Here is a 60,948-nt window from a genome sequence, read left to right as displayed (position 1 = left end):
GATTACAAAGAGTTTTAAACAAATGTGGGCCATACTTTATCCACCTGATCAGTTAATTGGAAAAGGGCCTATTTCGTTTTTCTATTACTTTTGATCACTGCTTTTATGTTGGCTTTATTTGTTTTAGTCATTTCAGAGTTGTTCCCTTTAAATCTTGTTGGGAAAGTACCATCTCTACATATAGTGATCCGCTGACGGTTCAGTCCAACAAGCTCAGTGCCACAGCCATAGAGTAATCCAATTTGCGCTGCCAACTCAGCACCACTAGCTCAGTATGACAGCCTTAAAGAGATACAATTTGCGATACGACACACAAAAATTATATCGTAGTGTCACGTCACATAGACGCCTTTCAAAAGCGCGATAATTCGCATTGTCGCGTCGCATTGTCATGTGTCGTGTCGCATTGTCGCGATGTGTCGCATTGTCGTGTGTCGTGTCACATTGTCGCGATGTCGTGTTGAATTGTCGTGCGTCGCGGTCTGACTCTTTTGCTTGTAGCGACGCGCGAAAACGCGACACGACACGCGACAAAGCCACGCGACGCTCGACAAAGCCCCACTTGCTCAGTATGACAACAATAGAGTGATCCAATTTGGGCTACTAACTCAACCCCACATGTTCAGTACCGCAGTGTTCTAATTTGCGCTACCAGTTCAGCCGCACAAGCTCAGTATCACAAATATAAAGAATCATATTAAGGTGATCCAAATTACGCTATCAGCTCAGCCTATCAAACTCATTACCAAAATCATTAAGTGATCCAATATGCACTACCACTTCAGCCCTACAAGCTCCATTCCACAAACATACAGCGATCCAATTGATGATGATTACATTCTTAAAAATGCAAATACAGAATTTTATGATAAGGCTGATTCTTATGAAACGTAACCTTCACTCAGAACATAACATTAGTCTCCAGAATAGACAGGGCAAAACCTGTGAAAGCTAATATCGTTAATTATTCCTTTTTTGACACTAATGAACCGGCGAATACAAAATAAGCAAATTGTAACAACCTTATTCTTCATAAAAATCAAAATGTTTAAAGTGCTGGTCATGTTAACTGTACAATACTCTCCAGGTAATGATTATACTGTTACTAATAATCCTTGGAAGTAGCTGATCTTTGGACAAAACACATATCGTAGTACGCAAAGTAAAGTAAACGGCAGACACAAGAAACACCTTAAGTAATATTAAGGCTGAGATTTGAATGAAATCATGGTAATGAATGTCAATGTATGCATTTAAGAAGGTTTCTGTATAGACTGTAACATTTTGATATTTAACTTAACATTGTTATGACTGTGCCATTTAATAAATATAAATTTCGTTCTCTACAGATTCTACTTACTCGATTGGTTTGACTGATGTTGAGACAGAGGGAAAATTTAAATGGTATGGTACTGACGACGTGGCTTCGTTCACAGATTGGAATGCTGGCCAACCCGATTATTCTAGAGGAATTCAGGATTGTGCTATTTTTAATTATATATGGGCTTTAAATGGGATGACGCAAGTTGTTCGACTAAATGTAAATTTATATGCGAAAAGAAAGCAGACTAACACATGTTTGAAAAATATTTTCTAACATTCAATATTAAATATTGGACCATGTTCGCCGTAACATGTACAATTACGCTGTTTTTGTATGTTTGTATGTAACTGTATTTTTGTTTGTGGCAATTTCCTCAATTGAACACATTTTTTCTTTTCACACGAGATTACTGTACGATGAATTTTGGTTATTCTTTTAATTCCTTACGCATCCACAAATTTAGTACCGATGTCAAAAATTCTTTTTCTGCGTTGAAGACATACGTATGAATCTGTGGGCTGTTTCACAAAAGTTTATAATTTTCATCCTAAGTTCTCTAATAGGTATGAACTTTTAAAACGCGTGTGTTTCACAGAATGACTTTTATCTTTCTAAAAATATTTAAAATAATGTTCGTGAAACATCTTATTCCTAAGTTCATTTGTCCTAAGAAGGTTTCGCGAAGATTTTTAACAGTGGATTTAAGTTAAGATTATTATTGTAAATATTCTTGTCTGTATATCAATGTTTATCAAGCCAAACCTATTTATTGCTGATACATATTTCAAAGCCAACTTTGATTTTAAGGGTGACTGGGGAAAGTTTTTTTTTGCAATTTTGAAAAGCTAAAAGACTTTTTACAGGACTTTACATGAATCACTTTGACGATTTTCAAGAAACTTGGTCTGTAGATGCCACCAGCGCTTAAATGCAAAAATGAACCTTTGAACAAATTCTCGTGTGTCACTTTGTGGATCTTCACCAAACTGAACTGTAACAGTTTATGGTTTGTAGCATCCCTGTTCAAATCGTCACGCTTGATCACTTTTAGGGGCTCTCAGAGCTGAAAATAAACCTTTAAACGACTTCTTCTGATTAAGCAGTTAATGGATCTCCATAGCATCTTATGGTGCAAAGCATCCTTGTATTGTCCTCTTTCAAATTTGTTCAAATGGTTTTGCTTGACCACATTTATCGGTTGCCAAAGTCCAAAATAGAAAAATTCTTAAATTCTTAAATGCACATCTGACAGTTTCCTTCTCGTAGACAGGAAAAATTCTGAATTTTTCTCTCATTTGTCGACTTCGACGATATAATAAAAGTAACCAATATATTTATAGCTCACAAGGTTTGTTTAATTTGAACTCCCTACTACAGCAGATTTGTCAAGAATTAGAAGGTAAGACTGAAAATGATTTAGTTCAATGTTTTAGTGAAAAATGCACTATTTTGCGTCTAGAAATTAACTTTCTCAAGAAATACAAATTGACATATATTTGTACGAAATAACTTCTTTTAGAAAATATAAATCTTTTAAAATGTGTAAAAATAATAACAGGTAACGCTGCTCATTTTGAAGAAAACAGTAACTTTTGGTTAGAAATCTAGCTAAAATGGCGTAAAAAATGAAAAATAAGGACTTTTTGGACCTTTAGAATTTGACAAAAACTATTTGGCCGAAAAAAGTCAGATGAGCCTTTAAATAACTTATTGTCATGAATCACTTAATGGTGCTTAGGATACATGGATGTACTTGCCCAAGATTTTCAAGTGGCTCTTCTTGACTGCACTAGCGTCGATACGGGACAAGGAACAAAACATATCGGACAGCTGTCGTTGTTGTTAATGATAAAAATGGTGAAATACCAAACTATTGGAAGACTGTCAATACAAGAGTTGTCTAGTTTAGGTTCTGTAAAATAATTGCATTTTTTTCGAATGATTCCAATACAAGGTGTACGTTTGCATTTAGTATCTATGCGCTTTAAATTTGCCCCAAATCTTTATATATGTTCCAAGAATGAAAACGGACAAAACTGGTTTAAAACAACACGTATTCTTGCAGAAAATTTGGTCATGACCACTCTATAGATTGATCAACAGCAAAGGTTTTGCTGTTTTCAGAAACTGTTGATGATGACAATTTTTTTTACTAATGTAAGTCCAGTTAACAATTCCATCAGCAGGAAACTTACCTGTTTTCGTAGTGGATTTTGTTACTGGATGTCCGACTGCAAATAAATACCCCTTTCCTCTGCGAGGTCGAATCCCCACACGAGGTGAAGATTTTGTAATGCGAAGAAGACAATATATATTGTTGTAACAGAACATCACCGTTAACGACACTTGCGTATAAAGGAAGAAATAAAACGTCATGTGGGACATACAATATGGTAGTTAAGTGTAGTTATACAGTCATCAAACATAAATACGGCACAGCTCATACTGTATAGATTAGGTAAATTAAGTTGAAAAGCTGTGTTCTGCTAATAACATTAGAGCATTGCCCCGTTAATGTTTTCTTCTGATGTGCGAGATGTCATTAGATCTCTCTATATATTTGGCTGTGACGTCTTAGCTACTTGTTTACAACAAGCATAGTGTCAATTATACATCTCGTTGCATTTCCTACGACTGTCTGAAAAAATAAAACGCAATAGCTCTTGGCCAAAATAACTTCTGACCATCTGTAGCTTCAAATTAATTATAAATATACATGTTTTGAACAAAAGTTAGTAGTTTCATGAACCTACATCTTCGAAGAATTCCAGTATGATTTTTTAAGAACCCAAGCAGTTTCTCGTTTTCAAAGTAATCATTTATTGTATTGTAAAAAAACATTTTTAGCAGAAACAACTATGCAACAAAGTAGTTTACTGAAAATGATTATTGATGACATAATGCTTGTGTCAGAATGGTTTAGGTACAGTGCAATACAGTACAGTACCTTTGTTATGCTGTATGTAGGAGTGAGTGAAAATGTCTGCATGCTAGTTACCTGATATCTAAGTCTGTGTTTGTCTGTGCCTATTGGTGAATCTAGTTAATGTTAAATCAACGCCGACAGTGGCATATTGGAAGCATCATATAACGCAATTGATAGCAAAATGTAATGCAATGGAATTATATTATTTTGAATCATATAGATCTTTATTATATACCTTTATAAATTCTGTCAAAAGTACAGCTTGCATTTCACAAGGAAATACGAACAGGCTGAAAAAAACCCGTATTGTACCTTCCGTATTGTATGTTGCCGGACTACTTTCATTAATATGCATGAGCTGACACAGTTATATAAATAGCGCCCACAGAAATATAACTCATTTCATTTTAACGTCAACAAACATTTAAGATTTCGTTCGATTACAAATAAACAAACAAAAAGTAGGAGGTACATAATAAAAGGGTCAATACAACAGTAGCTAGATCTGGGATTCTGTATTCGGCTCTCGTGGATTTTGCAAGGACGGATCACACTCGGCGCATGCGCGCCTCGTGAAATCCGATCTGGCAAAATCCACTCCAGCCGAATACAGCATCCCAGATCGAGCTACTGTTATAATAACCATATTATATTTTATATTTTACATATATCATTTTAATAATTTACATTCTAATAAGACTTGTAAAAGTCTCTGTTCAAACCTTGTTTATTTTTATCATATACATTAACATGTCATACCTTGTACATGCATCATGGTATTTTCTGTAGAATAAATTAGCGGAAATATACTACTACAAGGAAGTATTCAGCAGAATTTAGTCGAGGCATTGGGATTCGAGACTATGGAAATCGTGGTTCAAGTTTTCAAGTTCATTTCATTTTCAGACAGAAGGTCTTGGACCCGTGAACAATAATATGGACAAATATGGCGTCATATATCCAAATAATATTAACAGAAAACAAATACATTTCTAATGACCACATAATTTCAAGTCATATTCTATTAAATTAAGAATTTATATGTATATTACCAACTACATAAAAACATATTATAGTATCATATAGTATCACCTTGAAATTGTACATGCATGTGTAAAGTAAAATATGTCGTGTAATATATACATTTCGTATCTTAACCTTTAGACTGCTAGCGGCAAGTGATTTTGCCTTTGCGACCAGTGCAGGCTGATCATGTTCTGCACTGTGTGCTATTCAGTCAGTCAATTTTCAGTGAACACCCCTTCAGATAATAAGTGGAACTGTCCAAATTAAATGATGGACCAGTGCATTTTATACATTTAGCAAGGTAAAGGTTAAACTATTAATTTTTCTATTGTAATGTTTTGAAAGTAGTTCCATTTTATAATTTATGTGTGGATCCTTTAACAATTAGGGTCCAATATATAGAGATTAAAGGAAAAGTATAGAATGTGCAAGTCAGCCGTAATGGTATGGAAGTCCACACGTTGTCACTTTTTTGTCCGAAAACGAAATAAAAAATGCGACATGTGGATTTAATTTTAATACTTGAAAACCCAAGAAATTACTGTTTGTAAGCGTCTTGGTAAGCATAATATATAATTATTATTAGGTCAGTAGCCTTGTATTTGCGATATTCCAAAACTCCGTAGCAATTGTTCTGATTCGTAAACCATTTCAAATGTTCTCAGACAAATACTTACTAAATGGTGTAAAAATCCTTCTCGGTGCTAGACCCTGATATTTTAAGCGAAATTACACTTGTAACACTTACTAGTTTGTCTCGAAAATCTCCTAAATATTCGACCAACAGCAACTTGCTGATTTGTTTGTCAAGTGCAATCTTACCCGAAGTGCATACAGTCTGATTTCTGAGGCACCAGCCGCGAAAATAAGGACGTTTTTACATTATTAGTAAATCACTTCGGTTTCAGTAAACGGTACAATGTCATTCAAATAGACACATCTACTTTTCCTTCTCATTCTAGGCCGAATCAGAGGTCAAGGTCATTGATTCCATTAAGGAAAGTGTTCCCCTTACTAGAACCAGAGTAGTTGCGTTCAAGGTCCTTTAGGAATATAGAAATTCGTTTTGTACATATAGAGGCTTGCATATTGAAATATGTTTAGTCTTTGTCTTGGTCTTGCTCTTGCGTTTTTAGAAAGTTGCCGATAACCTTTTCCTGAGTACAAAAATGGTTATCCATTCCTCATATATCATTTACTGCTGTATATACAATGTGCTTTCTATAATAAAAACTGACTAAATTATTTACTTTACAATATTTCATCGTAATCAGCCTTTATATAATGTAAATGTTTGACAATTTCAGAAGTAGTTTGTGGGAAATTACCAAAACCGTTTTTTTTTTGTTATTTGTAAGTGGTAGGAAAACCACAAAATTATTTTGCTTGCGTTAGTAAACTGAAATAGCTTCAGTACATTACATTCCCCACTAACACTGAATTTATTTTATCTTGGACCTTAGCAAAATGATTAATTTCAGAGTTTTAGGACTTGTTACTATATTAGCGTATTTTTCTCTTAGTGAAGGAGAGGAGAAACAATGTTCCCGTTACCACTATGAGGAACAAACACTGTCTAAAGTATTAAGACTTGAACACAAACTGGAACTTTTAGAGGATATAGTCAAAAACACGAAAGGTAATTTTTGTTGTTGTCAATGTTGACTTTGTTAGGTATTTGAGAAAATTTGGAACTAGGTTCTTACATATATGGTCGATTTATACCAAATATTCAAATACAATTGGAAGTATGTGGCAATGTTTCGCATTAATGTGTACACATACACAACTCTTCGTGCCTAAAACAATGATGAAAAATGTTAATTGCCAGGATAATTTAGAGCATGATTTTACACATTTACTGAAATTTACCCAGTCATTTTTTGATGTTAAATTATAATTACACATACGGCATTTTATAACAGATAATTTGCAAAATAATTTTTACACCATGAGGCGTATTCAATGTTAAGGTAAACATACAAGATAAATATGTGTAAAAATTATAGGATTTAATCAAATTATCATATTTATCCTTACCTACTGACGTAAAATAGATATTGTTATGTTGATTATAATGTAAAGATAAATAGACTAATATCTGAAATTCGCACAATTTTGACCAGATGAAGCATAACTTTACACTTCTAATTTAAGTAATGTATTCCTTCCTCCTCCTGCAAAACGAAATATTATTTTTTGAATACTACAAGATACAGTATGCACAAGTAATATGCTTTAATACTGAGCACCATTAAGGTTGCTGAATTCAAATAACTTATTATAAACTTTTGTTTGATCAAGTCCCTTAAAGATTTAAAATCCTTCCATTCATTCAAGGGCTCGCAACAGGGCACTTAGGGTTAAGCTTTTACGCTTAAAAGCTTGAATGCTGTCATACCTCATTTCGAAGTTCTTAACACTCATTCTTATTCAAGAAATAATATACAAAAGCATTTTATTTTTAAGTCAGTTCTTTCTCTCTTCCCCTGTGTAGGAACTGAGTGCAATACACGCGGGCCACGTTGGCCAGATGGGTGGATATCGTTTCAGGGATCTTGTTACCTATTTCAATACACTCCGAAGGACTTTGTCAGTGCAGAGGTAACACTTTTCTAAGCGCTTACAGTTATTATGCTAGCTACAATGTTCGATTTATTTAAATGTGTCGGACTTTACACAGGTTCAACATTTTATTGGTCAAATTTTAAGATATAAAAAAGATTATCTGGAAGCATAGAACACATCTAAGCAACATAATAACAGACTCGGTTTAACTGAGTCTCTTCATGAGAGGTAATGAAATGTGCAACACCGTTCACCACCTGCTGAATTTTATGAAAGTAAAATTAACTGCTCTCCATGCTCTCAAAGAACAAATAAATAACAACACTTGTTGTTGGTCAACTTTCTATGGTGGTCAGTCAGGGCTTTAACATGTTGATGATTTCATTGGACGCTTCAAGCTCCATCCATTTTACTCAATTGCATTACCCGGGTATCTAAATTGTGCATTTCTAACCTAATTGCCAAACCAGATTTTCTTTTTAATTGTTATCCAGTTGAGGCTACCAATTCAACCCCACAAGCTCAGCCCCCAAAGTCCAAAGTGACTCAAAGTGCGCTACCAATTTAGCCCCTCAAGTTTAGTACTACGACCATACTGTGTTCCAATCTTCACTTCTTGTTCTACCCCTCAAGGTCAGTCCCAAAATAAGTCAATGATCGAAATTGCACAACCAGTTCAACCGCACAAAATCAATGCCACAATCATTATAGTAGAGATACCTTATAATCTTAAGTTTTTCTTAAAGTGTGATATGATAGTTTCACGCACTAATTTACTTAATATTTATACATTTCCTTCATGTTTTTATAAAAAAACCCAGAAATATTTGATATAAAAGGCTCCACAGGATAATACTTTCAATAATAGTATCCGTTCAAAACTCTTTAAGAGACTTTATTGAAATTTCTTTTGTCTTTTGTGAATTAAAATCCAAGAGTTTAAAACTCATACAACATTCTGAGTGAACGAGAATTATATGCTCATTATTATGAGCTTACAAAAACTACACCAAAAACAATCTAAAAGACGTTATTAAAATATTAAAAATTTTATATTGCAAACAAGTCCATAAATCATTTTACTATCAATATTTTATCCACTGATGAATGCACCCAAGTGGGTGATAATTGTTAAGTGATCGTTTGGGTATAATCCTAAATTGTTTCAAAGTTATATAAACAATTATGAAATTTATGGAGGTTGTGAAAAGCCGTGGGTTTCTAAAGTTACTCGCACTCGCTTAAATATCCTTAGGACTGCTGGTACATTTTTATGCAATCTCGCCAAGCATAGGTATATTTTTGACAATACAGAAAATGACGTCAGACGACCTTCAGCTTTTTCTGGAAGTAAAGAAAATGAAAATAAACTGGCTAAACTTGGAAACGAAAGTTGCATTTGCATTGTCTGTAGTCAGGAGACACGTGTAGGGTTCACCCCGTCTGAATGTATGCTAGTGGAATTCTTTTTTGTTTGCTAATGGGAAGTCAATTATTTTCTAAAATATCTGGGCTTTAGTGCGGCATGTCAGCTTTTCATCTACGAAAAAAATATTTGAAATCGGAATAAACGCAAATCCCACAGGGGTCTGTAACGGAGCAAGGGTATATGGAGATTTCTGGAAGTTCGTCAAATCGTTCAAAAGGCTATTTTTGATGTTGTCCGAATGTTTCATTATATGCTTCGGATGTAAGATATTCCCGTAGTGGATGGCTGCAGACCTTGACATTTCAGAAATATTCTAAAAATAAATTTCGTGTAATAAATGTTGATTCTATGGAAGCGGGAAAGGGCTAATACGTTTTACTACCTTACGGCAGCGGAAAGGATATGCAGCAACAACGCGGCCTATGATTTCTTTTAACTTAATAAAATTACATTGATGAAAGCGGCACTTTATATTGTCCTATTTGCAGCAAAGTACCATCGAAGAGTCAAAGAAATGCTTCAAAATGAGTACAGAATCTGAAATACGTTTAAAACAATGAAGTCATGAATGTAACATCATTCTACATAGGTTGTTACAAATATGGGATACCAGTTTGATCTATTTTTGCTACTTTTCATTTCTTGTATGATATACATTTTGTTTATACAAAGTTATGCTGACTGACAGGAATATTCTTTAGCTAAAAAGCCAAAACTTAAATATTTGCAATAACTATTCTTTTAAGTCGTAAAATTTCTTGTATGACATTGATGTATTTTTGATTTTGATGCAACCAACTAAACTTTCTTGCAGGGCATCAGGGCGACTTGAAAAATAGCTTTTACATGTATGCCGTGAGAAAGTGCACATGTTCTATTTTGATGGCAAAGAGTTTTAAACAAATGTGGGTCATATTTATCCACCTGATCAATTAATTGGAAAAAGGCCTATTTCGTTTTTCTATTACTTTTGATCACTGCTTTTATGTTGGCTTCAGTTCTTTAGTTATTTCAGAGTTGTTCCCTTTAAATCTTATTGGGTAAAAGTACCATCTCTACATATAGTGATCCGCTAACGGTTCCGTCCCACAAGCTCAGTGTCACAGTCATTGAGTGATCCAATTTCCGCTGCTAACTCAGCCCCACTAGCTCAGTATGATAGCCTTAGAGTGATCCAATTTGCGCTACCAACTAAGCCCCACTGGCTCAGTACGACAACCATAGAGTGATCCAATTAGCGCTATTAACTCTGCCCCACATGTTCAGTACCACAGTGTTCTAATTTGCGCTAACAGTTCAGCCATACAAGCTCAGTATCAGAAATATAAAGAATCATAAAGTGATCCAAATTGCGCTATTAGCTCAGCCTATCAAACTCATTACCAAAATCATTAAGTGATCCAATGTGCACCACCACTTCAGCCCTACAATCTCCATGCCACAAACATACAGTGATCCAATTGATGATGATTACATCCTTAAAATTGCAAATACAGTACTTTATGATAAGGCTGTCTCTTATGAAACGTAACCTTCGCTCAGAACATAACATTAGTCTCCAGAATAGAATAGGCCAAACCATTTGAAAGGTAATATCAATATTTATTCCTTTTTGACACTAATAAACTGGTGAATACAAAATAAGAAAACAGTAACGACCTCATTCCTTCATAAAATGAAAACGTTTAAAGTAATGTTCATGTTAACGGTTCAATGCTCTCCAGGTAATGAATAAATTGTTCCCAATAATTCTAGGAAGTAATAAAACACATGATGCAAAATGTAAAGTGAAAGCAAAATGTAACAATAAAACCTTAAGAAATATTAAGGCTGCGATATGCATAAAATCAAGGTAATGACTCTCAACGTATGCACTCAAGATGGTTTCTGTACTGACAGTAACATTTTAACCTGCTGGCGGCAAGTGATTTTTCCTTTGCGACCAGTGCAGACCAAGATCATCCGTGAACACTGATCATGGTCTCCACTGTTCGCTATTCAGTTAGTAAATTTTCAGTAAACACCCCTTTGAATAATAAATGGTACTGCCCAAATTGAGTGATGAACAGGGCCATTTTAGAAATTTAGCTTGTTTAAGGTTAACATGACAGTGTGATGTCTGTGCCATTTTATTAATAAAAGTTTCATTCTCTACAGATGCTCATTACTCGATTGGTTTCACTGATGTTGAGACAGAGGGAACATTTAAATGGTATGGTACTGACGATGTGGCTTCGTTCACAGATTGGAATCCTGGCGAATCCGATAACAATGCAGGAATTCAACATTGTGCTATTTTTAATTATAAAATGGGCTTTAAATGGGATGCAAGCTGTTCGAAAAAATGGAAATTTAAATGCAAAAAGAAAGCAGACTTATATATACGCTCGCAGCTATTTTCTTGAAAAAGATTTTTTTCTTGCGTTGCTTTTGGAACCTGTGTTTATATAATCCTGATTTTTTTATGGTGACAACGACATTAAACGTTTGCTGTAAACATGATTGTGTTTTCAAAATACAGAATCTGTAAATCTTCACAGCACGTGCTGAACAGGCAGATTTCACGTTTAACTGTTTTCAATGTTTTAAGTTTAATATGTTTTCAAAATACAAAAAGCTGTGACAAACCAACAATTATTATTTATCAATACGTTAGTTAGTAAAATCTTCTACATAGATAAATGTTTGCTGATAATGACAAAATGTCAAATTTAGCTTCTATCTATCTATCTTCCGTTAATGTCAAACCCCTAACGGGGGCGTAGACATTTGGATGAATTGTTATCTTATATATTATAAAGTAATGCCTTTAAAAAGCCTTTACCTGTTTGAGAATATTCTTGGCTGTATATTAAAGTTGATCAAGCCAAACCTATTTATTGCTGAAACATATTTCAAAGCCTACTTTGATTTCAAGGGTGAATGGGGAAATTGTTTTTCGCAATTTTGAAAAGCTAAAAAGACTTTTTAAAGGACTTCACATGAATCAGTTGGACGATTTCTACGAAACTTGGTCTGTAGAATCCTTGTATTGAACCTACAGACTTAGCTTGGTCTCTTTTAGTTGCCACTAGTGCTTAAATGCAAAACTGAACTTTTGAACAAATTCTCGTGTGTCACTTTGTGGATCTTCACAAAACTGAACTGTAGCATTGTATGGTTTGTAACATCCATGTTAAATTGTCGAGCTTGATCACTTTTAGGGGCTGTCAGAGCTGAAAATAAACCTTTAAATGAGTTCTTCTGACTAAGCAGTTAATGGATATTCATAGCATCTTATGGTTCAAAGCATTCTTGTATTGTTCTCTTTCAAGTTTGTTCAAATGGTTTTGCTTGACCATATTTATCGGTTGCCAAATTCCAAAATAGAAAAATTCAAAAATACGTAAATGCACATCTGACAGTTTCCTTCTCGTAGACAGAAATTTCTGATTTTTTCTCTCATTTGTCGACTTCGACGATGTAATAAAGGTAACCAATATATTTATAGCTCACATAGTTCGTTTAAATTGAACTTCCTACTTCAGCAAATTTGTCAAGAGTTAGAAGGTAAGACTGAAAATGATTAAGTTCTATTTTTTTAGTGAAAAATGCACAATTCTACTTCTAGAAATTAGCTTTCTCCAGAAATACAAATTGACATATATTTGTACGAAATACCTTCTTCTAGAACTTTGAAATCTTTTAAAATGTGTAAAAGTAATGACAGGGAACGTTGCTCATTTTGAAGGAAACAGTTACTTTTGGTTAGAAATCTAGCTAAAACGGCGTAAAAAATTAGGGCTTAAATTTTTGGACCTTTAGAATTTGGCAAAAACTATCTGGCCGGAAAAAGTCAGATGTGCCTGTAAATAACTTATTGTCATGAATCACTTAATGGTGTTTAGCATACATGGATGAACCTTGCCCAAGATTTTCAAGTGGCTCTTCTTGTCTGCACTAAGGGGCCATTAGAGCTTCAAGAGGAAAAATATTTTTATGTAAACAATTTTTTATGAACCACTTGGCGGACAGTCGATAAACTGCGTAGAAAGCATCCTCTCGAGCTTGTACAAAGGATTCCGTTTGACATCCTCCTTCTTGCCAGGTTCCTGACTATTGGGTGAATATTTTTTTTTGCATTTAGCCATATACATGTATTTAAGGTCAAAGGACAAGGTCAGTCGAATTTGAATTATAGACCCACTATTGTGAGAAAAATGTGTGTGTGTGTGTTTTCGGGTTTAACGTCTTTTTCAACAATTTTTCAGTCATATAAACGACGGAAGATCCGGCAATGATATTCTGAGCTAAAATGTACGATTACTGGGAACGGGACTGAATTCAGAATGGAATAGGTGCGGAAATGAGTTCGTCGATATGCGACAAGGCACAAAACATGTCGGACAGGTGTGGTTATAAATGATACAATTGGTAAAATACCAAACTATTGGAAGACTGACAATACAAGATTTATCTAGTTTAGGTTCTTTCAGGTTTTTAATGATAGATGTAAATAGTATTTTGACCTAAAATATGGTCAAGCTCTAAGAATCGATGTTACGTAATGAGAATATTGCATTTTATCGAATGATACAATACAAGGTGTGCGCTTGCATTTGGTGTCTACGCGCTTGAGAAACGCCACAAACCAACATGCATACATGACTTACGTAAGATATTTGCAAAAGTTACACGTTCTGGACAAGATTTTTGTTTTATATAATATGTTCAAAGAATAAAACGGACAAACTTGTTTATAAATACACGTACATGTATTCCTGTAGAAACGTTGGTCATGAACACTACATATATTGATCAACAACAAAGGTTTTGCAGTTTTGAGCCACTTTTGATGATGACATTTTTATTAATGTAAATTCAGGTGACAATTCAATCAACCATCAAAGTGGATTTTGTTACCGGATGCCGGACTTAAATATCCCCTTTTCTTTGTGCGCTCGAAACCGCACACGAGATGTAGAGTTTTAAATTTGAAGGAGACATCAACCTACACTGCGAAAAATCTGTATCTGCTTATGCCTACAGAAATTCCGACAAGGGCTGGCGGGTCCTCCACAATTAAAAGCAAGAAAGAACTTTTGAGGCACAAAAGAGGACTTGTGCATTGCATTGTTAGTTTAAATTGGTCATCGTCTATTTTTTGCTCCAAGACATTAGAACACTTGGTCAACTATTTCTGCTTAAGTATGTGACTTACATAAACAGGAATATTTTCAACTGTTTTTCAGTTTCTGTCAGACATGGTTTGTTTGCAATTTTCTCTAAAGAAAACGTCCACTTGACAGAAGAACTAAGACCATTATGTCCAGGCTTGGGGCTGATTACACGTGTCAGTAATTGTTTACATTACAATTACTTTGATATTTTCTAATTACTATTACATTTGACTTCTCTAAATTTGCATCAGTAATTGATTACATTACATTACTTGCACTCTAGTAATCATGATTACATTTGAATACTTTCAATATAACCATTTGTTTGAACGACAGAAAAAAGGGCATATATAACTGAATATATAGGGGTTTAACTTTTACAGAATTGATAATGCAATGAATGATTCAACAGATTTGACAATGCAAAATGTGAAATTTATTGCATTTGTTTAACCTTTATTGAAAGCTGTGGCAAACAAACTAAAAAATTAATTTCCATTTTCTAATATTTGGTATTTATGCTTCCAGGTAATTTTATATAAAATCAATTACATTTATTAAAAGCTGTATATAAACTTATAATCTTCAAATGGGTTGAAAGGTTAGATATCAACAATGCACCCACAGAAGTTATGGATGGGCACATTGTACATTTTGGCCTTTACGGGCCCAGAGCAACACTTGGATAAAATGAAATAATACAGCACCCACTATGACATCTTTCAGTAAAGTGTTGAAAGGAGTGGTTGGTTACAGAGAAGGGACTGCTCACAAAAAACTCTGACAGTGCTTTTTGAATTATAAATTAGCCTTAATCTAATAATTACATTTTGATTTAAATTCAGGCATGTCATGTTTGCATTACCCAGGGGCATTGTGTAAATTGTTGGTATATTAATTGCTAAATGTCATATTTTCTTACCTGTGCAGAATACCTATACTATTCCTCCATTAATCAGAGAGTAATCAAAAGTAATCATAATTACAGGCAGAAAATTCACTGTAATTGATTAAATTACATTACATGTAATCAGACTGAGGTGAGTAATCAAATACATTTGAATACTTATATTTGAGTAATCAATTACAGGTGAATACAATTACTGTATTCGATTACCCCAAGACTGATTATGTCATCGTATCATGACATTAAAATGATTTCTATTTTATAAATTCGAAAATATACGACTTTCGGTATCATAATAGTTGATCAATTTTTAATGTAAATTAAATACGTATATGACAACTGACCTAGTTGCACCGGTATGTTTGAAAGAATTTTATATAGAACACTTTTTTTCTGCAAAGGCTTTTTTTTGCATACATCAAAACACAATATATATTGCTGTAAAACAACATCACCATTAACGACATTTGCGTATAAAGGAAGAAATATAACGTAATGTGGGACACAGAGTATGGTAGTTAAATGTAGTTATATAGTCATTAGACATAAATACGGCACAGCTCACACTGTTTAGATCAAGTAAATTAAGTTAAAAAGCTGTGTTCTGCTAATAACATTAGAGCATTGACCCATTAATGTTTTCTTCTGTGTGAGATGTCATTAGATCTCTCTATATTTTTGGCTGTGACGTCTTAGCTACTTGTTCACAACCAGCTTAGTGTCAATTATACATATCGATGCATATCCTGTGACTGTCTAACAACGCAATAGTTCTTGGCAAAATTAGCTCCTATCTGTAGCTTCAAATTAATTTCAAACGTACATGTTTTAGAACACAAGTTAGTAGTTTCATGAACCTATATCTTCGAAGAATTCCAGTAAGTTTTTTAAGAACGCAAGAAGTTCCTAGTTTACAAAGTAATTATTTATTGTATTGTAAGAAAACCCCAAAAAAACTAACAATTTTAGCAGAAACAACAATGCAACAAAGCAGTGTACCTAAATGATGTTGATGACATAATGCTTGTGTCAGAATGGTGTAAGTACAGTGCAGTACAGTAAAGTACTTTTGTTATGCTGTATACATGTAGGAGTGAGTGAAAATGTCTGCATACAAGTTACTTGATATCTAAGTGTGTTTTTGTTTGTGCCTATTGGTGAACCAAGTTGATGTTAATCCAATGCCGAAGGTGGCATATTGGAAGCATCACATAACGCCATTGATAGCGACCAAAATTGCAAAATGAAATGAATGGTTTTATATTATTTTGAATCATTTTAATAATTTACATCCTTATAAGGCTTGAAATAGTCTCTGTTCAATCTTGTTTATTTTCATCATATACATTTACATGTATTACATACCTTGTACATGCATATAGGTACCACATAATTTCAAGTCATATTCTATTACCGACTACACAAAAACTTATATTACAGTATCATATATTTGAAATTGTACATGCATGTATAAAGTAAAATATGTCGTAAAATATTTTCATACTTGATTAACCCAATATTTCATATCTTTCACTTCTCATTTTCTCGTGTAATGTTTTGAAAGTAGTTCCATTTTATAACTGATGTATAAACAAAATTCGATTTAACAATTAAGGTCCAATATATCGAGATTAAAGGAAGAATATAGAATGTACAAGTCAGCTGTAATGGTATGAACTTCCACACGTTGTCACTTTTTGTCATAAATCGAAATAAAACAAAGTGCGGCATGTAGATTTAATTTTAATACTTGAAAAAAAGAAAAGAAAAAATAAACAAGAAATTACTGTTGTAAGCGTATTGTTAAGCATATTATATATTAATTATTATTAGGTGTGGTGGTAATTTCGTTTGAACATGAGTGTGAGCCTTTTAACTGCATTAAATCATTGAAATAAGTTACAATTTAAATGTCTGTCTGCCTGTATTATACCGTATCACGTTATCAGAAACCTATTCAAAACTCTAAAGCAATGGCATTGATTCATACACCGTTTCGAATGTTCTCAAACAAATACTTAGTAAAATGTGTACCACTGAAAAAATCCTTCTCGGTGCTCCACCCTGATATTTTAAGCGAAATTACACTTATAACACTTACTAGTATGTCTCGAAAATCTCTTAAATGCTCGACCAACAACATCTTCCTGATCTGTTTGTCAAGTGCAATCTTTACTGAAGTGCATACAGTCTGATTTATGAGGCACTTCAACATTTACACCATCCCTGAAGTTAAGGACGTTTTAACATTATTTGTAAAGCCATCCGGTTTCAGTAAATGGTACAATGTCATTCACGGTACAATGTCATTTACATAGACACATCTACTCTTTCTTCTCATTCTAGGCCGAATCCGAGTTCAAGGTCATTGATTTCGCTAAGAAAAGTGTTCCCCTGACTGCATGGAATCATAGCTGTTGTATTCAAGGTCACTTAGGAACATAAAAAGTGATATTTTATACATATCGAGGCTTGCATGTTGAAATATGTTTGCTCTTGCTCTTGTGTTTTAGAAAGCTACCAGTAAAGACAGTACATTTTCCGTAGTTCAAAGCTGGTGATCCAATCCTCATGTGTTTTTTACCGCTGTATATACAATGTACATTCAATAAGAAAACCTGACTAACTTATTTACATAATAATAATTGCATCGCATAAACTTTTGAGAATTATTTTATCACTTAAAATACAACCCTTATATAATGTAAAGGTTTACAGTTTCAGCAGTTTGTGAGACATTGTTTTTTTGTTATCTTTTAGTGTTCGGAAAACCAAACATTTATTTAGTATGTCTGCTGAGTATATATAATTAGCTTTAGTACATTACATTCACCACTTAGACTGAATATTTCAACATTATCACTTGGATCTTCGCAAAATGATTATTGTCAGAATTTTAGGAGTCGTTTCTACTATATTTGCGTATTTTTCGCTTAGTAAAGGAGAGCAGCAGCAATGTTCCCGTTACCACTATGAGGAACAAACACTGTCTAAAGTCTTGAGGCTTGAACACAAACTGGAACTTTTACAGGATATAGTCAAAAACACGAAAGGTAATTTTTGTTTTCAGTGTTTTCGTTGTAAGGCATTTGAGAAAATCTGGAACTAGGGTCTAACATATGCCGTTGCTGTATACCGAATGTTCAACTACAATTAGAAGTACGTGGCAATGTTTCGCATTAATGTTTACACATACACAACTATTCTTGTCTAATACGATAATAAAAATGTTAATTGCCAGGTTATTAAGAGCATAAATTTACACGTTTCCTGAAATTTATCCAGTCATTTCCTGATATTAAATTAAAATTACACCTATTATAACAGATAATTTGCAAAAAACATTCTATTGACGATGGGCATTCAATATTAACGTACACATACAAGATAAGTAAGAGTAAAATTCATTAGTTTTAATCAAATGATCATATTTATTCTTACCTACTGGCGTGGATCAGATATTGCCATGTTAATTATAATGAAAAGATAGATAAACTAATATCTGAAATTCACACAATTTTGACCAAATGAAGCATAAGGTTACATTTCTTATATTTTTATAAAGGTTTATTTCCTGTACTACAAGATTCCACTTCAGTGATAAACACTGAAGTTTTCATTCGTTTAATTAAAGTCTTCCACAAAAGAATTTTTTTTAGATTACTACAGATAAACAGTACGCACAGGTAATATGCTGGAATATGAAGCACTCGTAAGGTTGCTGAATTCAAATAACTAATTAATAATGTCTTCTTCCCTTTAATTCAAAGGATTGCAGTTGGGCATTTTTTGTACATCTTCTACACTTAAAAACTTGAATGCTGTCATTCCTTTATCCGAACTGCTTAACCATTATTCTTTAAAAATATATACAAAAACATTTTATTTAAGAAATATTTTATAGGAAAAGAGTGTTATATCACTATTATGCAGCCCGAGTGAAATTATTTGTACGACGTATTACCGCCCGAGTGTATAAATAGTGTTAAAACACTCTTTTGCCATAAATTATTTCTATTCTAATATGCACTTAATCTAAAACAGTAGATAAAATATAGCAGAACTCTTTCTTTGTCGCAACAAAAACTTTGACGTCATCGCACGTTAACGTGACGTCATTCTAGCGTAAGAGTGTTTCAACAAAGACAAGCATATTAGAATTTTAAATCAGTTCTCTCCTATTTATAGGAATTGAGTGCAATGAACATGGGCCACGTTGTCCAGACGGATGGATATCTTTTCAGGGATCTTGTTACCTATTTCAACACACTCCAAAGGACTTTGTCAGGGCAGAGGTAACACTTTTCTAAGCATTTACAGTTATTATACTAGCTACGAGTCCTCGATTTATTTAAATGTATCGGACTTTACAAAGGTTCAACATTTTATTGGTCAATTTTTAAGATATATAAGAATAATGTTTGGAAACATGGAACGCATCCAAGCTATATAAAACTGACACTGTTTAAATGAGTCTGTTCATGAGAACTAATGAAATGTGCAAAACAACTCACCCCTTGCTGAATTTTATTAAGGTAAAATTGACTGCTCTTCATGATACCAAAGGGCCAGAAAATACAACAAAAAATCCCCAACAAAAATGAGTCTGAAGTATGCAGAAAAATAATGCAAAAGGAATATAAGAGGTTTAAAATCTGCAAATAATTTGTTTTAAAAGTCATACGCAAAGCAATAAAGAACAAGTGCTAGGATTTCCCTTTCATATTCCTTGTAAAATGATGTAAAATGATGCAGTTGTTGAAATGTTCAAATTAATGTGATTAAAATTGTATAAAGTAAGACATTCAAACGTATATTTCAGGGTATTGCACATTTGCACCTTTAGGATCCTTAAAGATTTATAATAGGGTATACTACGAAGACTAGAATATTTTCATAAAATGTTGTTCAATTACGATCGGCCAGCTTTGAACTTAATATACACCATTCAACTCATGCTTTTATTTTTAGCTTCTTTGTGTGGAATACAAAGCTCAGCTGGTCCGTATTGATAACGAAATAGAGAACACTTTTCTGAAGGATCACCTGAAAGAGTTAAAAGGTTAGATATGCTGTCATTGAAAGAGAAAAAAATACTTTACGTTAATACAAATAAATAGCTCGTGTTTTCTTTTCTGCCAGTTTAGTCTCAAAAGTCCAATACCACAATTATTTAGTGATACCCTTGGCGCTACTTGTTAAGCTCAGTACCACAATTATACAGTAATCCAGTCGGTGCTACCAGCTCAACCCCACAAACTCAGTACCAAAATCACGCAGTGATCTAGTTGGCGATACCATTTCAGCCCCACAAGCTCAGTACCACAATTATACAGTAATTCAGTTAGTGCTACCAGTTCAGCCCCACAAGCTCAGTACCAAAATCATGCAATGATCCAATAGGCACTAATAGTAAGGCTCCACAAGCTGGATGTGATAATCATTCGTAATCCTATTTGCCCTACAAGCTCAATGCCACAGTGATCCAGTTGGTGCTACCAGTTCAACCCCAAAAGCACAGTACTACAGTGATACAGTGACACAGTGATACAGCTGGCGCTACCAGTTCAAGCATACAAGCTCACACCGTAAACTCCAGTACTAGAATCATACAGTGCTTCTATTTGCGATAACAGTTTATGCTCTCAATTACAGTGCTACAATTACAGTTTATTATTATTATCCAATATTCACTTCAAGTTCAGCCTCACAAGATCAGTGCCATAATCAGTCAGTGATCCAAATTGCACTACCAGGTCAACCGCCTAAAATAAATGCTATCATTATAGTAGAGATGGTACCTTATAATCTCAAACAAGACTCACCAGGGTCAAAGTGTGAAATAATAGCTTAACGCACTAATTCATTATCTATGTATATTTTCTGCATGTCTGATGTAAAAGCAGAACTATTTGGTATTAAAAGCCTCCACAGAAAACTACTTTCAGTAATACCGGTGGTATCCGTTCAATACGAAGAAGCTATAATGAAGGTTCCTTTGCCCTTTTGTGAATTTAAAATCTAAAACTTTCTAAATGTCTTAAACTAAAAAACATTCTGAATAATCGAAAAATATATACTCATTATTATGAGCTCATAAAACTACATCAAACTGTTTCTAAAAAAGGTTATCTAATCTAAGATATTGTATTGTAAACAAACTCATAAATAATTTTACTATCAATATTTTTTCCACTCATAATTCGCTCAAAGTGGGTGATAATTCTACATAGGTTGTTATAAATATGTGATACCAGTTTTATCTATTTTTGCTGTTTTTAATTTCTTGTATATAAATTTTGTGCAGCTGACAGGAGTATTCTTTAGCTGAAAGCCAAAACTTAAATATTTGCCACAACGACTCCTTTAAGTCGTAAAGTTTCTTGAATGTCATTGTACTTTTTTAAAACTAAAGATTCAATAAAACCTTCTTGCAGGGCATCAGGTCGACTTGTAAAATAACTTTAACGTGTAACTCATGAGAAAATTGTACATGTTCTACTTAGATGACAAAGAGTTTTAAACAAATGTGGACCATACTTTATCCGCCTGATGAATAAATTGTTCTATTACTTTTGATCGCTGCTTTTATGTTGTTTTCAGTTGATTAGTCATTTCAGAGTTATCTTCTTTGGTAGGTACCATATCTACATATTGTGATCCGCTAACGGGTCAGTCTCACAAGCTCAGTGCCACAGCCATAGAGTGTTCCAAATTGCACTGTTAGCTCAGCCTATCAAACTCAGTACCAAAATCATTAAGAGATCAAATATGAACTACCACTTCCGCCCCACAAACTCAATGCCACAGTCATACATTCATGAAATTGTAATGATCACATTCTTAAAATTGCAAATATAGAAATTTATAATAAGGCTGTTGCCTTCACTCAGAACTCAGAAAGTTTAAAGTATTCATCAATTTAACGGTTCAATGCTCTCCAGGTAATGGTTATATTGTTCTCAAGAATTCTGGGAAGTTGATTTTTACCTTTGCGACCAGTGCAGACCAAATTCATCTTGCTGATCCGTGCAATCTGATCATGGTCTACACTGTTTGCTATTAAGTCAGTAAAGTTTCAGGGAACACCCCTTTGAATAATAAATGGTACTACCAAAATTGAACGATGGACCAGTCCATTTTAGAAATTTGGTACATAACATAACATTGTGGCTGTGTCATTTTATTAATAACAGTTTCGTTCTCTACAGATGCTCATTACTATATTGGTTTGACTGATGTTGAGACACAGAGAACATTTAAATGGTATGGTACTGACGACGTGGCTTCGTTCACAGATTGGGATGCTGGCCAACCCGATGACAGTGCAGGAATTCAAGATTGTGCTATTTTCAATTATAAAATGGGCTTTAAATGGGATGACGCAAGCTGTTCGAGTAAACGTAAATTTATATGTGAAAAGAAAGCTGACTAACATATACGCTCGCAGCTATTTTCTTGAAAAAAGAATTTTTTCTTGCGTTGCTTTTGGAACCTGTGTTTATATTATCCTGAATTGTTTTATGGTGACAACGACTATAAACGTTTGCTGTAAGCATTAGTGTTTACAAAATACAGAATCTGTCAATCTTCACAGCACGTGTTGACCAGGAGGATTTCACTTATGACTGTTTTCTATGTTTTAAGTTTCCTAAGTTGTCAAAATACAAAATGCTGTGACAAACCAAAAATATTATTATTTTATAGATAAATGTTTGCTGAATATGAAAAAAGTCAAATTTAGTTTCTATCTATCTATTTTTCGTTAATGTCAAACTCCTCACGGGACGTAGACATTTGGACGGATTGTTATCTTATACATTATAAAGTAATGACTTTAAAAATCTTTTACCTGTTCTGTTTTGACAATATTCTTGTCTGCATATTAAAATTGATCAAGCTAAACCTATTTATTACTGAAACATATGTCAAAGCCATCTTTGATTTCAAGGGGGACTAGGAAAAGTGTTTTTCGCAATTTTGAAAAGCTAAAACGACTTTTTAAAGGACTTCACATGAATCACTCGCACGATTTTCACGAAACTTGGTCTCTAGAAATCTTGAATTGAAGCTTCTTAGCTTGGTCTCCTTTAGAAGCACCAGTGCTTAAATGCAAAAACGAACCTTTGAACAAATACTCGGGTGTTACTTTGTGGATCTTCACCAAACTGAACTGTAACATTTTATGGTTTGTAGCATCCATGTTCAAATCGTCACGCTTGATCACTTTTAGGGTCTCTCCAAGCTGAAAATAAAACTTTAAATGACGTCTTCTTATTAAGCACTAAATGAATCTTCATGGCATTTTATGGTGCAAAGCATCCTTGTATTGTCTTCTTTCAAGTTTATTCAAAAGGTTTTGCTTGACACATTTATCGGCTGCCGAAGTGCAAATTAGAAATATTCTAAAATTCTTAAATGCACTCCTGATAGGTTTCTTCTAGTAGACAAAAAATTCTTAATTTTTTTCTCTCATTTTTCGACTTTGACGATGCAATAAAGGTAACCAATAACATTATATAGCCCACAAAGTTCGTTTAAATTACTCCCTACTACAGCAGATTTGTCAAGAACTAGAAGGTAAGAATGAAAATGGTTTAGCTCCATTTTTAGGTGAAAACTGCACACTTCTACGTCTAGAAAATAACTTTCTCAAGAAATACAAATTGACATATTTTTGTACGAAATGCCTTCTTTTAGAAGTTTTAAATCTTTTAAATTGTGTAAAAGTAATGACAGGTAACGCTTCTCGTTTTGAAGGAAACAGTAACTGTTGGCTAGAAATCTAGCTAAAATAAGGACTTTTTGGACCTTTAGAATTTGACAAAAACTATTTGGCCGAAAACAGCCAGATGTGCCTTTAAATAACTTATTGTCATGAATCACTTAATGGTGTTTAGCATACATGGATGAATAATATCTGGGCCTAAGGAATGGTCAAGCTCGGAGATCTGTAATGAAATAATCAACAGATATTACTTCCATTGTTACATAATGAGATAATTGCATATATTTTCGAATGATTACAATACAAGGTGTACGTTTGCATTTAGTGTCTCTGCACTTTAAACTCGGCCAAAACCAAGATGCATACATGACTTAGGTTATAGTTTTGTAATAGGTACACGTTATGGACATGATTTTTGTTTTATATATGTTCCAAGAATAAAAACGGACAAAACTGGTTTTAAATAACACGTATTCTTGCAGACACTTTGGTCATAGCCACACCACAAATTGATCAAAAGCAAACGTTTTGCTGTTTTCATAAAATGTTGGTGATGACAATTTTTTTTAACTAATGTCAGTCCAGTTAACAATTTCATCAATAGGAAACATACCTGTTGTCTTAGTGGATTTTGTTGCTGAATGGCCGACTTCAAATAAATACCTACTTCCTCTGTGTTGTCGAATCCCCACACGAGGTGTAGATTTTTTAATGTGAAGAAGACTTCAACCTAGAATGCGGAAATTTTGAACCTGCTTATTAATACTTTCCGACGATGGCACAATTAAAGGCTGGAAAGAACTTTTAAGACATAAAAAGTATTAGTGCATTACAAATTTAGTTTAAATTGATTATAATCTATCAAGGGTGTACCTGCATTTTTCCAAGACATTAGAACACTTGCTAAAATTGTTCTACTAAAGTATGTGAGTTAGACATACAGAATTATTTTCAATTGTTTTTCTTCTTTCTATTTCTGTCAGACATGGTATCTTTGCCACATTTACATAATACGTCAACTTGGTGGAAGCACTAAGACCATCATATCATCGTGGCATAATTTTAAAATGTTTTCTACTTTATAAATTCGAAAATATACGACTTTCGGTATTATATCAGTTGATAAGGGTTTAATGTAACATCAAATACATATTTGACAAGTTGCATCGGTGTGTTTGACACAATGTTTTTTATATAGAACGTTTTTCTGCGGCAAAGGCTTTTTGCATACATCAAAACACAATATATATAATAATTGCTGTAAAACAACATCATCGTCAACGACATTTGCGTATAAGGAAGCAATATAGCGTCATATGGGACACACAATATGGTAGTTAAGTGTAGTTATACAGTAATCAAACATAAATACGGCACAGTTCATACTGTATAGATTAGGTAAATTAAGTTAAAAAGCTATGTTCTGCTAATAACATAGGAATATTGTCCCGTCAATGTTTTCTTCTGATGTGCGAGATGTCATAAGAGCTCTCCATATATTTGGCTGTGACGTCTTAGCTACTTGTTTACAACAAGCATAGTGTCAATGATACACCTCGTTGCATTTCCTACGACTGTCTGAAAACTAAAACGCAATAGCTATTGGTCAAAATAATTTCTGACCATCTGTAGCTTCGAGTTAATTATAAATATACATGTTTTTGAACAGAAGTTATTAGTTTTAAGAATTTACATCTTCGTAGAATTCCAGTAAGATTTTTAAGAACCTAAGCAGTTCCTCTTTTTAAAAGTAATCATTTACTGTATTGTAAAAGACATTTTAGCAGAAACTACAGCAATGCAACTAGGCAGTTTGCTGAAAAAGATTGTTGATGACATAATGCTAGTGTCAGAATGGTTTAAGTACAGTGCAATACAGTACTTTTGATATGTGAGGACTGTATATAGGAGTTAGTGAAAATGTCTTCCTGCAAGTTACCTGAAATCTAAGTCTGTGTTTGTTTGTTCCTATTGGTGAATCAAGTGAATGTTAATCCAACGCCGACAGTGGTATATTGGAAGCATCACATAACGCCATTGATAGCGACCGAAACTGCAAAATGTAATGCAATGGAATTATATTATTTTGAATTATATAGATCTATATTTTAGATAAATCATTTGAATAATTTACATTCTTATAAGACTTGTGGAAGTCTCTGTTGGATCGTTGTTTATTTTCATCATATACATTTACATATATTACCTACCTTGTACATGCATCAAAGTACTTTCTGTAGAATAAATTATCGGAAATATTCTACAAGTCAGTCTTCAAAGACATTGAGATTCGAGACTATGGAAACCGTGTTTCTTGTTTTCAAGTTTATTTCATTTTCAGCCCGAATGTCTTGGACCCATGAACAAAAATATGGACAAATAAACGAATATATTTCTAATGACCACATAATTTCTAGCATATTCTATTAATTTAACACATTATATGTATATTACCAACTACACAAAACATTTTATAATATCATACATTTGAGATTGTACATGATTGTATAAAGTAAAACATGTCGTGTAATAGTGTCATATTTGATTCATTTTTTGTTGTTATTTTTGAAAGTAGTATATTGTATGTATGGATCCTGAAAAAAATTCGATTTTAACATGATACAACATATAGAGATTAAAGGAAAAATATAAAATGTACAAATCAGCCGTAATGGTATGAAGTCTACATATTGCTACTTCTTATTGGAGAAAACGAAATATAACAAATACGACATGCGGATTTTGGTCTGAACAAGTGATGCTGGTCAGGCTACGCTCAGAGCTCAACAAGCTCAATGCTCACATGTACAAGAAATACAGACTGGTACCATCACCAACCTGTCCATATGGTGAGGAAAATTAGACTACGGAGCATATACTCCAGAAATGTAAAAGGCTTGACAAGGAGCGAGCTGCGACTTGGCCGATAGATACCTCAGTCCACCAGAAACTGTATGGAGGCATTGAGGATCTGCGACAAACCGCAAGTTTCATTGAGGCTACAGGTCTAACAGTGTAGGGCGAATATAGAAGACATTTGACAAGAAATCACTGTTTGTAATGTCTTGGTATGCATAATAATCATATAATTACCATACCATTATGCCTGGTAGTGTTGTTTGAACATGAAAGTGATCCTTTTAACTGCGTTAAATTATTGAAATTAATTATAATTCAAGTGTATACCAGCATGTTAGAGATATTATCATGTGATCATTAGCCTGGTGTTTGCGATATTCCAATTGGCCTGATTCGTATACCGTTTTAAACGTTTTCAGACACATACTATTGAATCGTGTACCATTGAAAAAAATCCTTCTCCGTGCTCGACCCAACGAAATAAAACGCTTACAACGTCTACTACTATGTCTCGAAAGTCTTTTAAATGTTCGACCAACAGCTCATTACCTGCGGCCCGGAGGCCGCATGTATATTGTAATGCAACAAGTAGTGTAGCACATGGAGACTGGGTGATTTCACGTGATTTTTTACCGATTTGGCTTATCGCATTTATGGAACGCCGTTATTGCACTATAGCTGGCACTCTTTATGATATATAGAGAAGTGCTTGTGATCTGAATTTCTTTCATTATATTTCACGTAATTTATTCAAACTTTCAGCAATAATCTATATTAATACATAGTGGTCCATAAGGGACTTTTTAATTGCTCTTTAATCTCCTGGATTAAGGTTTTGTGCTGTTTTGCTCTATATATCAAAGGCATGAATCACATTTGTGACAGCTCTAGTAAAGTATTTCAATAGTCAAGGAAAGTGACCAATTTAGCTAAAAGTTATGTGAAACAGTTATACATGAAAGGGAAATATAGTTATTTTTGCTAAAAACAATAACTTTCAGAATTATGAAATACATACTTCATTGATATACTTGTAAAACATGTAGAAAGGAGTAATATTTCCTACATTAAAGAGTAGTGGTATAATAAAAAACAAGCACACTATTCACCCATAAGTTACTTTATCGCACAATGTAACCGGATAATCTTGAATCTGTTCAGCGAACCTCACTCAGTGCCAACATGGCGGATGTAAAGCCAATACAACTTTGTTTTCTATATAATTTCGATGTATAAAGGAATGTTTCAGTTGTTATATCTGTCTCCATTGATCAAGTGTATATCTATTTTAAAATGTATCAAGTTAAATTACCATCCCTTGTGTTTTCAGGTGGAATACTGACGAACAAGGCAAACTATTCAACAATTAAAAATTTTACCAAAAAATCTTACAAAATACTTATATGTTTTTGTTGCCCCTATTATTTTGTTGTTTGGAAGCAAAAATATACTGCTTTATAGGCCCGTTTATACTATACTTAAAAGCAAAAGAAACTATCCAGATGTATAACTGGGGTATTGTTTAATAAAAAACTTAAATTTATAAAGTTGACTTGTTTTCTTTATACCACATTACACTTCGCGTCGTGATAAATTAAAAAAAAATCAATCAACCGTGGTCAGTAGTCCCACACTAGCCGTTTTGCATGAAATTCACGTGCGCGTGTAATTAAGGATATTCTTTGTAGAATTTTATTGTCATTGGAAACGTTGATGATTGACTCACTCGAAAAACAGCATATAGGTTAAAAAATATTGTTGGTTGCATTGCACGACTGAATCAAATTCAGCGCGAGCGCGTAATTGGGATGTAACAATGCAACTGTTGCGCAGAAGATATAGCCAGAATTTCATGCATACTGACTTCTTGGTTGACTGATTTTTTAAACCTAGCACGCAAAGTTCTTCAAGTGTAATGTGGTATGAAGAAAACAAGTCAAATTTATAAATTTAAATTTTTATCAAAATACCCCAGTTATACTTCTGGATAGTTTCTTTTGCTGTTCAGTATATGTTGTTAACCCACTGTATACTGACACAATACACGTTCAAATGTTCTGACAGCGAGAAAAGGGATAAAAACCTAACTTCGAGTTGATAAAAACCGAACTCGGTTTACATGAGGAATGGATAAAACCTAACCTACACGAAATCGTGGGAAGGATAAACACCTAACTGACTTATATTCTATAGAAATGTACATGGTCTGATCATTGTACACATTACTTTACTTTATAAGAGGTCTTCAAACTTTGTCATTAATTTTACAAGATGTTATATGTACGCCCATTACAGTCAAATATTTTTCATAATGTTTGCAAAAATCTGGATAAACCCTCGAAAATAATTTAATATATTAGTCAAAATAATTATAATTATATAAGAAATTATTTAATATTACAGATGTTCGAAGTTCTATGACCCCCAATCCTCTCTCCCTCCATCTCTCTCCCTCTCTCTCCCTCTCTCTCCCTCTCTCTCTCTCTCCCTCTCTCTGGTTGTCTCTCTCTCACCGCTTCAGAAGAATTGCGTTTGTTTCAAATCTTGTTATCTTATAGCGTAAGATATTTTATAGAGGTGCTAATGGAATATTTTGATATTGTTTAAATGGGACTAGATTTATGACTAGTTATTAACTATAATATGATATTTTTCAGACGGTTAGTAGGGAAGAAAAGTGGGGGGATGCATGGACTGACAGGGCAGGGGTGTGGAAATCCACACATTTTTCGCTTGTTTACTGACACTTAAAAATCCACTTGTCCGCAGTCAAACTTCACTCGCCCGGATTTGTAATTGAAACTGACAATAGACTGGCGAGTTCTTTATTTAGGACAATGATATACAGGCATTAACAAAAGCATATTACAGTAACTGTGGTAAAAAATAAGCTGTTAAAATGTTTGCCTGTATAGAAGTCTGAAATCGCGTAAGCAAGTTTAGGGAACTTTTGGTTCCATGCCCAAAACACCGTCCGCGCAATGGTGCAAAGCCAGATGAATTCAGAGAAAGACTCTGATGCTAAATTTAGAGGCAGATGTATGTTTTTTTCTAAAACTGTACAATCGAGAGGACCTCAGCGGGTACATCATGGATTTTGTACATTAAATTATCTTTATCACCTTCATAAACTTGAAGCAACACACTTTCTAAATAATTTTCCATTTTCTCATTTTATACCTGAAAAAGTCTGCTTGTCTGCGGACAAACAGAATGAAAAATGCACTTGTCCGCCGGCAAAACGTCCCGAGTCGGACAAGTTGGACATAGGAATTCCACAACCCTACAGGGGTGGGTGGGTGGATCACAGAACTTCGAGCATCTACAGTTCATACACGAAGCACGAACGAACAGCTGTTTTCGTTTGGTTAGGTATTTATCCATTCTAAGTTCGTAATTATCCAGCACTGTTTCCTATACCAGTCAGGAATTATCCGCAAATCTAAACCCACCTCATAATCAACACAGTTTTTAAGCTATAAAAATGAAGTTCAAACTTTGATACTGTTAAACATTGTCAAAGAGATGTTTATTGAACTAATACAGTTGATAAGTAAGGTATTACTGCAGTTTCTGGTACTTTAAAACGGTCGGAAACATAAAACATGTTCATTTTGTAGACTTCTTCGGGTACATTTTAATGAATTCCAGCGACATAAAGTGATTTGTCGAACCAAATATTTAGTATACAAATACAGGATATTATGGCTATCATAAGTTTTACGCTAACATTGCACACTAACATAAAACATGAAAAAAGACAAGAAAATTAACTACATACATCGTCTTTCTGTCAGCCTTGTTGGCACTGAGTTAGGGTCGCTGAACAGAGTCAAGATAACCCGGGTACATAATGTGTTTATAGGCTGAGTGGTCACACATACATCCATAAAATATCTGGTCTGTATAACTTCTGGCCGAAGGAAATCTTTCGACTTGTTTCATATCTGTTTGTCAAGTGCGACTTTTCTTAAAGAGATACACTTTGATTAATCATTTAATGAGGCACTCCAACACATTATTTGTAAATCCATTCGGTTTCAGTAAACGGTACAATGTCATTCACATAGGCATATCTACTCTTTCTTCTCATTGTAGGCCGAATCCGAGGTCAAGGTCAGTGATTTAAGAAAAGTGTCTCATTGACTGGAATCAGAGCTGTTATATTCAATGTACTTTAGAAACATAGCAAAGTGTTATTTTGAACATATCGAGCAACCCGTCTATAATATTTTTTTCCGTTGGCTGTATTTGGGGTGCTCTGTGCTTCTGGGAAATCTTCCATTATCTTTTACCTTGCATATTTATATATATTTGCTTTCGCTCTTGCGTTTTAGAAAGCTACCGGTAGACAGTATCTTTCCCCTAGTACAAAAATAGTGATACATTCCTCATGTGTCATTTACCGCTGTATATACAATGTCCTTTCCATAATAAAACCAGACTAAATTATGTACTTTACAATATTGCATCGTATATATTTGTAAGAATTGTTTTCTCATTTAAAAAATAATCAGCCTTTATATAACGTAAATGTTTAATGATTTCAGAAGTAGTTTGTGAAACATTGCCATTTTTTGTTACCGTATAGCGGGTTACTTCTGCGGGTTTTTATTTCTGCTTATTCTGCGTGTCGAGGCTGTCACGCAGAAATAATTTCCGCACATTTACACTATCAGCAAAATCTTTTGACGCAGAAATAAACTTGATCCGTTATCTTTATCTCACGAATTTTTCGTGTACTATAAAATTATTCACACCGTATCGATTGTGGTTGATTATTTTTGTTATTGTATCAATCTTTTGTCCACGAATGAATGGTTACCGTTTCGGGCGTGTAATCTTTACAAGTGTGTATCACAAAACACTTTAGGTTTATGAAAAGTTAAACAAACTAATTAATTTAATGTATGTTGTAACTGAATGGACAGTGAAAGGACTATGTACTAGATTTTGCATTTGTATATATTTGTAAATAAATCGTATTTTTTTCTACCAGCAGTGTTACATTTTATGAAAATGACTTTCGAAATGAATTACCGGTACTAGACCTACAGTATTTAATACTTTTAACTCTGATTTCTGATCATGCACGGTAATGAAAAGAAATCAGATTTAAACATATATCAGCTGCGCCAACTTCACTGTCCTAGATTCCGACATAGATAATGCCATCAAGACATAACTGACGTGAACGATAGGCATTTGAGTCGTTTATTATGATGTAATAAATGCGGTAGCTTTTTTCTCATGCGCAGAATTTACTTCCGGTTTATGCAAACCGCAAAAAATAATTCCTGCTTTTCTCGAATGTCGCAAAAATAACAAACGCAGAAATAAACTAGGCCCATTTTAGGACGAAACCGCAGATTTTTTTTGGCCCGCAGAACTAACCCGCTATACGGTATTTGTAAGTGGTGAGAAAACCACAAAATCATTTTGCTTTCGTTAGTATATGAAGTAGCTTGAATATATTACATTCACTACTTACATTGAATTTATCAACATTTTCACTTGGATCTTAGCAAAATGATTATTGTCAGAATTTTAGGACTTGTTACTATATTTGCGTATATTTCTGTTAGTGAAGGAGAGGAGTAGCAATGTTCCCGTTACCACTATGAGGAACAAACACTGTCTAAAGTCTTGAGGCTTGAACACAAGCTGGAACTTTTAGAGGATATAGTCAAAAACACGAAAGGTATTTTTTGTTCTCAGTGTTGACTTTGTAAAGCATTTAAGAAAATTTGGAACTAGGGTCGATTTATACCACATGTTGAAATACGATTGGAATTATGTGGCAATGTTTCGCATAAATGTCGCATAAAACACATACACATCTCTTCCTGGCTAATACAATAATGAAAATGTTAACTGCCAGGATATTTTAGAGCATGATTTTACACACTTACTGAAATTTATGCAGTCATTCTCTGTTGTTAACTTATAATTACATATACGCCATTTTATAACAAACAATTTGCAAAACAATTTATTCGTGAAGCGCATTCAATGTGAAGATAAACATACAACGTAAAGAGGAGTAAAGATCATAAGATTTAATCGAATTATCGTATTATTTTTACCTACTGGTGTGAAACAGACATTGCTATGTTAATTATAATGTAAAGATAAATATACTTATATCTGAAATTTACATAATTTTACCCAGATGAAGCATAACTTTATACTTCTTGTATTTCTATATAGGTTTATTTCCTGTACTCAGTGATAAACACTGGTTTGTGTTCATTTAATTAATGTCTTCCATTCTCCTGCTAAAGCAAAGAAAAATATTTTAAATTACTACAAAATACAGTATGCGCAAGTAATATGCTGGAATATGAAACACTCGTAAGGTCGCTGAATTCAAATATCTAATTCATAACTTTTCTCCTTTTGGCATTTAATGCACATCTTCTACGCTTAAAAACTTGAATGCTGACATACCTCATTCCGTATTGCTTAACACTCATTCTTTTACAAGAAATAATATACAAAATCTTTTTATTTTTAATTAATTTTCTCTCCTTTGTAGGATCTGAGTGCAATACACGGGGGCCACGTTGTCCATATGGATGGATATCTTTTCAAGGATCTTGTTACCTATTTCAACACACTCCGAAGGACTCTGTCAGTGCTGAGGTAAAACTTTTCTAAGCGCTTTCAGTTATTATGCTAGCTATAAATGTTCGACTTATTTAAATGTGTCGGACTTTACACAGTTTCAACATTTTATTTGTCAATTTTTAAGATTATAAGAAAACCATTTAGAAACATAGAACACATGCAGGCAACATAAAAGCATATTCGATTTAACTGAGTCTGTCGATGAGATGTAATGAAATGTGCAACACCACTCACCCCTTGCTGAATTTTATCAAGGTAAAATTAACTGCTCTCCATGATCCCAAAGGGCCAGTAAATACAACACTTGTTACTGGTCAACTTTCTATGGTGGTCAATCAGGTCTTTAACATGTTGTTCATTTCATTGGAAGCTTTAAGCCAGATCCATTGTTCCCAATCACATTAACTGAACTTTTTGTACATGTTAGATATTGACGTGTATCTAAAATGTATATGTCTAACCTAATTGCCAAACCATATTTATTTTTAAAAATGGGTTTAAAGTTTGCAGAAAAATAAAACAAAAGGAATATAAACAATTACAAATGATTTGTTTTAAAAGTCATACTTGTCAGCAAAGCAATAAAGAACAAATGCTGGGATTTCCCTTTCATATCCCTTGTAAAATGATATATGCAGTTCTTGAAATGTTCAAATTACTAACAAATGTAGTATGGAAGAATTTTCAAAATTTTGTATAAGACATTAAAACGTATATATTTCCGATAGGGTATTGCACATATAGGTTCCTTAAAAATCTATAATAGGGTATAAAATGAATACTGGAGCATGACATAAAATGTTGATCGACAAGCTTTAAACTTAACATACACAGTTAAATTCATGTTTTTGTTTCCAGCTTTTGTGTGTGGAATACAATGCTCATCTGGTCCGCATCGATAGCGAAATTGAGAACACGTTCCTGAAGAATCACCTGAAAGAGTTAAAAGGTCAGATAAGCTGTCATTGAAAGTTTTAAAAACACATTTGTCCGTTAATATAAATAAATAGCTCGCATTTTCATTTTTTTATTTGCGCTGCAAGGTCAGACCCAAAAGTTCAGTACCAAATTTATGCAGTGATCCAGTTGGCGATACCAGGTCAGCTCCACAAGCTCCATGCCACAATCACACAGTGATCTAAATTGCACCAACAAGTTCAACCCCTAAAGCTCAATACCACAGTCATACCACAGTCACACAATGATCCAATTGGCGCTTCTAGTTAAGTCTAACATGCTCGATGTCTATCATTCAATGATCCTATTTGCACTACAAGTTTAGCCCCTTAAGCTCAGTGCCACACTCATATTGTGATCCAGCTGGCGCTACCAGTTCAATCCAAAAGCACAGTACCACAGTCATACAGTGATCTAGTTGGCGTTTCCAATTCAACCTCACAAGTTTAGACCCTGGCGTGCTTCAATCTTCACTTCTAGTTCTGCCTCTCAAGGTCACTGCCAAAATCAGTCAGTGATAGAAATTGCATTACCACAAAATCAATGCCACAATCATTATAGTAGAGATGGTACCTTATAATCTCAAACTAGACTTATCAGGGTCAAAGTGTGATATAATAGCTTAGCGCACTAATTTGCTATCTATGTATATATTTTCTGCATGTTTTATGTAAAAGCATAACTATTTGATATCAAAAGCCTCTACAGAATAATATTTTCAGTAATACCGGTGGTATCCGTTCAATATTTTAGAAGAAGCTATATTGAAATTTCCTTTGCCCTTTTGTGAATTCAAAATCTAAAACTTTCTAAATGTCTAAAACTAATAAGAATTCTGAATGAACGAAAATTATATGCTCATTATTATGAGCTCACAAAAACTACACCAAACTTTTTCTAAAAAAAGTTATCTAAGATATTGTATTGTAAACAAACTCATAAATAAGTTTACTATCAATATATTTCCACTCATTATTCGCTCAAAGTGGGTGATAATTCTGCATATGTTGTTACAAATATGTGATACCAGTTTTAATCTATTTTTGCTATTTTTCAATGTCTTGTCGTGTATAAAGTTTGTGTACACTGACAGGAGTATTCTTTTGTTAAATGCCAAGACTTAAATATTTGCAACAACGATTCTTTTAAGTCATAAAGGTTTCGTAATGAAATTGATGCTTTTTTTTTTTAAATTCAAGATTCAACTAAACTTTCTTGCAGGGCATCAGGTCGACTTGTAAAATAACTTTTACGTGTAACTCATAAGAAAAGAGTGCATGTTCTATTTATATGACAAGAGTTTTAAGCAAATGAGGGCCATACTTTATCCGCCTGATCAATTAATTGTTCTATTACTTTTGATCGCTGCTTTTATGTTTTTAGTTTACACATAATTTATTTTAGGTCGATTGTGAAGGAAGTTCTACAACTTATATTAATCACTCTCGACACCTCATTCCTGATGGAATCCATCGCCACGAGGGTATGAGAGAAGAGGCCAGTTTCCCTTTTAATGCTGAGCGCCAAGCAAGGGAGCTACTGGTGCCATTTTTCACGTCTTTGGTATGACGCGGTCGGGGATCGAACCTACGACCTCCCGCACTTGAAGCGGGCGCTCAACCACTAGGCTATCGAGGCGGTTAAATGTTTTCTTCAGTTGATTAGTCATTTCAGAGTTATCTTCTTGGGTAGGTACCATATCTACATACTGTGATCCGCTAACGGGTCAATCTCACAAGCTCAGTGCCTCAGCCATAGAGTGATCCAATTTGCGCCATTAACTCAGCCCCATATGTTCAGTACCACAATCATACAGTGATCCAATTTGCGCTACCAGTTCAGCCACAAAGGCTCAGTACAACAAATATAAAGAATCATAAAGTTATCCAAATTGCACTATTAACTCAGCCTATCAAACTCATTACCAAAATCATTAAGAGATCAAATATGAACTACCACTTCCGCCCCTCAAACTCCGTGCCACAATCATACAGTCATCCAATTGATGATGATCACATTCTTAAAATTGCAAATATAGAAATTTATAATAAGGCTGTCGCCTTCACTCAGAACTCAGAAGGTTTAAAGTATTCATCATATTAACGGTTCAATGCTCTCCAGGTAATGGTTATATTGTTCTAAAAAATTCTAGAAAGTTGATTTTGCCTTTGCGACCAGTGCTGACCAAAATCAGCTTGCTGATCCGTGTAGTCTGATCATGGTCTGCACTGTTCGCTATTCAGTCAGTAAATTTTCAGTGAACACCCCTTTGAATAATAAATGGTACTACCAAAATTGAACGAAGGACCAGTCCATTTTAGAAATTTGGTTCATAACACAACATTGTGACTGTGTTATTTTATTAATAACAGTTTCGTTCTCTACAGATGCTCATTACTATATTGGTTTGACTGATGTTGAGACAGAGGGAACATTCAAATGGTATGGTACTGACGACGTGGCTTCGTTCACAGATTGGAATGCTGGCCAACCCAATAACCATGCAGGAATTCAAGACTGTGCTATTTTTAATTATAATATGGGTTTAAAATGGGATGACACAAATTGTTCGAGTAAACATAAATTAATATGCGAAAAGAAAGCAGACTAACATATACGCTCGCAGCTATTTTCTTGAAAAAACAATTTTTTCTTGCGTTGCTTTTGGAACCTGTGTTTATATAATCCTGAATTGTTTTATGGTGACAACGACAATAAACGTTTGCTGTCAACATTATAATTGTGTTTAGAAAATACTGAATCCGTCAATCTTCACAGCACGTGTTGACCAGGAGGATTTCACTTATGACTGTTTTCAATGTTTTAAGTTTCCTAAGTTGTCAAAATACAAAATGCTGTGACAAACCAAAAAATATTATTATTTATGAACATGTTAGTTATTGAAATTTTCTACATATATAAATGTTTGCTGATTATGAAAAATGTCAAATTTAGTTTCTGTCTGTCTGTCTGTCTGTCTCTCTCTCTCTCTCTATCTATCTACGTTAATGTCAAACTCCTCACGGGGACATTGACATTTGGACGGATTGTTATCTTATACATTATAAAGTAATGACTTTAAAAATCTTTTACCTGTTCTGTTTTGACAATATTCTTGTCTGTATATTAAAATTGATCAAGCCAAACCTATTTATTACTGAAACATGTTTCAAAGCCATCTTTGATTTTAAGGGTGACTAGGGAAAGTGTTTTTCGCAATTTTGAAAAGCTAAAACGACTTTTTAAAGGACTTCACATGAATCACTCGCATGATTTTCACGAATCTTGGTCTCTAGAAATCTTGAATTGAAGCTTCTTAGCTTGGTCTCTTTTAGAAGCACCAGTGCTTAAATGCAAAAACGAACCTTTGAACAAATACTCGGTTTCACTTTGTAGATCTTCACCAAACTGAACTGTAACATTTTATGGTTTGTAGCATCCATGTTCAAATCGTTACGGTTGATCACCTTTAGGGGCTGTCAGAGCTGAAAATAAACCTTTAAATGACGTCTTCTTATTAAGCACTAAATGAATCTTCATAGTATTTTATAGTGCAAAGCATCCTTGTATTGTCTTCTTTCAAGTTTGTTCAAAAGGTTTTGCTTGACACATTTATCGGCTGCCGACGTCCAAATTAGAAAAATTCTAAGATTCTTAAATACACAACTGATAGGTTTCTTCTAGTTGACAGAAATTTCTTTTTTTTTCTCTCATTTGTCGACTTCGACGATGTAATAAAGGGTAACCAATAACATTATAGCTCACAAAGTTCGTTTAAATTACTCACTACTACAGCAGATTTGTCAAGAACTAGAAGGTAAGAATGAAAATGGTTTAGCTCCATTTTTAGATGAAAACTGCACACTTCTACGTCTAGAAATACAAGTTGACATATTTTTGTACGAAATGCCTTCTTTTAGAACTTTTAAATCTTTTAAAATGTGTAAAAATAATGACAGGTATCGCTGCTCATTTTGAAGGAAACAGTAACTGTTGGTTAGAAATCTAGCTAAAATAAGGACTTTTTGGACCTTTAGAATTAGACAACACTATTTGGCCGAAAACAGCTAGATGTGCCTTTAAATAACTTATTGTCATGAATCACTTAATGGTGTTTAGCATACATGGATGAATAATATCTGGGCCTAAGATATGGTCAAGCTCGGAGATCTGTAATGAAATAATCAACAGAGATTACTTCCATTGTTACATAATGAGATAATTGCATATTTTTTCCAATGATTACAATACAAGGTGTACGTTTGCATTTAGTGTCTCTGCTCTTTAAACTCGCCCAAAACCAACATGCATACATGACTTAGGTAATAGTTTTGTATTAGTTACACGGTATGGACATGAGTTTTGTTTTATATATGTTCCAAGAATAAAAACGGACAAAACTGGTTTTGGATTACACGTATTATTGCAGACACTTTGGTCATGGCCACACCACATATTGATCAAAAACAACCGTTTTTACTGTTTTCATATTATGTTGGTGATGACAATTGTTTTTACTAATGTCAGCCCAGTTAACAATTTCATCAATAGGAAACTTACCTGTTTTCTTATTGGATTTTGTTACTGAATGGCCGACTTCAAATAAATACCCACTTTCCTCTGTGTTGTCGAATCCCACTTTCCTCTGAGTTGTCGAATCCCCATACGAGGTGTAGATTTTTCAATGTGAAGAAGACTTCAACCTAGACTGCGGAAATTTTGAACCTGCTTATTAATAATTTCCGACGAGGGCACAATTAAAAGCTGGAAAGAACTTTTAAGACACACAGAGTACTAGTGCATTACAATTTTAGTTTAAAATGATTATAATCTACCAAGGATGTACTTGCTTTTTTTCCAAGACATTAGAACACTTGCTAAAATGGTTCTACTAAAGTATGTGACTTAGACATAGAGAATTATTTTCAACTGTTTCTCTTCTTTCTGTTTCTGTCAGACATGGTATCTTTGCCAAACTTACATAATACGTCAACTTGGTGGAAGCACTAAGACCATCATATCATCGTAGCATAATTTTAAAATGTTTTCTACTTTATAAATTCGAAAATATACGACTTTCGGTATTATATCAGTTGATTAGGGTTTAATGTAACATCAAATACATATTTGACAAGTTGCACCGGTGCGTTTGACACAATGTTTTTTATATAGAACGTTTTTCTGCGGCAAAGGCTTTTTGCATACATCAAAACACAATATATATAATAATTGCTGTAAAACAACATCATCGTCAACGACATTTGCGTATAAGGAAGAAATATAGCGTCATATGGGACACACAATATGGTAGTTAAGTGTAGTTATACAGTAATCAAACATAAATACGGCACAGTTCATACTGTATAGATTAGGTAAATTAAGTTAAAAAGCTATGTTCTGCTAATAACATAGGAGTATTGTCCCGTCAATGTTTTCTTCTGATGTGCGAGATGTCTTAAGAGCTCTCCATATATTTGGCTGTGACGTCTTAGCTACTTGTTTACAACAAGCATAGTGTCAATGATACATCTCACTGCATTTCCTACGACTGTCTGAAAACTAAAACGCAATAGCTCCTGGCCAAAATAATTTCTGACCATCTTCAGCTTCGAATTAATTATAAATATACATGTTTTTGAACACAAGTTAATAGTTTTATGAACTAACATCTTCGAAGAATTCCAGTAAGTTTTTAAGAACCTAAGTAGTTCCTCGTTTTCAAAGTAATCATTTACTGCATTGTAAAAACATTTTAGCAGAAACAACAATGCAAAAAAGTAGTTTGCTGAAAATGATTGTTGATGGCATAATGCTAGTGTCAGAATGGTTTAAGTACAGTGCAATACAGTACTTTTGATATGTGAGGACTGTATATAGGAGTTAGTGAAAATGTCTTCGTGCAAGTTACCTGAAATCTAAGTCTGTTTGTTTGTTCCTATTGGTGAATCAAGTGAATGTTAATCCAACGCCGACAGTGGTATATTTGAAGCATCACATAACGCCATTGATATCGACCGAAACTGCAAAATGTAATGCAATGCAATTATATTATTATGAATTATATAGATCTATATCTTAGATAAATCATTTGAATAATTTACATTCTAATAAGACTTGTGAAAGTCTCTGCTCGATCCATGTTTATTTTCATCATATACATTTTTATATATTAAATACCTTGTACATGCATCAAAGTATTTCCGGTAGAATAAATTATCGGAAATATACTACAAGTCAGTTTTAAGAGGCATTGAGATTCGCGACTATGGCAATCGTGTTTCAGGTTTTCAAGTCTATTTCATTTTCATGCAGAAGGTCTCGGACCCATGAACAATAATATGTACAAATAAAGCGTCATATGTCGAAATAATATTAATATTAAACGAATATATGTCTAATTACCACATAATTTCAAGCATATACTATTAATTTAACACTTTACATGTATATTGCCAACTACACAAAACATACTATAGTATCATTTTCATATTTGATTAACCCTTTGTTTCGTATCTTAAACTATTCATTTTTTGTTGTAATGTTTTGAAAGTAGTATAATGTATGTATGGATCCCGGAGAAAATTCGATTTTAACAAGATACAATATATTGAAATTAAAGGTAAAAAATAGAATGTACAAATCAGCCGTAATGGTATAAAGTCTACATATTGCCACTTCTTATTAAAAAAAAAAAAACAACAACGGAAAAAAAACCAAAGCCAAAACCGAAATATAACAAATGCGGATTTGCGAATGTGGATTTGGGTCTGAACAAGTGATGCTGGTCAGGCTTCGCTCAGGGCTCAACAAGCTCAATACTCACATGTACAAGAAATACAGACTGGTACCATCACCAACTTGTCGGTGTGGTGAAGAAGATCAGACCACGGAGCATATACTCCAGAAATGTAAAAGTCATGACTATGTGCGAGCTGCGACTTGGCAGATAGATACCTCAATCCACCCAAAACTGTATGGAAGCATTGAGGATCTGCGACAAACAACAAGTTTCATCGAGGCTACTGGTCTAACAGTGTAGGGCGGACATAGAAGACATGTGGATTTAATTTTAATAATTGAAAGACCCAAGAAATCACTGTTTGTAAGCGTCTTGTTATGGATAATAATCATGTATTAACCATACCATTATGTCTGGTAGTTTCGTTTGAACATGAAAGTGAGCCTTTTCATTGCGTTAAATTATTGAAATCAATTATAATTCAAATGTATATCAACATGTTAGAGATATTATCATGTTATCATTAGCCTGGTGTTTGCGATATTCCAATGGGCCTGATTCGTATACCGTTTTAAACGCCTTCAGACAAATACTATTGACAGATAGAATCCTTTTCCGTGCTCGACCCGGCGAAAAAACGCTTACAACGTCTACTATATACTTACAAAGTCTGTTGAGATCAAATAATCTGTAATAATACTAATTTCTTCATACTGACACTGATATTTTCTGAGAAAAACATTTTCTCTCTAGACTTATCTCAACAGACTTATAAAATGCAATTCTGAGGTTATATAACATCATGAAGAGCCATTAGTAGCACCTGTCAATTGCCACCTCAAACTGACCGGCAACAAAATTAATTGAATGAACTATTTCAATTGACCTGAACGGTTGTACCAGATGTTTGATTTTTCTCTAAAATTGAAAGAAAGTCAAGCCTTTTTCCTGCAGAAGTAATTGGTTAGACATTTATAGTTGCTGAATAGCTGCTGATCTTTATTTTAACATTCACATCTTTCGAAATGTTGTTTTTTAATTGTTTACATTATTGTAGAAAATATGACAGGAATTTATGTTTTCAATATGATATCATTAAAATTGCTTTAGAAATCACTGGTTTGTCTTTAAGAAATGATTACAAATGCAAATTACTTTAAAAAAAAAAGAAAATTGATGCATCATAACAATCAAGGCTGCCAGTAACAAATTCTGCCTGTAACAGTTAATAAAAAATAATTAAAGGCTCATAATAAATCATTATGGACCTTTAAAACTACTTATAGTTTAAACTGCGCATTATTCTTACGATTTACTAATTCAATTAACAAAAGAACAATTTTATTTTTATACTATCAATTTCTTTTTCTAATTAGTAACAGTGGCAAATCTATGTAGCCAGACGTTCTGTACAATTTAAAAATTCAAATAAATATTATGGCATAATCATTTCTGTGGTCATTTAAAACATGGACATGTTTTGATACCCTGAGATGTAGTTGATGGAAATACAAGTAGTATGAAATTTTACCCGAAACGGTGTATGTCATAATATTATGGTGGCATTTAATGCAGAGGAAGATCCAGGCATTCTATCCGACATGGGTAGACATCAGTCTATAACCTACATTTCCCATTCTATTAAAAAATATGTCCACAGGCCCATTACAAAATCCCCTTTTCCTCTTTCTGTGACTCCTGCACCCACCCATTTACTGTGGCTTATCTCAACAGGAATTCAACATTTAATTGGTATACTTTTGTATGTGTGTTATTTGATTGAGGATAAATTGCATATCATTGTACATTACGTTTTCATCTGTCTGTAATGTGTTATAACATATTGTCATGCAATTTCCTTAAAACCATGTGCATTTACAATATAAATATTTCTTGCATGAGTTCTTTTGACCGCTTAATTTTCATTTCAGCCGCGCCATGAGAAAACCAACATAGTGCGTTTGCGACCAGCATGCATCCAGACAAGCCTGCGCATCCGCGCAGTCTGGTCAGGATCCATGCTTTTCGCTTTCAAAGCCTATATATTGCAATTAGAGAAACCGTTAGCGAACAGCATGGATCCTGACCAGACTGCGCGAATGCGCAGGCTGGTCTGGATCCATGCTGGTCGCAAAGCCACTATGCTGGTTTTCTCATGGCAAGGCTCATTTATTTCTGTCAACAGTTGAACTTAATTTCATAAAATTACTACTTATCAAACACTGCAGACGTGATTATTTTTGTACAGAAATATTTTACCAATTTCAAATCGCGAATTCAGTTAAAATGTACGCGTAACACATCTCGGTTTATATTAGGAAAAGTAGTCTAATTAACATGAATCTGCATGGGGACTGTAGATAGGAAAATAATTTTATGATTTATTGCAGAGATTAATCTACCCTCTGACATAAGTAAAAATCACTTTGGAGGTATATTGAATAAAATGTATTTAATTCATTCACAAAAATGATTTGAAGGTATCTTGAAAAAAAATGTTTGTTTTTTTCAGTTTCCAATATCAAACAATTCATAAATAGAATTAAATTGACAGTATTTTGATATATACATTTTCAAATTTAAATTGTAATTTATTTATACTAACAGGGATCTTTTACAATTAGTGAAAATTGATTTCTCTTTCTATCTTACTCAGAGACAGAGGCAAGAGATACTGTTTTTCAGAAAGTGGTATCAGAGAGGATTGATTTTATAGCCATGTGTTTTACATTTTATGACTCTAACGACTGATGCCAGTCTACGTCTACTACTATGTCTCGAATATCTCTTAAATGTTCGACAAACAGCTCATTACCTGGAGGCCGCAGGTATATTGTAATGCAACAAGTAGTATAGCACATGGAGACTGGGTGATTTCACCTGATTTTTTACCGATATGCGATTGGCTTATCGCATTTATGGAACGCCGTTATTGCAATATGGAAGCAAATGCTTGTGACCTGAATTCCTCATTCATGATATTTCATATAATTTATTCAAACTTTCATCAATAATCAATATTAATACCTAGTGGTGCATAAGGGACATTTTAAGATTGCTCTTTAATCTCCTGGATTACGGTTTTGTGTTGTTTTGCTTTATATATCAAAGGCATGAATCACATTTGTGACAGCTCTAGTAAAGTATTTCAATAGTCAAGGAAAGTGACCAGTTGAGCTAAAAGCTATGTTATACATGAAAGGGAAATATAGTTACTTTTGCTAAAAACAATAACTTTCAGAATTAAGAAATACATATTTCATTGATATACTTGTAAAACATGTGGAATGGAGTAAAAATTCCTACATTAAATGTTATAATAAAAACAAGCACACTATTCACCCATAAGTTACTTTATAGGCAGAGTGCTCACACATACATCCATAACAATTTCTGGTCTGTATACATCTGGCCGAAGGAAATCCTTCGACTTGTTTCATATCTGTTTGTAAAGTGCGACTTTTCCTGAAGAGCATACACTTTGATTAATCATTTAATGAAACACTCCAACACATTATTTGTAAAGCCATCCGATTTCAGTGAAAGGTACAATGTCATTCATGTCATTCACATAGACACATCTACTCTTTCTTCTCATTCTAGGCCGAATCCGAGGTCAAGGTCATTGATTTCGCTAAGAAAAGTGTTCCCTTGACTGGAATCAAAGCTGTTGTATTCAATGTACTTTAGGAACATAGCAAAGTGTTGTTTTGAACATATCGAACAACCCGTCTATAATATTTTTCTGATACAGCATCTTTTTGTTGTAGGCCTACTTTGCAATGCATGGCTCTATGGCTGTATTTGGGGTGCTCTGTGCTTCCGGGAAATCTTCCCGTACCTTTTATCTTGCATATTTATATATGTTTGCTTTTGCTCTTGCTCTTGCGTTTTAGACCGGTAGACAGAATCTTTCCCCTAGTACAAAAAAAGTGATCAATTCCTCATATGTCATTTACCGCTGTATATACAATGTCCTTTCCGTAATAAAACCAGACTAAATTATGTACTTTACAATATTGCATCGTATAAATTTGTAAGAATTATTTTATCATTTAAAAAGATAATCCGTTATATAACGTAAATGTTAATGATTTCATAAGTAGTTTGTGAAACATTGCCAATTTCTTTTTTGTTACCGTATAGCGGGTTAATTATGTGGGGTTTTATTTCTGCTTATTCTGCGGGCCGAGGATGTCACGCAGAAATAAATTCCGCACATTTAATTTATCAGCAGAGTTTTTGACGCAGAAGTAATCTTTGATATTTCGCTTAATATGATGACCAGTTATCTTTATCTCGCAAATGTTTCGTCTGCTGTTAAATTATTCACACCGGCCGATTATGGTTGATTGCTTTTGTTACCGTATCAATCGTATTGTCCACGAATGGATGGTTACCGTAACCTTTACAAGTGTATATCACAAAGCACGCTAGGTTTATGAAAAGTGTGAACTTTAAAACAATTTAGTGTATTTGCAAGTGTTGTAACTGAATGGACTGTGAACGGATTATGTACTAGATTTTGCATTTGTATATATTTGTAAATAAATCGTAAATTGTTCTACCAGCAGTGTTACATTTTATGAAAATGTCTTTCAAATTAAATTACCGGTACTAGACCTACAATATTTAATACTCTTAGTTTTGATTTCTGATCATGCACGGTAATGAAAATAAATCAGATTTAAACATATATCAGCTGCGCCAACTTCACTGTCCTAGATTTCGACCCCGATAATGCCACCAAGACATAACTGACGTGAACGATAGGCATTTGAGTAGTAAATTATAATGTAGTAAATGCGGTAGCTATTTCTCATGCGCTGAATTTACTTCCGGTTAATGCAAACCGCAAAAATTAATTCCTGCTTTTCTCGCAGGTCGCAGAAATAAAAACGCAGAAATAAACTAGGCCCATTTTAGAACAAAACCGCAGAAATTTTGCCCGCAGAATTAACCTACTATACGGTATTTGTAAGTGGTGAGAAAACCACAAATCATTTTGCTTGCGTTGGTATTCTGAAGTAGCTTGAGTACATTACATTCACTACTTACATTGAATTTATCAACATTTTCACTTGGATTTTAGCAAAATGAATATTGTCGGAATTTTAGGACTTGTTACTATATTTGCGTATGTTTCTCTTAGTGAAGGAGAGGAGCAGCAATGTTCTCGTTACCACTATGAGGAACAAACACTGTCTAAAATTTTGAGGCTTGAACAAAAACTGGAACTTTTAGAGAATATAGTCAAAAACACGAAAGGTATTTTTTTTGTTCTCAGTGTTGACTTTGTATAGCATTTGAGAAAATTTGGAACTAGGAACGATTTATACCAAATGTTCAAATACAATTGGAATTATGTTGCAATGTTTCGCATAAATGTTTACACATACACAACTCTTCCTGGCTAATACAATAATAAAAATGTTAATTGCCAGTATATTTTAGAGCATGATTTTACACATTTACTGAAATTTATCCAGTCATTTTCTGATGTTAAATTATAATTACACAAACGGCATTTTATAACAGATAATTTGCAAAACAATTTATTCATGAAGCGCATTCAATGTTAAGGTACACATACAAAATAAATATGAGAAAAGATCATACGATTTAATAGAATCATCATATTATTCTTACCTACTGGCGTAAAATAGACATTGCTATGTTAATTATAATGTTAAGATAAATAGACTTATATCTGAAATTCATATAATTTTAACAAGATGAAGCATAACTTTATACTTTTTGTATTTCTATATAGGTTTATTTCCTGTACTTCATTTAATTAATGTCTTCCTTTCTTCTGCATAACAAAAGAAACATATTTTAAATTACTACAAAATACAGTATGCACAAGTAATATGCTGGAATATGAAACACTCGTAAGGTCACTGAATTCAAATATCTAATTCATAACTTTTCTTCCTTTGGCATTTAATGTACATCTTCTACGCTTAAAGGCATGGGTTGTTCCAATACTCCCGCTTTCATAGCCTTGGGTATTGTATAATCACCCCATTGATATGGTGCCTGCTTTTTAATTTTGTCTTTTGACAGTTCCTGTGATACGCAGGCTCCATAACCTCAGATCCCCTTTCTAAATTCCAGTTTGTTTTGTTCTGCCCATTGTTTTCCCGTTTGGGGCAAACCCTTTACTTTATCTGGGGACCAAACGCCGCTCTCCATGGAATTACACGCCTCAACACGTGTATCATTGAAGGTTCCATGTTCACCGCCGTTTGAATACATCTGCGGATGTCTCTAAATTGATTTTTGTACTTTTAGCATGTGTAAGTGTTGAGTTCTGCTCAACCCGGGGCTAGAGGGCGTGGCTGGTAGCATGCATTTCCACTACCGTCCATGAACAGGCTCAATCAAACCGAGCCTGCAACATTTTCGTTTTTGTCGTGTTGGGCGACCTGTGAAGCTTCCACTTTTCTCTATTTTGAATGCTGACATACCTCATTTCGTATTGCTTAACACTCATTCTTTTTCAAGAAATAATATACAAAATCATTTTATTTTTAAATTAATTTTCTCTCCTTTATAGGATCTGAGTGGAATGTACGGGGGCGACGTTGTCCAGATGGATGGATATCTTTTCAAGGATCTTGTTACCTATTTCAACACACTTCGAAGGACTTTGTCAGTGCTGAGGTAAAACTTTTCTAAGCGCTTACAGTCATTATGCTAGCTATAAATGTTCGATTTATTTAAATATGTCGGACTTAACACAGGTTCAACATTTTATTGGTCAATTTTTAAGATTATAAGAAAACTATTTGGAAACATAGAAGACATGCAGGCAACATTAAAGCATATTCGATTTAACTGAGTCTGTCCATGAGATGTCATGAAATGTGCAACACCACTCATCCCCTGCTGAATTTTATCAAGGTAAAATTGACTGCTCTCCATGATCCAAAAGGACCAGTAAATACAACACTTGTTATTGGTCAACTTTCTATGGTTGTCAGTCAGGCCTTGAACATGTTGTTGATTTCATTGGAAGCTTTAAGCCAGATCCATTGTTCCCAATCAGATTAACTGAACGTTTTATACATGTTAGATATTGACGTGTATCTAAAATGTATATGTCTAACCTAATTGCCAAACCATATTATTTTTTAAAATGGGTTTAATGTTTGCAGAAAAAACTGCAAAAGGAATATAAACAATTGCAAATGATTTGTTTTTAAAGTCATACTTGTCAGCAAAGCAATAACGAACAAGTGCTGGGATTTCCCTTGTAAAATGATATATGCAGTTGTTGAAATGTTCAAATTACTTACAAATGTAGTATGGAAGTATTTTCAATTTTTTATATAAGACATTGAAACGTATATATTTCGGATAGGGCATTGCACATATAAATCTATAATAGGGTATATTATGAAGACTGGAGCATGTCATAAAATGTTGATCGGCAAGCTTTAAACTTAACATACACAGTTAAATTCATGTTTTTGTTTCCAGCTTTTTTGTGTGGAATACAATGCTCATCTGGTCCGCATCGATAGCGAAATTGAGAACACTTTCCTGAAGAATCACTTGAAAGAGTTAAAAGGTCAGATAAGCTTTCATTGAAAGTTTGTTTTAAAAACACATTTGTCCGTTAATATGAATAAATAGCTCGCATTTTCATTTCTTTTTATTTGCCCCTCAAGTTCAGTACTACGACCATACTGTGATTCAATCTTCACTTCTAGTTCTGCCTCTCAAGATCACTACCAAAATCAGTCAGTGATAGAAATTGCATTACCAGTTAAACCCCACAAAATCAATGCCACAATCATTATAGTGAAGATGGTATTTTATAATATCAAGGTTTTTTAAAGTGTGATTTGATAGCTTCAGGCACTAATTTGCTAACTTTGTATATATTTTCTACATGATTTTTTTTTATAAAAAAGCAGAACTACTTGATATCAAAAGCCTCCACAAGTAAACACTTTCAATAATAGTATCCGTTCAACACTTTGGAAGAAGCTAAATTGAAATTTCTTTTGCCTTTTTGTGAATTCAAAACCCAAAAGTACCTAGAAGTCTTAAACTCCTTAGAAATTGAATGAACGGAAATTATATGCTCATTATTACGAGCTCACCAAAACTACACCAACATTAATCTAAAAGAAGTTATTTAAGAAATTGCATTATAAAACCCATAAATCATTTTATCATCAATATTTTTCCACTCACGAATGCACTCAAAGTGGGTGATTATTGTTAAGTGATGGTTTGGATATAATATTAAATGTGAGGCTCCCACAGAAAATTGTTTTTAAAATCATATAATGAAATTTATGGAGGTTGTGAATTACTAAAGTTACTCGCACTCGGCTGCGTACGTTGTTAATTCGAGCAACCAGCTGGAAAATACCGAACTCTCATACGTCAGTACGTAAACGTACGGAAATTGTCGAAAGTTATTACGGGTCCATTTCCTTGATAAAATTACATTTGCTGAAAACGGCACATTATGTTGTCCTATTTACAGCGAAGTAACACCCATCCGGCCCGAAGAGTCATAAAATGCTTCAAATTGAATACAGCATCTGAAACATGTTTAAGACAATGAAGACAATGAACTGAAGTCATGAATATAACAACATTCTACATAGGTTGTTACAAATATGTAATACCAGTTTTATCTATTTTGCTTTTTTTTCATTGTCTTGTCGTATATAAGTTTTGTTTATGGAACGTTGTGCACACTGACAGGAGTATTCTTTATCTAAAAAGCCAAAACTTCAATATTTGCAACAGCGATTCTTTTAAGTCGGAAAATGGATGTTTCTTAAAACGTTTGATTCAATTAAACTTTCTTGCAGGGCATCAGGTCTTGTAAAATAACTTTTACATGTAAGCGATGAGAAAAGTGGGCATCTTCTATTTCGATGACAAAAAGTTTCAAACAAATGTGGGCCATGATTTTTCCACCTGATCAATTAAATGGAAAAGGGCCTTTTTTTCTTTTGCTTTTGATCACCGTTTTTATGTTGGCTTCAGTTTATTAGTCATTTCAGAGTTGTTCCCTTTAAATCTTCTTGGGTAGGTACCATCTCTACATATAGTGATCCGCTAACGGATCAGTCCCACAAACTCAGTGCCACAGCCATAGAGTGATCCAATTTTCGCTAGAAACTAAGCCCCACTAGGTCAGTATGACAACCACAGAGTGATCCAGTTTGCGCTACTTACTCAGCCCCACATGTTCAGTACCGCAGTCATACAGTGTTCTAATCTGCGCTACCAATTCAGCCGCACATGCTAAGTACCACAAATATAAAAAAATCATAAAGTGATCCAAATTGCGCTATCAGCTCAGCCTATCAAACTCAGTACCAGAATCATTAAGTGATCCAATATGCACCACCACTTCAGCCCTACAATCTCCATGCCATAAACATACAGTGATCCAATTGATGATGATTACATTCTAAAAAAATGCATATACAATAGGGTTATTATAAAAGTAGCTCGATCTTGGATACTGTATTCGGCTCTCGTGGATTTTTGCAAGATTGGAGCTCAGGAGGCAGGAAAGCGCCGAGTGTGATCCGACCTTGCAAAATCCACGAGAGCCGAAAACAAAATCCCAGATCTAGCTACTGTTATAATGACCATTTTTATATGCCTCCACATTTTTTATTTTTGCTTATTATTGAACGAAATCTACAGTGTTTATCGATGTTAAAATTGAACTTAGTGAAGTTTTTTGTGAGCGCTATTTATAGATACATATTAACGAAAATAGTCCGGCAACATACAATACAAAACGAACAATGCGGATTTTTTTCTGGTTGTTCATATTTAGTTGTGAAATACTAGTCATATTTTGACAGAATTTATATATGAACTTTATGATAAGGCTGTCTCTTATAAAACGTAACCTTCACTCAAAACATAAGAATATGTCAACACCTGCTAATATCTAATAAATGTATTTTATATTAACTAAAGAAATACTGTATTCTATCAGTTAAATATTTTTATATCTCATCACTCACACTGTGAAAATATGAAATCTATATTTTCACACTGTGAGAGATATAGCTCCGCCACCCCTTGTAGTCGCACTTTGTCCTTTATAGTATACTTCTCGATTTAAATTATATTACTTAATGAGAATTTCATAACGTTATGCAGCAAAAAATAAAATAAAATGGAACTTTATGTTATGTGCGTCTTTCTAACTTCACAACACGTGTGACGTCATGTCTGTTTCCCGCGCTGAGATTAAAAATTGTTGCAAACTGCACATCTCAGCGTAATTGAGCATAAAATAAAAAGAAAATTTGTTTGATTTTAGTGAATATTGAATATATCTCACCTCGAAGTGAGAAAATGTTCACATTTTCACTCGCGCTACGCGCTCTTGAAAATATTTGAAATTTTCTCACTTCTCAGTGAGATATATTCCATATTCACTCAAAACAAACAAGTATCCTCTATTTATTCTTTTTTTGACACTAATAAACTCGTGAAAACAAAATAAGCAATTTGTAACAAATTCATTTCTTCATAAAACGAAAAAGTCCCAAGTAGTGGTTATGTTAACGGTTCTATCCAGGTAATAAATATATTGTTCCCAATAATTCTTGAAAGTAATTGATCTTTGGTCAAAACACATGACGTAATATGCAAAGTAAAGTAAACGACAGACACAGTCAGAACCTTAAGTAATATTAAGGTATTAAGGTTGTAATTTAGATGAATTCATGGTAATGAATGTAAACGTATGCACTTAAGATGGTTTCTTTATAGACTGTAACATTTTGATATTTAACATAACAGTGTGATGACTGAGCTATTTTATAAATATAAGTTTCGTTCTCTACAGATGCTCATTACTCGATTGGTTTGACTGATGTTGAGACAGAGGGAACATTTAAATGGTATGGTACTGACGACGTGGCTTCATTTACAGACTGGGGCTCAGGCCAACCCGATAACTATGGAGGAGGTCAAGATTGTGCTTTATTTCATTATGGAATTGATTTCAAATGGGATGACGGTGGCTGTTCCAGTGAACGTAAATTTATATGCGAAAAGAAAGCAGATTAACAATATTGAGTATTGGACCATGTTCTCCGCAACATGTACAGATATGCTGTTTTTGTATGTCTGTATCGATATGTAACTGTATTTTTGTTTGTAGCAAATTCCTCAACTGAACGCATTTTTCTTTTCACACGAGATTACTGTACGATGAATGTTGGTTATTCGTTTAATTCCTTACGCATCTACAACTTTGGTACCGATGTCAAAAATTCTTTTTCTGCGTTTAAGACATACTTATGAATCTGGGGATTGTTTCACAAAAGTTTATGATTTTCATCCTAAGTTCTCTCCTGGTATGAACTTTTAAAACGCGTTTGTTTCACAGAATGACTTTTATCTTTCTAAAAAATTATAAAATAATGCTCGTGAAACATCTCATTCCTAAGTTCATTTGTCCTAAGAAGGTTTCGTCAAATTTTTAACAGTGTATTTAAGTTAAGATAATTATTTCATTCATCCATTTAATGTAATGTCTAGAATATTTTACAAGCGTATCAAAATTGACAAGTTATAGTACAATCTGCCAACAAGCAGTGTAGTGTGCTAAATGCTAAAAACAAAAAACATAGTAATATACACAATCATATTCAATTACAAACACTCTTAGTAAAACATTTTGTATGCAAAAGAAAATGAGTTGTTTTTCATGCAAGTAATTTTCAAAACTCACTTATCAAACAATATGTACAGGTATTTGTGCATCCTTGAAATAAATATTGATTTGTAGACCTGTATCCGACAAAAATTACTTGATGCTCATTAACTCTAAATCTGGTGTGAGCTGTAAAATGTAAAACATGATAAAGGCAATATATATGAAAGTAAAATATTATGTATGTAACTGCAGAAATATGAGTATTTCCGACTTTTGTGATGTGTCACTTGGTTTTAAACAAGGAGAACCGCTTTCTCCCCTTTTGTTTAGCTGTTTATTTTATCTATTAATGATATGAAAACATGATTTTGAAAACCTTACTGCTAAAGATATAGAATTGTTGTAAATATATATGCTGTTGTTCGCTGATGATATTGCTCTTTTTACAACTGATCCCAACAGTCTTCAAGCTTTGTTAGATAATGTGTATGAATATTCTTGCAAATGGGGCTTGAAAATTAATGTTTACAAAACGAAAGTATGTGTATTTGAAAAACGCAAAACTAGACATAATTTGTTGTGGACTGTCAATAATGCAACTATTGATTTTGTTGATTCTTTTACGTATCTTAGTATTACATTTCACTATACAGGCCCCGTGTTCACAAAACATTTTAAGTCTTAGCTGAGTTTGATTATGAAACTTATTAAGTCATTTCTATCTAAATAGCATGTTTAAAACTGAATTTCAAGTTAATAACTATTTTCAAGTGGCTATTCAGTATTTATGGTCAGTTTCAGTTGGAATTTAACCTTGAAGATTTCCTGAAATTGAAATTTCAAACTCAAACTCAGCTGAAATCGAAAAATGTTTTGTGAACACGGGGCCTGGTTGTATGTAGGTAAGCTGTACAAAGCAAAACATTAGAATGATGGGGCGATTGAACAATATGTTTTGTTGTATGCGGAAATATATTTATTGCAAAGTTGTAAAAAACTACGTACTAAAAGGTTTATCACCGCCTCTGTAGCCTAGTGGTAGAGCGTCCGCATCGAGTGCGGAAGGTCGTGGGTTCTATCCCCGGCCGCGTCATACCAAAGACGTAAAAATGGTACTAGTAGCTTCCTCGCTTGGCGCTAAGCATTAAGAGGATAGTGCTAGGACTGGTCAGCCCGGTGTCAGTATAATGTAACTGGGTGGGGTATCATGTCATGTGTCTACGGCGTGATATTCCAGTGAGGCAGCACTATAAAGTTGGGCATTGTGCTCACTGCTACAAGTAGTCACCGTCGTTTATATGACTGAAAAATTGTTGAAAAAGACGTAAAAGCCGAACACACACACACACACGCGCGCGCACACGCACACGCACACGCACACGCACACACACACGCACACTAGAAGGTTAAATAAATCTTGACAGTTGGCAAGGCAGAATGATAATGAGACTTTTATCAGACAATGATACGTGTCACGAGTGTCTGTGTCATAATAAGGTACTTTTACCACGCCAAGCAGAGCTTCAAGAATCACCAAGTGACTTCAAATATTTCTATCACATTTCAACGATATATATCCGCTAATAAATGTTTATGTTATTTATCGAAAATTTAAAGTCCTAGCACTAAAGGTTGTCCACTATACCGTTTACGATCAGGAAAAAGCATTGTGAACCAACTTTGACTAGTAACCAGCAGAGGATGGAGCAATATTCAATATGAGGCGAAAGACAACTTGATGTTTAAATTTCATTAACTACATCATTTGCAAACTATATCGCAGTCGTAATTAAGGACAATTATCTGCCACAAGTTACGTGCCAGAATTAGACAGTTGTTGACCCTCCTTAATGTACTTTGAATATATGAGCCATGAGAAAACCAACATAGTGCGTTTGCGACCAGCATGAATTAATACCAGCCTGCGCATCCACTCATTCTGGTCAGGATCCATTCTGTTCGCTAACGGTTTCTTTAATCGTAATAGGCTTTGAAAGCAAAACAGGTTAATGAGCGTTAAATGCATACGGAACCTTCTGTTGTGTGACACTCTGTCTTAATAATTATTCTATTCTGTTCTATTCTGTTCTGTTCCCAAGCGTCAAACTTGGTTCAATGTTTTATAGAGATTCGGTGATTTTTCGGTCAAATTAATGAGATACCTACGACTGATTTGATTATTTAACTGTAAGAGAGTTCGAAACGGTAAAACCAATAAAATATTTATAAAGAATAGTCAAATGTCTCCATTGTATGCGTCAAACTAAACTGGTCTGCTGTAAAAAACAATATGGAATTATCAAACGTTACTTTTTGTACTTTGTGGGGTCTGATTTTCAGGATGTTAAACAGTTTGTCATAAGTTTATATGATATTATTAGCTTTAGACTACCTATTTTAATGGTAAGTAAATATAATCTGCATTTAGCAAGAATAAGTGAGAAATATTAAAAAGACAATAAAATTAGAAAAAAAATATTGTAAATTGTAAATACATAACGTCACTGTCAATTTATCGTTAAAGCATTGTCTCAGAATGTTTTTGCTTATCCGTTATATTTGGGTGGTGGGGGCTCCGTGGCCGAGTTGTTAAGGTCGCTGACTACAAATCACTTGCTCTCACCGATGTGGGCTCGAGCCTTGCAAGGGGCATAGAATTCTGCACATGAGGAAGGGATCTAGCCAGCTAACGGAACGTCGATAGCTCTTCCCATGTGTCCACCTGTGATAAAATAATGCCCGAGGGCACTTTGTGTCTTCCTCAACCACGAAAAGCTGGAAAGTCGCCATATGACCAGCTATTGTGTCAGTGTTACCAACTTACCAACCAACCAATATATAAAATCATAACAAACGATCTCGTAACAATCTTCTCCCACATTTAAACGTTTAAGAAAGAAGTCATGCTGCTTTGTTACAAGTATGCGAACGCTTCGTCTGCATTTTCACGTCTTCTAGATTTATTGAAAAGGTGAAGCAAAAAGCTTCGAATCATAGTTCCTATTGTTGTAAGTTCTAACTTTCCAGACCAGAGATTTCGTTCACAAAGATTGTCTAATAAATGCATTCTGTATATCTAGTTACAGTGATATATGATTGTCATTCATTCAATTAAAGTTTTAATGAAACGATTAAATTACAATATTGTGAAATTACACGATTTAATACGAGAATGTGCTTCATAGATACGGAATTATTTCTAGAAAAGATCCATAATCTGGGCACAACTGGCATACAGTTTGATGAAATACAGAGTCTGTAATATCAATAACAGTTTATTTTTTCACAGTTACATAACTGAAATACTGTTAAAAAACGGCGTTAAACCCAAATCAAACAAAAGTTTATTTTTAGGAATCAAATGCAGTAAAACAGTGTTTTAAAATCATTATGTATTCTACAGCGGCGGGTAAAAGCAAGAGAGGAACTGCCGTTTTCGCCTATTTTTTTAATGTTGATGTTTGTTCGAAGACATAGAAGTAAAATGATTTAGCTTCGCGTGACATTTGTTAAACTCTTTACTGTCTATAATAACTTAAAGGTTATAAGGCGCGAGAGGGGTACCTCTCATTAACAGGTTCAGTCCAACCCAGTCTGCTATTATTTTTAAATATGCTTTCAACGGATATTCTTACAGATTTAATTTTTTCCTTGTTCTATACAAATGGTCATTATAAATTTGTTCAAAACCATGTATACATTTTTTCACGATATCATTACTACATGAGAGACAAAAGAAAGATGGAAGATATCGGTCACAACGTGAGTAAATAGATAGTTGGTGTTGATCAAATTAAGGTCAGTAGGTAAATTAAAGACATTGTTCAGCTCTAAGAAGGAGAAATACTCTCAAAAACAATGTTGAGAATCAATTTGCATCTGCCATTAAGTTAGATATAGATTTTCGTTTAGAGTGTGTGTGTTTCTGTATACAGCTTTTAATAAAATGTTTGTTTTGTTCTGTTCTCGTCATACCTTTCTGTTGAATAATCTCATATATAACAATGATTGATAAGAGCACTCTCCTATTTCCAGTCAGTAGAAAGAAGACAATATACAAATAATTCCATTAGCAAATTGTCAAAGAATTACATTTTATTGTTAAGCTAGTATTCCCTGTATACACATTTTTATTAATGTTGTCAGTCATGGCGTTACCTTAGGACTTTTTTCTTGATTGAAAGACAGGAAAATAATGCCTTCTAATGGAACATGAACAGCAGCTTGGTAAATTGTATGAAATATGACATTTCTGGATGCGTAGAAACTTTGGTTTTCAGATGAAAGTTCACTTGATATTGTAAACAGCAGAGAGGTTCTGGCAACAGTAAATAAGTTTGGATGAATATGATCTTGTCTCAGTACTCAGTAAACCGTAGAAATATGTACAGAATCAAATTTGTTGGCTAGTTTCATTCAAAACTGTAATACGTAATGTTTCCTATTTATCTGTTCTGGTATTAAATTGCGGGCATAGCTTTAATTTACCATCTCAACATTGTCATGAATGATAGCGAGTTTAACTGGGCTTTCAAAGTATACACAATAATCATAAAGGAACACACGAAAAATAACTTATAACAAATGAGGTAAGTCAGTTTATCATTTGCTATTTTTTCAAGTAATGCGACCGATGTGTCTTAAACTGAATGCTATTATGACGTTATATATGGAAGATTGTTGATATTGTCCTAATAAACATAATATTGTGATCAAAATGTTACCGAATGTATTTCATAAGCAAAGTTAATAACCTGTAAGAAAATGAGATATAAAAATGATTTTTAACTTCATACATTTTTCAATGAACTTTGAGTAGCTCCAAAACAACATCCCCGCCCCTTTAAATCCAAAGGCAAACAGGAAAATAATGACTCAGATAATCTTCGATAGTTTCTATGCACCTGCTGTTCATGTTTCTATACAAGCAGTTTTGTCGCTGTATGCTCCTGGTACTACAGGCGTAATCGATCTGACTAAAGTGCTTGATCTTCTAAATGAAGACCTGAGGATGACCCATTTACATTAATCTTTCTGTATACATGTATTTGGATTTCCGATAATGCAATTTTTATTTTTCGCAGATCTATTTTTATTTGAACCAATCAGACGACTCGTTTCAACAAGCATTTGACTGAACCATCAAAATAGTGTTGAATGTCCAAGGGTGAGAAAAAATGTCCAGTCAGTCCGGGGTTCGAACCCGAGTGCTCTACCGATTGACCTAACCGGCTGCCTGACACCTTACGTGACTAAGTCCGTACCGTGACATATGATTCCTCTCAAAACACGAGGGCGCAGTCATGATGTGGTCGTCATAAGAATTGTAAACATGAGAAACCCAGGCTAAATATAGACTTTTTAAACTTCTACTTTCACTTTCAAAATGTTGAAAGCAAGGCTCTGATTGGCTGGCGGAAGGGTAGTCAAAACGAGGCTATCAATAGCATGTCTTCAGATCCAAAGTGTAGCGTTAATTGGAGATGTACTTTAGTCAGATTGCAGGCGTAGTTTGTGTGATTAACACGTTTTACGGACCTACGAAGGGTATGCCTTTCATGTATTTTCAGTTTAGTTAAGTTCAGGTATGCATTCAAACGAATGAATTTAGCCGGTCAAGATTTACTAACTATTTGTCAAGAATAACTAACGAGCGTGTTTTTATTTTTCCATCATCTTCCGAGACGGAAATAGTCCGCGATATCAAAGGAAAATTATGATATGGGGTCATAGATTTTGAGTGGAAATCATAAACGTCTGCTAAATCCTCACAAACTAAGGAACTATGAGCTTCCAGATGCACAACATGCTACTTTTGGAAACGAATAATTTAGATGTGATGAATAACTTTCCTAACTATCCTTTCTTGAAATGGAAAGTGTTGGAAACAACGAACATTTGTATTAAAGTGTGATGAAATAAGATATGGTTCAATTATGTTTCCTGGCCCAGCCGATATGATAAAAGGGAATTAGATATTTAAGATCCCAGCTCAACCTAAGTCAAAGTAAATTTAGTGTCCTGTGGTTCAACTATGTTTGGCCCAGCCGATATTACGAAAAGCGAATTGGATATTTTAGTTCCCAGCTCAACTATAGTCAAAGTAATTGCCCTATCAAAACAGAAGTATTCAGTATGGATAGGGGGAAATTTTGTCGTCTTTATCTACCTTTGGACATATGTGGATCTCCAAACAGGAGTATGACGACAGCTGACCTGGAATAGTTCTTTGAAAATACATTTCGCTCATTATGTGACATGCGTACTTATGTATATATACTAATTTACGGACACTGACACTAGTAATGGTTTTTCCAGGAAGCGAACTCGAGAGTTGTTCAAGTAAGCTTTAAGCTTCATCAGAATCTAACTAAATTATGTATGTATACACAGCATGTAATACATATTTTCTAAAATGTATGTGTATGTAACTGAAACCGGGAAAGGAACATGACGCCACTGATATTCTTTGGAATATCATTGAGCAATAAAGGAATTCTGTCTTTGAAGTTTGTAGAAGTCTTCAAAGGATGTTAAATTACATATAGGACACACGACTATTATTTGTATAATTTTGAATTTGAAACGTGACGTCTGACATAAGTAAATGAAAAAGAGACCTAGTTTGACTGAACCTGTTTACGAAAGGCGTTAGAATGTGTAGCACCTCTGACACTCTAAGTACAGGCCTGAACGGAACTCTGTTATAAAATATCATAGGGTGGTTTCCGTGCTCACAAGGACCAGAAATAGTGGCTACTGAATCCGGATCGATTTTAAACAACCACAACAAGACACTTTGGACTGTTGCTATGAAAGTTAAGACGTTCCAGAAATTGTTTATACATATATAAGTAATTGATGTAATTGGCAGTTTGCCGATTTAGCGGGGTTCTCAAAATCTTCGTTACCCTTTTCCTGCTTAACGATAAAAACTTGTTCATTGTAAAATTGCAATACATTTATTGCTTTCGTACAAGGCTATACAGACAAGGCAATTACGTGTTAGTGAGGCAAACGCTAAATACCATTATTTTGCTTACCAGCACAGTCCTTTTCACCGCTGCTGTACTATAATTGGAGAATGCATATCAAATCACTTATCTGCGGCATTTCTCAGAAATATACAAAGAATATAATAGCCGACGCATTACGTTAAGTAAACTCAGCCATCTCGAGAAGGAAATTTATTTGATTATACAGCTTTTTAATCAAATGTTAAGAAATTTTTTTAACTTCATTTATCAAGATTTTGACGGGAAATCACTAAATGGTAGTGACACTTCGACACTTTTCACTTTTTTGGTTGTTAATGAAGTATTGCGGAAGTATAAAGTACAAAATTGCAAAGCTATTCACTACTGGATGCACATGCCATTAAATATGGTTTAAAACCCTGTAAAATACCCATTAAAATAGACAAAAACCGTTAATTAACCCCATTAATTCTTGCATCACTTTATTTAACAGGTTTCACAATATTAATGGGTTACATGTTAAAATACCATTAAAACACCCATTTTTGACCATGAATCATGCCATTAAAAATTAAGTTTGGTAGCTAAAGATGTTAATGGCTTTGCAAAAATAGTGAAATTCTGTATATTTTGAATTTAACAGGATTATTCATGGTCCTTAAATTTGATTTAATGCCCATTAAATGTTCAGGTTCTGTACGATTTCATTTAAGAGTAAACTTAATGGCCCTTAACAGCAATGTTATGCCCATTAAATCCTTCATTCTGTAAAATGTGATTCGTATATTTTCTTTTTTTTGGTTTTTGGCTTGCACTCCCTTTGAATGCTTATAATTCCAGTCCCATATTGTTCTAAAATGGACTTTAATCACAATAAATACATACTACGCACACATTATCTATAATATATCATGATGTTATATTTAGTTGCATTAAAGTTATTTCCCCTTGATGCAGTTTTTTTTTAAATGTTTGCCAAATCGTGTTCCTACAAAAAATCGGATTTATTTCAATGAAAGTCGGATGAAAACATATTAATTTATTTGAT

At 33.9% G+C, this 60,948-nt stretch overlaps 2 protein-coding genes across 3 annotated transcripts; both read left to right on the top strand.

The window, feature by feature from the left end:
• Positions 1 to 18,166: 18,166 nt before the first annotated feature.
• Positions 18,167 to 38,917, top strand: LOC123549527 (perlucin-like). 2 transcript variants are annotated; one of them, XM_053545265.1, is made up of 4 exons: positions 18,167 to 18,392; positions 19,528 to 19,634; positions 20,311 to 20,401; positions 36,901 to 38,917. In XM_053545265.1, exons 1-4 carry the CDS (start codon positions 18,218 to 18,220, stop codon positions 37,122 to 37,124), a joined length of 597 nt encoding a protein of 198 aa, XP_053401240.1. In that variant the 5' UTR covers positions 18,167 to 18,217; the 3' UTR covers positions 37,125 to 38,917. The 2 variants fall into 2 exon arrangements, with proteins under 2 accessions (XP_053401240.1, XP_045193622.2); XM_045337687.2 differs by lacking the exon at positions 36,901 to 38,917 and adding an exon at positions 22,551 to 23,244 and having other exon boundaries at positions 18,170 to 18,392.
• A 7,356-nt stretch (positions 38,918 to 46,273) lies between these two features.
• On the top strand, positions 46,274 to 53,352 carry LOC123549528 (C-type lectin domain family 10 member A-like). Its single transcript, XM_045337688.2, has 4 exons — positions 46,274 to 46,520; positions 47,815 to 47,921; positions 48,741 to 48,831; positions 52,108 to 53,352. The coding sequence occupies exons 1-4, from the start codon at positions 46,349 to 46,351 to the stop codon at positions 52,329 to 52,331; spliced, it is 594 nt and encodes a 197-aa protein (XP_045193623.2). The 5' UTR covers positions 46,274 to 46,348; the 3' UTR covers positions 52,332 to 53,352.
• The last annotated feature ends 7,596 nt before the right edge of the window (positions 53,353 to 60,948 follow it).

This window comes from Mercenaria mercenaria, chromosome 6 (assembly GCF_021730395.1).
Source record: "Mercenaria mercenaria strain notata chromosome 6, MADL_Memer_1, whole genome shotgun sequence".
NCBI classification, from domain to species: Eukaryota; Metazoa; Mollusca; class Bivalvia; order Venerida; family Veneridae; genus Mercenaria; species Mercenaria mercenaria.
This window is presented reverse-complemented; position numbering and strand designations above follow the sequence as displayed.

Excerpts from the sequence above, each read along its gene's own strand:
- LOC123549527 (XM_053545265.1), top strand. The coding sequence starts at position 18,218 with ATGATTATTGTCAGAATTTTAGGAGTCGTTTCTACTATATTTGCGTAT. Across the intron at positions 18,393-19,527 it reads TATAGTCAAAAACACGAAAG|GAATTGAGTGCAATGAACAT; the intron begins GTAATTTTTGTT and ends TCCTATTTATAG. Across the intron at positions 20,402-36,900 it reads TCACCTGAAAGAGTTAAAAG|ATGCTCATTACTATATTGGT; the intron begins GTTAGATATGCT and ends CGTTCTCTACAG.
- LOC123549528 (XM_045337688.2), top strand. The coding sequence starts at position 46,349 with ATGAATATTGTCGGAATTTTAGGACTTGTTACTATATTTGCGTATGTT. Across the intron at positions 46,521-47,814 it reads TATAGTCAAAAACACGAAAG|GATCTGAGTGGAATGTACGG; the intron begins GTATTTTTTTTG and ends TCTCCTTTATAG. Across the intron at positions 48,832-52,107 it reads TCACTTGAAAGAGTTAAAAG|ATGCTCATTACTCGATTGGT; the intron begins GTCAGATAAGCT and ends CGTTCTCTACAG.